The following is a 72,089-nucleotide window of genomic DNA, read 5'->3' on the forward strand; positions in this document are numbered from 1 at the left end:
ATAAAGTACATAAACAGAATTGAATTCACATTATATGGGGGAGACTCTTACCAGTACTATTAGCTAGTCTATAAACATACTAAGAGCCTGTATGGATGGGCTTAAAATAAGCAGCTTATAAGCCAAAAAAAAAAAGTTGGGTAGGTTAACTTATTAAAAAAGCTGAAAATAGCTTATAAGCCAAAAAAATAAGTTAACTTACCCCAACTTTTTTTTTTTGGCTTATAAGCTGCTTATTTTAAGCCCATCCATACAGGCTCTTAGTATGTTTATAGACTAGCTAATAGTCCTGGTAAGAGTCTCCCCCATATAATGTGAATTCAATTCTGTTTATGTACTTTATTCACTTTAATTTATGTGAACTCATTTGATTGGAGATGAAGATTAAGAGCCCCTTTGGATTGGCTTATAAGTTGCTGAAAATAGCTTATAAGCTGTTTTCAGTTTTTTTGAGTGTTTGGCTGGTCAGCTTATAAGCTATTTTGTACTTAAAATAAGCCCAAAAAAATAATTGGGCCCGTTTGGCTTAGCTTATCTAAAGCAGCATATAAGCTGAAAACAGCCTATAAGTCAAAAATAATAAGTTGGGCTATCCCAACTTTTTTTTTTTTTAGCTTATAAGCTGCTTTTTTTAAACCCATCCAAACAGGCTCTAAGAAATACAATTTTTTTTTTAAAACCTGTAGCCTTGAGTATGACATAAGAACTCTTGTCCTTTTACAATTTGAATAGAAAAAAAAATAGACTTTTCAGATCTCTTATCTATTTTTTTTTTCCAGACCCTGATAAAAGGGTCATAAAACTATTTTTTTTTTATAAAGGATCAAAAAAAACCATTTCTCCCTAATTATTTTTATTAAATGTAAATAAGAAATAAGTTCACACAGATGAAGTGTTGTAGATTAAAAAAAAAATAGAGAAAAGAACACTCACCTAGCCATTTAATCTTCAATTATGCACATATGAGATTTTCACATCGTATTTCGGTTAAAACACGCGTCAAACTCACAAATAGGAGAAAAATAAGAAAATTAAACAAAAAAGGAAATTAGAGTTCAATGTACGTAATTATATTCTTCAAACAATAAATTGATTATTATCAGTTTTGTTACCTATGGGATTTAATATTTCGATTTAAGCCTCAAAATGAATCATCATCAAAGAACAAACTCCCTGCATCATCAAATGCTTTGACACTACTCTTCTCAATTACTACTATTACTAGGCAATGAAAAACGTTGCAAAGATGTTCAGCTGTCTATGATTCGGATGTCCAGGAAAGGAAGAAGCAACAATGAGCACTTTGAATTGGAATAAAAGTAAACCCCACAATCCAGTTTAACTTATAACTGGCACGTGTATTCCGAAATAGAACCACCTTGTGCAATTCGGTAGCTCTTTATATTACAGCTAATGCCCTGGCTCTAAAAATCCAATCTTAGTTTGCCCAGGCTTGATCCCAAGAGCCTCCTAAACACCAAAGACTTGGTATAATTTCACTCAACCATGCTATAAAAGAAGATAACGGGATACAGTAATGAAGCGAGTGAACTTGTCCACTACTAAAGGTATTATTTTTATAATTGATATAGAGCACTTTATTTAACAAGGTTAACAGTGGAACAAAAATGCAGTAATAGTAATTAGTCTTAGACGTCTTTTGATGAGTCTTAAAAAGGTCCATGGAATAGAAAGGTAGGACCTGTGTATCTAAATTCCTTTCGGCAAAATATCTATCCAGAGGTACAAGTATTATATGAGATTTGCCTTCCCTAATCCAAAAGATCAATTCAGCTTCGAACCTAACCTAACTGTTCAACTAATAATCTATTTGCTGATAAGTAGGTTTTTGACTAATGTACTTCTAAATAAACTCAAATTCACACCCAAAGCAAGGGACACCCTCACAATTAAAATTAATTTTCAAAATCTTTCTGCAAACAGAAATCATGAAAATGAGAAAAAAAGGGATACGCAGCTAAGAACCACTATTAATCTGACAAAGAAATAAATATTACACGAGTTAAGACTTGGGCAGAAATCAACCAATTTCCAGGCTGCACAAAAGAACAACCAAGAAAAGATTCAAATCACTGTGCAATATGTAAATTAACCAACCATCATATATTTCTAGAACCACCCGATCAGGCAACTACACTAGTCAGATGGATTCCTGAAGTGCTGGAATTTAGTAGACAATTACTGATCAGTTGAGAATAATTTGAGCTCGACTTTAGGACTTCATGCTTGGCAGAAGCGAAAGTTTCTAAAAAGACTAGTACCTCATTGGGTATTCGTGCACACATACAACTATATCAACATAAGAAAGCTTTCTCCCTGTATACATCTTTCATTGTTCAGCGCAGCTCATGTGGTAATGCATGGTGTAAGCATTAGCTTGCTGCCACAACTTCCAATCTCATGATTGTAAGGTGATTCTCAAGTTTTTCCTTAACCGAAGGAGCAGAATAGAGATTAAAGGCAATCTCGCCAACCCAAGATTTTTTTTTTTGACTATCTAGATATAAAGTCGAAAGTTTAAACTCAGTCTAAATAACTTCTGCTGAATGATGCTAATATGATCATCAAGAAAAGAGAAACCCGAATATTTGAAAATACAAACAATTAATTGCAGTGATCCTCTTCATGTTGCTTGATATATTTCTATTATAATATCTCTAGAAACAAAGAGCAAGAGATCATCCAAATTGAAGTTATTACGTCATTTCTCAACAAAATCTAAGGCCATGACTGAATAAAATATGGCAAAATGGGTCTAGAGACATAAGTGCTAAGCATCTCTTTTTCATTTATACATGCAATCAACTAATACCACCTTGTGTATCATCGTTTGGTCCATTTCTATCAGTTATTATTGCTTAGGAATCAAATAAGGCTCAATCTAAGAATAGATCTTTCACATTTCAAAAGATTATAGTAGTTCTCAGAACACTTGACTTATTTTTTGAACTTCTTTTTAGTGTCACGAAAAAATGGTACTTACTTTAGCATCTCAGCGAAACTCATAGCTTCATCAATTCCTGGAACTGCATTCGCCAAATCTGAGAAAAAACCGTCCACTCCTTCTGAACCGCCTTCTTCATTCTCTATAGTTGGATCAACTTCCTAAAGAACAAAACTTCATCATAAAATCATTACCCCATAACAGCACATCGGAACAAAATTGACCATAAACTGAAAAAGCAACATAATTTGACAAATTGTGTGTAAAGCTCACTCTTTGAACTCACTGAAATACATTACACTCGACAACAAGTATTGCTCAAAAGTTAAGAGGGTCAAGCTTCAATTCCAAATAAACAATGTCTCTTTCCCCTCGCGCCCCATCCCACCCCACCAAAAGTAGTAAAAAGGAAAAAATAAAAATACAGTGGTATAATTATACTTTTGTCATTTATCATAATTTCTCTACACTTCCAGCAATTAATCAATAACATTGAGGGTGAATTTAGTTGGAGGAATGTTTCTCATGGAGAACATGTTCTCTAGAAAATGATTTACCTTATAAAATCAACTTTTGGATTATTTTCTAGTGATTGGTTGGGTATACAAGCAGGTAACAAATGGTAATGGTACGAGGTGCACGATAAGTATAGAGTTAACTTCTACACACTGTAAGTACTAAAAAAACCTTTGCACTGACAAATCACCTAAAAGAAAATCATAGGTAACTAAATAAGTGGAACTAGTTACATGAAAATTAAAGCAGACAGCCTGCTATAACATGTATAAATTATACAGATATTGTAAAATTTTGTTCCATTATAAATGCATATAAGTTAAAACCTAAGATATCAAGGTCAGAGTTTAGGTAATAATTAATAACAATACACATTGATTGAGACGACAAATTACATGGAGTAACAAAATAATTTTCAAGTCAAGAGTGGAGAAATTGTACTACTTATAATGAAAAATGCTTTCTTGTACAAGTCATGTTACAATATCGTTCAGCTGAACTCAGTAACTCTGGCTCAAACCATGTATTTGTATTAAAATTTGCATTTAATATCTTCAAATAGTCTATTCAAAACACAGCAAGCAAAAATAAAATTGTGATTCAAAACTCATAAACTAAGAATTCTGGTTTCTCCTCCGGTAAAAAACAACTACAACAATAACATACACAGTGTAATCCCATCCGTGGCGGAGCTAGGATTATCACTAAAAGGGTTCAAAATATGAAAAAGTTAATGCATGAATAGAGTTTAACATCTACTATATATGCATAAAAAATAATTTTAATCATGTATAAATAGTGTAATTTTCATCCAGAAAGGGTTCGGATGAACCCTAGCCCTACCTGGCTCCACCCTAAATCCCCAGTGGGGTCTGAGGAGGGTAGGATATACCAAACCTTAACCCTACGTTTATGGGGGCAGAGAGGTTGTTTTCGAAGGACGCTCGGCTCAAAAGAAACGTAACCGAAGCAGGATTATAAGAAAGAACGGTAACAAAACACCAGAAACTAAATAAGATACAACGTAATAGGGAATACCATGGCGTACAAATTGGTGAAACCATTAACGACGGTTGGAGTTTTAGCGAAACGTTGTTGAAATGCATCGCTAAGATTGTGAGCTGGATCAGTTGATATTATTAGAACTGATGATCTGACTTGTGAAAGAAAGATCCCCAGTACTGAGCTGCATGTTGTTTTCCCTACACCACCTTTTCCACCTACAAATACCCATTTTAATGTGTCTTGTTCCATTAGGTTACGTACTGTGCCTTCTGGTAAATCTGGATTACTCAAAGCCATTAATATTAATTTATATATAGTGTATGGTTGATTATTTGGCTAGTAGTAGTAGTAGTAATTGAGAAGAGTAGTGTCAAAGCATTTGATGATGCAGGGAGTTTCTTCTAACCCTATGTGGGCTGCCTACGTATCTCACCATGAGAATCAGGTCAGAACGTAGTTCGTATGCATGCAAAACGGGAAAAATTCTAACCTAGTATGACTGAATCCCTATGTGGGCTGCCTACGTATCCACCGAGGAATCAGGTCAAGCGTAGTTCGTAACGGTTGTTAAAGGAAAGGTTTTAAATTAGGTTGTCTTACCTAATGTCATCCTTTGATTTCTTCTTGGATTGCCAGCTCTCAGGCTTATGTCATCATCTATTGTCTATTCAAGTTCTTTTGAGTGAAATCTTGTCTTGTTCCCTAGTTTCTTTGTATGTCGTCTTATTCGTACATTTTATGTCACAGTCGTAGAGTTGACAGTCTTGATAAATAAAGTAAAAAATAGATGATCAGAAATGCATTCATGGTTTTTGCAATTCAAGCTTCCACAAGATGAAGCAAAACAAACAAATTTTGGGTACGATTCAAACATCAATAAAAGAAAACAAGTTCACTACATGTTCATGCTACCAAGACTCCCGATGAATCGGGGATGGAGTACAAATCTAATTCTTCAGAATTTCCCTGGTTTGGCACTTCATGCGATAGGTGTATCGGCATTGTGAGTAGCTGTAGCAGGAATCTTCATGTGTGTTTGTCTTTGGATTGTTTATGGGAACGACAAAAGTTGATGTCATGTCTCTTTTCCACCCTCCAATCGACATACTGGATTCATTTAAATCTTGGTATCTTCGTGAGTAGGCAAAGGATTGTTGACCACATTGGGCTTAGCCTCAGCGAGCTGGATTACTCCTTCCTTAATCAGGGCTTCGATTTTGTTTTTAAACCCATAGCAATCTTCAATGGCGTGCCCAGCAACTCCAGAATGGTATGCACAGCGCTTGGAACCATCAAACCATTTTGGGATAGGATCGGGAATTTTTCCTTCAATCGGTTGTATTACGCCCACTGCTTTCATTCTTTCAAACAATTGAGCCAAGGGTTCAGCGATCGGAGTGTAGTTACGGGTGTTTTTGGTATCAAGGTTTGGACGAGCTCTAGGTGCAGCATGTGGTCGACTTTGGTAAGTTGGATCTTGGACGGGTTGATATTGACGTGAGTTTTGATGTGGAGGTGCTCGGGGTTGGTAGTAGTTGGCCTGGGTGTTGTAGACAGGGTGAGGAGATAGTGGAGCTTGGTAGGTTTCAGAGTAGTGGTAAGGGTAGAAAGGTTGTTGTGGGTGGTTAAAGTATGGAATGACTTGGCTCGGCTCATGTCTTTGGGCGTTCATGACTGCAGCGACATCTTCCTTCTTCTTTTTAATCCCGTTGATAGAACCAGATTGTATAGCTTTGTTCATTGCTTGTAAAGCAATAAGATCCTGTATTTTCCCCGATTTGATTCCTTCTTCCAAGGCTTCTCCCATTCGAACAACTTCTGTGAATTTTTGTCCCATCATACCTATCATTTTCTCGTAAAATATGCCAGCCTGGCATTCAATGAAGGTAGCAGTCATTTCTCTATCATTCATCGGAGGTTGAACCCTGGCCGCTTCTGACCTCCAACGTAACGCATACTCGCGGAACGTCTCAGTTGACTTCCTGGCTAACTTAGTCATGTAAACTCTATCTGGCGTGATATCGGTGTTAAAACTGAACCTGTCCATAAAGTCTTGCGCCATGTCACTCCAACCACGCCATTTACGGACATCCTGTTGTGTATACCAAGTAAGTGCTTCGCCAGATAAGCTTCTTATGAAGAGCTTCATCCTTATGCTCTGGTCTCTGCCTACTCCAACCAGTTTGTCACAATAAGCCCTTAAGTGTGTATAAGGGTCGCCTGTTCCATTGAATGTATCAAATTTTGGCGGTTTGTAGCCTATGGGTAAATCGACGTCAGGTTGAACACAGAGATCTTCATACTCTACACTCTTAGTCCCCCTAGCAACTTGAAGGTTTCTCATCGCTTCTTTGAGACTGTGGATCTCTTTTAGCAACATGTTATCTGCCCCTGCCTTTGCATCCTTTTCCATTTCTTCGTACTGATCTACTTCGGGTTGGAACCTAACCGTTACTGGATTGGTAAAGGCTTGTGTTTCTGCGGTGTATACTGGAGGAACATATTGTGTATTAGGGGTGACAAAGTGTGCCCCGTGTATATGCTGGGTTGGATAAGTTTGGGCGATGGGAGTGTTTTGGACCGGAGGTGGTGTGTTATAAGTAGTGTTTATAGGTGGTTGATTTGGCGGGTTTAGATGAATGGTTGTGGGTAGTGGATTGGTGTTGGTGAGTAAAGGAACATAGGGAGTGCGAACTGGCGATTGACTTGGTGGGTTGACGGGTGGTGGATTATGAGTAGCATAGGTAGTGTAGGTGGGTGGTTGATTTTGTGGAGGAGTATAGCTAGTGTAAGTGGGTGGTTGACTTTGCGGGGGAGTATAGGCGGATGATGGATTTTGTGGATTTGTGGGGATGATCGGAGGTAAGTTATTGTTGGTAGGTGCATTGTTTTGGGGAGGAAAATGTTCGGGAACTGGGGATTCGAGTGATGGGAAACGAGGTGGTTCTGGTGCAGTATTGCTAGGTTCAAAAGGTGAATTCTGGAGTGTGATGGATAAATTGGTCAAGTCCCTAAACCGGTTTAGTTCTCCACGTAGATTCTCAATTTCTTGAGTCAGGCGGGCGATATGTTCATCCCGTTGAATAGTAGTTCCGTGTTCGGAAGTCTCGGGCGGATCGCTAGAGATCACGATGTTTTCTACACCAGTCGGAATAGATGCGGCCGGATCAGTCATAGTAATTTCATTTCCCTGGACAACCCAACTACGTTCAGGTAATGATGACGTCTTTGACCTCGTGATGTAAGGGTGGTCGGCCATCGAGTGTCAACACGAATCAACTCTCTGTTTGGGAATAAGATAAAATAGACATACAGTATAAACGATGTTAATGAACATATCTAGGTAAAGTCATGGTCACGTAAAGTCAAGTAAGGCATGTAGCAAATAACTCATCAAGTAGAGTCAAACAAGTTGTCAAACAAATGTGAACGGTTATATCAAAATAAATAACGCGTCCTAATATGCATGTGACCTCTTCGTGCCAGAGGTGGGCCTAACGTTGTTTAAAGGATAAAATGTGTCATAATATGTCATCCCGTTGCTTTGATTAATTAAACAGGTTCTATTTCCCCAAAATAAAGTACAAAGAATTGTGTAACATTTATTACATATTGAATGAATACAACATGAAGTGTTTCCTAATCTAAGTAAAGTAAATAAAATTTCTATGTCTAACTTCTAGCTCCATTTGTGATGCCCTTGATCTACGTCATTTGTTGTACTCCGATGCAAATGCATACCTGTCATAGAAACGTTAGTCATTCTCTCCTTCCTAAAGTTTAATTAATTAGAGCAAATAGTCAATATTTAGGCACAGTTATCCTTCAAACATGCATATAATGTATGATTAGTGTCACTCGGGGTCGTGAACCCACTCGGACGTTTGGGTAAAGTCGTCTAATGGGCTTAATACACCAAGGGTATTAAACCTCCTAGGATATGAAATGTATGCTCTTAGAAAAGTGTGTTGGTTTAGCTCTATCTTAGACTGACTAAGAGTTGGCTTCTTATGACACAAGGTTCCCCCAAGCGGACAACTTGAGAGTGGAAAGTCTGTGGCCGTCGACTGCACCGCTGATCGACTAAATCCACAAGATCAATCCAACTAAAGTGGTAATTTAGTAGTGCACGGCCGCAAACCGCGAAACTGCTTTAAGTGTGTGAATTTGTGTGAATTTTCCAAGAGTGGAGGAAATATGAACGGAATGACAGTTTATCAAAGCAGTAACACATAAACAGTTTATATCAAACAGACAGTTTATATCAAACAAACAATTAATAGCATGTAAAAACAGTTAACGAATAAATAAAGTAATTTCCAATAAGCACACAAAGCCTATTTAAACTAAGTCCGTTATGGTTAGAACCTAAGTGAATCCCCAGCGGAGTCGCCAAGCTGTCACACCCCATTTTTTAACCCCGGAGAGTTGAAGTTAGAAGTACGACATATTGGAGATTCCTGTTTTTGTTTGTTTTAAAGGAGTCGCCACCTAATTATTTTATGGTGAATTAGGACACCTAAATTTATTAAAGTTATCTTTTACAGTTAGCTCTGTCTAAGGTCTGCGAAACTTAAGATTCTAAGTAAGGGTTCAATTAGTCTAAAGAGAAGGTATTAGGCACCCTTTAAGACCCATTAACAATGGTTAACCGACCAGACTAAAATTTAATTAGGCTAAGTGCGAATATAGTATTATAGAAAATAATAATTTTGTAAGTATCGCTAAAGTTATAAATGGACACGTAAAAATGTTATTAAAGTAGGGCTTGTAGAAAATAATGATGTGCATAAAGAGAGTTTAGTTGTAAATAAACTGAAGAAAACGCAGAATGGTGCAATGTTTTATAAATACCTGAAGAAAAGGAGTTACGTTGACTAATAAATGAAAACAATTGTTTGTGAAATTAATTTTAATAACACGTTGAAAAATTTATAGAAAAAATATTAGTTCAATACAAATTGTGTAAAGGTTGTTAACAAATGTGTGTTTCAAATATTGGGAGGAAGCTAAAGTGAACGGTTGTTTATGAAAATTGGTTCGCTTTTCTTATTCCTCAAAATAAGCTAATTAGTGTAAAATTTATGATGTTTTAAATTTCTAGCCTAGTAAGAGTGAATCTTGATTCTTTTGGCTCAAAATATGTAGTCATAGTGTTTTGAAAACCAATAATTCTAAGAAAGATAAATATTGTGAGTATTATAAATAACTTAACATAAAAAGAAGAAAAATGAGATTTATGGAATTAATTATTGGTTTCTCTTTTAGACTAACCACCCATTATACTAACATTAACCCATTAATCCTACTAAGGTTCAATCTAGTTAAGAAAACCAAAACAAAGTAAAATGTTAGCTGCATAATACAAATTAGACACACCCAAAAAAAAAAAAAAAAAGGAGGAACAAATATAATTAATGGGCTCAGCCCATTTTAGAACTGCTGCTGCGTGTTGCTGTTGGGCTGACTCGAGAAGAGGATCTTATTGGGCTTTGGCCCAATACCGAATGTGGAAGATGACGAGTCGCTTGGACTCGTATGCGATAGTCATGCATAAAAACGAAATAAAATGATTAGTATACGATCAATAAACAAAGTTAAACATGTAAAATATAACTCAAAAAATAAATCAGTAAATTATGTATACACCGTGTATATTTTAGTATATCTTATGTATATACATTCATACAGAGGTATAAAATGTACATGTTGGAAAGCTTTCACCCTCGTCTTCCCGATATTACACAAGTTCCAAGGGATTTCACGAATCCCATGCATAGCTAACACCGGGAGGGTTTAAGCTTAATCCATACTGACCGGCCAATCTCCCACAAATGTATTAATCTAAGCATACATAAATACACACTTTCCTCATAAAAACTCCCGCTGCCTATAATATCACATGTTGCTTATATTCTTTTCCTATGCTTTGATTCAACGAGACAGAACACTTCAATTGCATTCCAAGAGATAAATTACTTGCACTATAATTCCTATGACCATTCACAGCAGACTAGAGAAAGAGACACGCACAAAGAACTCACTGCTGTATCTATACTATGCTAAGATACAAGAGGAAGGGACTGAAATATGCATATTTAATTACAAGTCCAATTGAACTCCTGCCTAAACTTGAAGGAGAAAGACCACTGAGCCGAACCAAATATGCTCTTAATTTATTGAATTTTTGCTTGGCACAAACATGAGAGAACCGAGGGAAATGAGTAGAAAAAAAAGATCACATACAAAAAAACAGAAACAACCTTGTACCAAAAACTAATCCCCATGAATTCAGAGATAAAAGAGAAACATCAGAGCATGCGAAGAGTGAAATGAGTTAAATTAAAGGATAGGATTATCAACAAAAAACTATTACTGCTTTAAAATGTTTATTACATACCCTACTGGAGCATGAGATTAATTTGAAAGTCAATTCACTCTTAAAACAGTATTCCCATATTATTATGTATATCCAGAATATAAGATAAAAGAACTCTTAAATCTTGACTCCAACAAAATGAACACACATCTGGCACCTAACTAAGCTTGGACATAAATATAGAACCTAAATAGTGATCTCTATCTTGAAAGAAACTCTTTAAAGAACATATTTTTTCGCTACACGAACCACAAACTGAAACATAAATGCTCATTCATAGTTTTCTCACAGGGGGTACTTGACTGAAACACTCATGTATCAAATGGTAAAGATTTTAATATCTCGAGTAAAACATAACGACATGCTTCCGGACCACCTTACAGCCATATCTAACATTTTTTTTTCAGAGTTAACATCTATCCCGACTTAGCATATAGCGATTCAACACAAAATATGAGTGAGCAGCATGAGTGCATTGGATCATACTAAATTAATAACGGGTTTTAATCACCCAGTTCATCTCTTAAGACTATATCATCTCAACAGCTACACTATACCAAAAACTTTAGATACTAGTCACATAGTCTTGTTAATTTTTAATTAAGCAGGAACAGGGCTACCACACTAATATAACAGAGCTGAACCAAATTAAAACATCAGCAAAGAGAAGGGGAAATCAAGCTACATACGAGTGCGTGTGTTTCTAACTTAGTTAGATAGGTATTAGAATGTGTGTAAGCCCAATAACATGTGCAAGTAACGAAAGAAATGAATAAAGCGGACCCAACATAAATGGAACAGTTTTAGTTTGGTCACGGACAGAAATGACTTAAAACAATATGAAGCAAGAGAAGATGTGATTTAAGAAAATCAGATTTTGGATATGAGAGCAGAGTGATGTAAACAGTGCCAGATCGATATTTTGGTTCATGACAAACATTTCACTCGCAACTACCGAGGACGCGTAAATGGACATGATTCATGAGCACATTTTGGAGATATACAATCCTTTATACTAAGTATACCGTAGTGTCTATGCATAGGCCGAAAATGAAAATTACTTGTAAGGCTGCCAAGCTTAGACAGAATACATTATATCCTATAGTAACATATAGAAATCGACGAGACTATCCAATTTGCATTCAAACCATACTATTTTTAGACTAAGCATGTACAGCGTCAAGCATATTCGGATAACATAAAAGTGGGCAGAAAGCTGAGCACATCCCTTTACTCGTCTAACATATAGGCCTTATGTATTACTACCTGTTTTAACCATATACACCCAGTATACCTCAGATATACACACCACGATGTATATGTCAGATGTATATCGAACGTATATCTTTTTCTTATCTTGATAATCCGCTGTATATCCTATGTATATTCGACTTTAAATAGGTTCTAAGTCTGGGAGATTCAGTCTAAACATCTAAACCACATTACACACCTTTCAAATTCATTTTAGCAAGTATCCTCCTATCCTAACAGAATCCAAACATCAAACCAACAACACGACGACCGGGAAAATACATAATTAACTAACCAGAACAAAAACTAAAGACTGAAAATAAGAAACGTATCGAAATTTACCTTTTTTGTGTGCAGTGAACTGAGGTCGTCGGGGTTTCGAATCTACGCTCGAACTCGAACGAAACTCGAACCCAATTAAAATAATAATATAAGACTTGTAGTGGGAAAAAAAGGGGAATTGTTGAGTGTGGTAAAGTTTCGGGTAGTTGCAGCGACGGCTAAAATAAAAACCTGAATTTTTTGAAAACGAAAGAGAACTCAAAATTTTGAGAGAATACCCATGTCTTCCCCCCTTTCTAAAATCAAAACTCCAAAACAACGAAACCCCCTTTTTTCGATCTCTTCTGGTTTGTTTGAGTTGATTTTCATCCCCCTCTTTTTCGATTTCTCCTTTTGATTTGTTTCACTCCCCCCTTTTTCGATCTTTTTCTGATTCTTTTATCTTGTTTCTTCTTGATTTTGTTTTTTTCCTTTTCTTTTCCTTTCCTGATCTCCCCCTTGTTCTTCGTTCACTGTTGCTCTTTATAGCTTTTGTTTTTTTGTTGTTTTGTACTGAAAAAGGAAAGGAGGAGCGGGAGAGAGAGAAGAGTGGGGGACAAGCGTGAGTGGGAAGCGGAGAAGAAGAAGGAAAAGGGGGAAGTGGGAGCGGCGGAGGAGAGGCGGAAAAGGGAAGGAGGGAGTGAAAGGGAAAGAAGAGAGGGAGAGATGAAAGAGAAAGGGAAAAAAAGGGAGGAAGGGAACGTGAGGGAGAGAGAGGGAAAATAAAGAAGGGGGGGGGGGGGGGGGGGGCGGCTGAAGGGTTTTAGGGAAAGAGAAAGAGAAATTAGGTTAGATGTTGAGTCCAACATTGATATACTTCCGAGCAATTGCTTATGAGGTGAAAATTGTTGATTCTTCCTCCTCTATTTAATTATTCTTGGGTTTCTAATTTAGTAACTAGTACAATATATACTATGTGAAGACAAATAATTAATATGTAGAAAATAAGGATTTAACAAAGTGTTGTATTGTAATTAATTTTAACGAGTCCCAACCCGAAAATAAAACGATGACGAACATCTAAAATTTGTAGTAAAGTAATGCTCATAATGTCAAAAAATATAAGTAATGATATTAATAGTAGTAGCAAATAACAATATTGCGAAAATAAAGTATTTAGCTCGTCAATAAATTTAGAAACCCGAGTAAATTAAATAAAGGAGGGACAAAATTGGGTGTCAACAGGTACGAGGTGCACGATAAGTATAGAGTTAACTTCTACACACTGTAAGTACTAAAAAAAACTTTGCACTGACAAATCACCTAAAAGAAAATCATAGATAACTAAATAAGTGGAACTAGTTACATGAAAATTAAAGCAGACAACCTGCTATAACATGTATAAATTATACAGATATTGTAAAATTTTGTTCCATTATAAATGCATATAAGTTAAAACCTAAGATATCAAGGTCAGAGTTTGGGTAATAGTTAATAACAAAACACATTGATTGAGACGACAAATCACATGGAGTAACAAAATAATTTTCAAGTCAAGAGTGGACAAACTGTACTACTTATAATGAAAAATGCTTTCTTGTACAAGTCATGTTACAATATTCGTTCAGTTGAACTCAGTAACTCAGGCTCAAACCATGTATTTGTATTAAAATTTGCATTTAATATCTACAAATAGTCTATTCAAAACACAGCAAGCAAAAATAAAATTGTGATTCAAAACTCATAAACTAAGAATTCTGGTTTCTCCTCCGATAAAAAACAACTACAACAATAACATACACAGTGTAATCACATCCGTGGCGGAGCCAGGATTATCACTAAAAGGGTTCAAAATATGAAAAAGTAAATGCACGAATAGAGTTTAACATCTACTATATATGCATAAAAAATAATTTTAATCATGTATAAATAGTGTAATTTTCATCCAGAAAGGGTTCGGATGAACCCTAGCCCTACCTGGCTCCACCCTAAATCCCCAGTGGGGTCTGAGGAGGGTAGGATATACCAAACCTTAACCCTACGTTTATGGGGGCAGAGAGGCTGTTTTCGAAGGACGTTCGGCTCAAAAGAAACGTAACCGAAGCAGGATTATAAGAAAGAACGGTAACAAAACACCAGAAACTAAATAAGATACAACGTAATAAGGAATACCATGGCGTACAAATTGGTGAAACCATTAACGACGGTTGGAGTTTTAGCGAAACGTTGTTGAAATGCATCGCTAAGATTGTGAGCTGGATCAGTTGATATTATTAGAACTGATGATCTGACTTGTGAAAGAAGGATCCCCAGTACTGAGCTGCATGTTGTTTTCCCTACACCACCTTTTCCACCTACAAATACCCATTTTAATGTGTCTTGTTCCATTAGGTTACGTACTGTGCCTTCTGGTAAATCTGGATTACTCGAAGCCATTAATATTAATTTATATATAGTGTATGGTTGATTATTTGGCTAGTAGTAGTAGTAGTAATTGAGAAGAGTAGTGTCAAAGCATTTGATGATGCAGGGAGTTTCTTCTTTGATGATGATTCATTTTGAGGCTTAAATCGAAATGTTTAATCCCATAGGTAACAAAACTGATAATAATCAATTTATTGTTTGAAGAATATAATTACGTACGTTGAACTCCAATTTCCTTTTTTGTTTAATTTTCTTATTTTTCTCCTATTTGTGAGTTTGACGCGTGTTTTAATCGAAATACGACGTGAAAATCTCATATGTGCATAATTGAAGATTAAATGGCTAGGTGAGTGTTCTTTTTTCTATTTTTTTTTTATCTACGATACTTCATCTGTGTGAACTTATTTCTTATTTACATTTAATAAAAATAATTAGGGAGAAATGGTTTTTTTTGATCCTTTATAAAAAAAATTAGTTTTATGACTCTTTTATGAGGGTCTGAAAAAAAAAACAGATAAGAGATCTGAAAAGTCTATTTTTTAATTCAAATTGTAAAAGGGCAAGAGATCTTATGGCATATTCAAGGCTACAGGTTTAAAAAAAAATCATATTTCTTAGAGCCTGTTTGGATGGGTTTAAAAAAAGCAGCTTATAAGCTGAAAACAACTTACAAGCTAAAAAAAAAAAAGTTGGGTTAGCCCAACTTATTTTTTTGGCTTATAAGCTCTTTTCAGCTTATAAGCTGCTTTAGATAAGCTAAGTCAAAGGGGTCCAATTATTTTTTTGGGCTTATTTTAAGTACAAAATAGCTTATAAGCTGGCCAGCCAAACACTCAAAAAAACTGAAAACACCTTATAAGCTATTTTCAGCAACTTATAAGCCAATCCAAAGGGCTCTTAATCTTCATCTCCAATCAAATATGTTCACATAAATTAAAGCGAATAAAGTACATAAACAGAATTGAATTCACATTTATATGGGGGAGACTCCTACCAGTAGTATTAGCTAGTCTATATAAACATACTAAATTGTGAATTCTTGTCGTCGTCGTCGTCTTAATTAAACACGTAAAGCACGAGATGTTGATTTGTGGGTTTTTATTAATTTAGATTTTAGAAATTTGTTATATACACGCTAAATATTTCAATTAAAAGTTTCAAAGATCATCCAGTCCCTCATTTATATACGTCCAGAAGACTCATCAAAAGGAAAAAAGAAGAAGAAATGTAATTCCCTTTTCAGTACTAAAATGTCTTCAGGGTATAGAAAATTACAGCTATGCCATTTCCATTTTTTCCTGAATTTACGACTTAATCTTGACAATTGACATTGTTTCCATTTTAAAAAGAAAAAAAAATCATATGAACATTTGAAAACTTTTTCTAAGAAAACTAGCTCCCCTTCCCAAACAGATTAATTCATGCCTAAACCATCCCTCAAATAATTGTCATATAAAAACCCAACAACAGAATAACTAATTTCCGACTCATAGAAAATTCACACATAAAAAACAAAATCTATCAATACTATGAACGTATATTTTTCTTTTCTATGTAATATGCCCTTTGTCTTTACATTCTGAAGGCTGGAAAATATTTCTCAATTGTCACAGTAAATGTATGTAGTATGACTATAAATGGGTACGTAATATATTTACATTTTTAATATTTCTGATCTCGATCATCAATTCCACTAAATCCTCATCACCAAGTCTTCAATTAATAACCATAATCAGCAATAGGCATTGGACCTTTAGCATGCAACACACATCTCTTAAACCACTTCAAATCCTTAGCATTCTGAAAAAATGGCATCTGCAAAAGCTTCTCAATTGTTGGCCTCTTTGCTGCTTTTTTATTAAGACATTCCAACACAACATTCTCAAATTCCTTTGAAAACGCCCTTTTCTTTTTTCCTAATTTCAGCTTATCTTTAAAAAATGATTCAACAATTCCCTTCATTTTCCCAAATTTCTGAGCCTCTTCAGCCGTAATCTCCTCAAGCAGATATTCTAACTTATTTGGCAATCGTTTCGACAACCTTATCTTGTTGATCATTGCATCAAATTCTGCGCGACTGTTTGCTCGTATATTTCCATAGGCTAATTCCAGTGCAGCTATGCCTACTAGCCACATATCTGATTTAAAAGTGCGACAATTTTGATCTTCTTCTTGATCTTTAGCAGCATTATCATATAATGCATTGTATACCTCTGGTGCAGCAGCCCATTCTGAAATTATCGACAGTGGTGGTACCTGTTAGAAATTTAAGAAAAGTACTGGTATTAGAATATGAACAATAGCTAGGAACATTGGCTAATTATGATCACAGTACGTAGTAGAAAAAGCTAATAACATTGCAAATTATACAACCATATATCCATTGATTATAGTTTCGAGTTCAACTTGAATTAGAGGATGTGAAGGTTTGATGAGTATTTCAAGTCATCAAATACAATGATTTTCATTCACAACACTTGCTTCAACTTTTTATCAATTGAAATTCATCATATCCAAATTACAATTACGTCCAAATACTAGTTCTTTTTAATCTTCAAATACTTTTTTTTTTTTCCAATTTCGACCCAATATTGTCCGAATGGGTATATATCATAGCCAACAATAAAGTGTACATGCCTAAACAAGAAAGACCTACAAGCACAAATCTGCACAATTTAAGTACACATTTTTATTAGTAGTATATCATTTTGACTAACTAATTTCTAACCAATACAACTACTCTGACAAACGTCGAAGTAGAACAGGAACATGATCTATTGTCAATCAACTAAGAAAAGCAGAAAAGAAAAAGATCATCTATCAAAGAAAGGCTAATTAAGATTGTAGAAAGAAAGCTGAAAACCAGAATTTTATGGACTTGAACCTCACTTAAATATTTTTTTTAAGCACACATTCTATAATCATTTTGACTAACAAAATTGTAAGAAAACAGAAACTACTCTAACAAACCAAAGGAATATAGGAACATATCTAAATATAAGCTTACATTCAAACAAAATTTATCAACTAATAACAAAATTTAGATACCTATTCTATACTTAATTAACAAACAAATTGTATAATCAAACTTTGAAGTGCTATTAATTATTCAACTTCAAATACCTATTTTTTCAACTCCAAATATTCATCCTGTTTCTTTAATTTCAAAAACATATTTTCCAAATGGGTATATAGCACAGAAAACAATAAAGTGAAAATGCCTAAAATAAGTACCTAGAACCACAATTTAACCACATATTTTATAATCATTTTGACTAGTAAATTGTGAAAAACAGAAACTACTTTAAAAAACCAAAGGAATATACTAACATCCCTAATTATAAGTTTACATCCGAACAAAATTTATCAACTAATTACACAATTTAAACACCTATTCTATCCTTATTTTAACAAACAAATTGTATAGTCAAATTTTGAAATAGTATTAATTATTCAACCGTACCGAAGTGGAAACAGGATCTGGTTCTTGATGAACAACATACTCATTTTCTACTTCAACTTCAAAAGTTCAAATATTTAAAACTCCAAATAATCATCTTGTTCCTTTTATTTCAACCACATATAGTCCAAAATAGGCATATATCGCAGAAAACAATAAAGTAAACATGCCTAAAATAAGAAAGACCTACAACAACAATTTACCCACACATCTTATAATCATTTTGACTAACAATTTGTGAAAAAATAGAAACTACTCTAACAAACCAAAACTAATAGTAACACAATTTAAACACCTATTCTATCCTTAATTGAACAAACAAGTTGTATAATCAGACTTAGAATCGTACCGAAGTGGAAACAACATGTGGTCCATGATCAATTTCAACATTCGTCTCAGTAGGACAGTCAAGATCCGATTCATAAGCAGTTGCCTCAAAAGCCAATTTAATTTCCACATTCGAATTAACGAAATTCACAAAAATATTCTCAGCACTAAAAGTCCTATGAACTTGACCAGAATTATGAATATCATGCAAGCCCACAAGCGCTTCTTTAAGAACAATAGCAATACAATCTTCAGGCAACCCGTAATGAAACCTAGTAGATAACATATATCTTATCGACCCTTCAGACATATACTTCAATGCAGTACAAAATCCATCATTAAATCTACGTATAAACCATGCATCAACGTTAACATAATTGCGAACCGGGGTTTGTTCTTGTGAAAGACTACGTACAATATCTTGACCAGGTCTAAGATACTTAACAGTAACGTAACCAGAAGGAAGAAGATTGCCATTATCAGAGTAATCTGGTGTGTAATATGAAGCTTTGTAAACGAAATCGAAACCGGAAGTTCCAATTACTTTTTCAAGACGGTATTTAATGTAGGTGTGTGGATCAGTGTAGATTTTTCCTATTGCTGGACGATAGGCTATTATTTCTGTACCCATTTTTTTTTTCTGGTGAGTTTTCTTGGTTTTTGGATAGTTTCTTGAAGAGAATTATGAGAATGGTTTTAGTGGAAGTGATCAAGATGAAGAAGAAATGGAAGTTTAGAGAGTAATTTATATGATGAACTAAGTTAAAGAAATTGGGGTAAAGAAGCCGTTAGAATGGCGCGCATAAACATTTTTCAGTTATTCTTTTATTTCCCTTTTTGCGCCCCCGCCCCCCCCCCCCCCCCCCCCACAAAACCCCCTTTCCCTCTTAAATGGGGAAGTATAGGAAATATTGTTGCAAGTCCGTTTAAAACTCCGCTCAATTTAACTTTTTTAAACCAGAATGATGGATCTTCAACTCTGTAACTCTTTATTTTTAAGTATAATGATAATTCATTTTCGTATATTTCTAATTTTTGGATTAAATCTATTGAAAAAAAAAGAAGAAGGTGAAACTTCATTGGGTTTAGTCAAATAAGAAAAAACAATTAGCCTAATAATGAAATTCCAAATATGTATTTTACAATTAGCCCAAAAAATGATACAAAAAAATTATACTACTGAGTGATAAATTTTAATAAATTCTTGCAGGACGAGTCCCTAAGTAGTCCCTAGAGGTTCAAACAAGCTTTGAGTTACCTAATCAACTTGGGGTAGATTATGATTCATTTTGTTTCTGTTTGCTTATTGCAGAAATGTGAACATTCTTTCTCTGGCTGGGGTGGTGGTGGTGAGGGGTGGGGGTGGGGCGTTGCAAGGGGGCTCATTTCAAATATGTTACACATCTATATTCTCTTCTTTTTTCTTTGTGTCTTATAGTCATTTCAAAGATGTTACCCACCCATCTTTTTTTTTTTCTACGTACAATAGACCTTTGTGGTTCGGCCGTTTTAAGAGCCCGAGCTGCCTTTTTTTTAAGTCATTGTTTGTTTTCAAAATTGCTTTGGGTGATTAATTCATAAAGCTTATGAATCAGCTCTTTGTGGGACAGCTTAGTTAGGTGATTAGTAATTGCCTTTTTTGTTTAACTTTTTGGTGAAATATCAGTGAGATGCTAAAACTGGATCCTGCTTCCTTTTCTGAGTATTTGAGTTCTACCTTGCTGTGAAATATCAGAGGTTTGACATCTTTTGAACTCCATTACAGGTTCTAATTAGCTTATAAACTTGTACTTGGACTTCAGATAGAAAACAGCATAAATATTTGAGATTCTGTTGACTAAAATTAAGCTTGGGAGGTGTATTTGGGTAACTTTTGTAACTTGCGCTCATTTTACTTGATGTCTTTTGATATATATATATATATATATATATATTACATGAAACTGTGCCGTGGACGGTGGACCTAATAAAAAAGACAATTACTTTATGTATATTATGTTGGTTCATTTGGAGTGCTTATGTTATTGAGATTTGGATTTTGTCAGACCATTAAAATTTAGTTGGGACTTCTTAGATGAGTAATTTTGTGGAACTTCGAAGCATTATTATTAGTATAGAATGTAACCTGTTGTAATTAGATAGTTTCAGATTTCAAGACATGTTTTCCAGATGCTGGGATTAATCGAAATTGATAAATTCATTCATAAGTATGTTCGTCGAAAATTTTAGGCATATTTTAGCGAATTAGTGCGTAATTTCTGATTTCATTTTGAAATTAAGTGTTCACTACACAGTAGAAGTGTTAGAGTGACTTTGAAAATGGTAATTTCTTACGTAGGTGACAATTTTAGGTGATGCAATGTCGTGTGCTGAACAGAGGGTGCGGGTGGACCTCGTACAGTAGCGAGGGTTCAGCCATCACTTAAATATGATGACTTACTTCCAATATTGCACCAGAAGACGGGCACATGGAGGGACGAAGTGAAACTTCAAGTTTCATGTAGATTTCCTTATGTTACGTTGGATCATTTTGTTCGGTATTACTGAAATGCAGATCGATGATGATGAGTCATTGTCCGACTTTCTGTCTGTTCCTCAAGTAATGAGTGCAAATGTTTCGATAAATATGGTTGAGATGTTCATAAAGACGGAATCATTAACTCAAAATGAAAGTGATGAACATCATCAGGAGGTTCCATCATGTGGTGCAACAGTTAGTTCTCATCATAAGGAGAGTGATTATTGTAGTAATCATCGTGAAGTCAACATATCACACGTGGAAGAAAGCATCGTAGTTGAAACGGTAGTGAATAAGAGCAACAGTGATACTGTTTGTGCTCTTGAAATGGCGATTGATCAAAGCTCAGTGGAGCTGCATAGTGATGATGTAGGGGTCAGAATGTCTCATGATCAGGAGCACAGTCATGATATTCCATTTTCGTCAAATCCAGTCAGTGGTGAAAATGTATGGGTTGAAGATAAGAACACAGTTACAGAAAGGGCAATTGTTTTCAAGTAAAGATCATATAAAAGGGGCTGTGAAGTTTACAGTTGTGGAGTCGCAAAAGAGATATAGGTCAGTTAGATGCAGGTATGGGCCATCAGGTTTTTCGTGGCAACTTCGGGGTAGATGGGTTTCCGGTAATCACTGGAAGATCGGTAAGTATTATGGTTGGCAAACTTGCCAAAACGAAACGACTAATTCTGATCATTGCAACCTGGATATTAATCTGATCTCATCTTTTCTTGTGAGTTTTCTGAAAGAAAAACCAGATAATACAATAAGTAGTGTTATCGATCTTGTGAGACAGAAGTTTGAACATGTTATTTCATACAGAAAGGCTTGCCTTGCTCTAAAACATGCACTTCAAATGATTCAGGTAACTTCTTGTTAATCCTTTGCCATGAGCTACCTAGCTAAATGACTGCCATAGAACAATTTAATCTAGGGACTGTTGTTAAGTGATTACATGAATAATACAGTTGGTACAAGTTCGGTGAAGATTTTCAAGTATGTCTTTTTGTAGCTTTTATGGCATTGATGGATTTAACAAGTTTCTTCTGGATATTTTGGTTGATAGTATTCACGTGAATGGGAAGTATGAGACAAGGTTGCTTATTGAAATATGAGTACAACATGGACATTCATTTGCAGTAGAATTTGTTGTATATTGTTGAAATCGGGACAGCTTAAATTTTATTATTGCAAAGTAAGGACCCAATCTTGCAAATCTTTTACCTAAACTTCTTCTTTTACTCACATTTGAGCACCTCTCTTGTTGCAAATCTCTTACTTTTGCTATTGCTCGCTTGAGCACGCATACAACTCAAATGACAGCCTCTATTTGTAGGTCGTAATGGAAGGATTTAGTGAAGGATGGTTACTACTCTCTTACAGAATATTACCAACTATCTACTTCTAGAATTACACTTCAACCCTTTAGAATTCCTTGGACATTCTAGATTTTCCATTATCTTGAAAATTTAAGTGGTGATGACTTTTTAACACTCTCCTCAGCACCAACTTAATCTATTCTTTGCAGCCATTTCAAGCAATTCCCAAAATTTTGCAAACTTCATGAGACAGAAGGTTAAGTTCCTAATGAGTTCTCGCAGCATAGAAGTTTGTCGGAAAGTCAAAGGCAATAGCAAAATGTGTAAGGGAACAATCAATAGGTGATAGACAAACAGAGTAATCATAGATCAAACTATTGTGCCCGTGTGGAGGTCATCTAGTTACAAACAAAAGCTTCAAATACACAGTTCTTAAGAACAGAAACAACTAAAATGACAGTTTTTGCCTTTATTAAGTCCAAGAGGCCCTTCTCCGGACCCATACATAGCGGGAGCTTAGTACAACGAACCGCCATTTACTTTGGCAGTCCCGTTTCAGGGTTGAGGAGAGCTTCGCTTTCATCGGTAAGAAAAATGGGACCTTTTCCAGGTCTTGTGCAGATAAAGTAGCTTATTTCACCCTTATATTTATGATTTGAGACATTGTCTTCTGGGGATGGAGGTAATGATTCCACGTGCTTTATATCCAGAATCCCAGCATCTTTTAGGATAGAGTTATCACCGATGACGTAGCTGGAGACAAAAAACAAAATCTTGAGACATAATGTAATTAACAGCTTAAACCTACAAATGAGACGGTCACACGATTTAACATGATATCAGAGCAATCCGGGGTTCAAATCTCTCCGTCACTAGGGAAAAATATTTTCACGTGTTTGGCCCAAGAAAAAAGAATCAGACCTACATGTGAGTGGGCTTGTGCCTGTCTAGATCAGTATCTGAATTTGGTGGGAAGTGGAAGAGGAGCCTTTGAAGCAGAAGTGCAGCAGCCTCTCGGTTACGTGCAAATAGAGCAACATTTGGCCCAGCATCGCAGGTATAAGCTACCTGCCAATGTATTTATTCTTGGTAAATATGTAAATGCATTTCTTTGTAGTTATATTAGACAGTTAGAACCACTTGGAAGTTAAAACTATAGTGGAAATAGTTCCCTCAAATGCAAAATGTGGCCAAAATATTAGTCAATTTCAATGCTATATGAGCCAACACTCAATTGTCAAATAAAGTTGAGGAGGTCACTTCAAACACTGTCATGATATTTGTATGCCACGACACTACTCAAAAGCACTAATCTCACAACTAACTAAAATCCAGGGAGAAACTCAGGTTGGACTAGTTTCTGTTGTAGTGACTATTAGAGTACTCTATATTTTACCTATCAAACAACAAAATACTTCAAAAGCTTTCTTTGGAATCGATTTTCATATTCTGTTATATTATATGTTCTCTATAAGATCATTTTGCTATAGCAGTCATCCTTGATAACAACATTTCAATATAACACCCATCCTCTATAATATCATTTTGTTATAGCAGTCATCCTCTATAACAAGATTTCACTATAACAATCAAGTTTTCTTTGGAATGGACTTTCATGTCTAAACATAGTATATGTTTTCTATAAGATCATTTCGCTATAGCAGTCATCCTCTATGCAACATTTCGCCATAACAACCATCCTCTATAACATCATTTTGTTATAGCAGCCATCCTCTATAACAACATTTTAGTATAACAATAGTCATCCTCTATAATAACATTTCACTATAACAGCTAATTTTTCTTTGGAACTGATTTTCATGTTATGTCACGTCATATTATCCCTGTACAACATTTCGTGATAGCAGCCAAAAGCTATCCAGACAAATGACACCATCATAGAGAGGTTCGACTGTATTATAAAGCGGAAGAGCTAAATCGTGCAATTATGCACTAGGGAAAGACATGGTCAAGAGAAAAACCTGTGGGGTTCCTGCTGCGCGATTCAAGTTCTCAGCACAGCCAATTATGCTGAAAGTTAAAGCATACTCGATGCTTAATTTTTCTATTTCCGCATAAGACACGCAAGAAAAGGACAAGTTCACAGCTTCTAGTCAATTCAGCTGAGACAACCTTGAGTTTGTAACATAAAGTTACAAGACAACTTGCCTGTGAGATGGATCATTCATGTAAAATAGAGGAGGACTGGTATCTAAGCACACTGCATGAAACTGATTATTCTCTGCACAAGTCAAACGAGCGAAAGTTGGAAAATCACAATTCTGTATGGCTTTTTTCATTTCAATTATGCGTTTTGGGACTACCTCCTGTAAAATTTAATACAAGAACCAAAAAAGAATCATAATTCTGATACAGCTTCGACTAATTGAACAGAAATTGGATTCCAAGGACTATCAGAATCCAATAATGATTAGGCGCTACTTATTTCCTTCTGTCGTGAACTCACCTGAAAGACGGGCAGATATAGTAGTATAGGTGTGAGTTCATTTGAACACATAACTTTTAGCCTAGACCTAGATTTATTTGCATAAAAATCGTTGAAATTGCTGAAGATATTGAACTATGAACCAGAACTCAAACAAGGTGATGAGTTCAGTGGTTAGAACCCAACCTCTCAATCCATAGAACTACAATCCTGAATATAATCCATACCACTGTAATGATGATAACAAGATCATTCCAGTACTTCTCATCTATGAGTTGAACAGCGAAGCTATCGCTTCCATCTTTCTCCTTCATACATCCAAGGCAAAGGGATTAGAACAAATATTAATTAAGAAGATACACATATTTGTTTAGAGAAGCTATGAAACAAACTTAATTATGAATCAAACCCACTTTTCCAAAGAGCCACTTAACAAATCCTCCATATAAGCTTCGGCAAGCGCTTCCAGAGCCTTGCCTGTATGTGTGTAATTATACGGACGCGAAGTTCTGAATTCTATAAAACGCAACTTACTGGATTGCTGATATAATATGCTATCGGAAATGACTCATTTACAACACTCGATAATAGTTGGGCTCATTTGTGCAATCACTATCACCAAAGTTGCTCATCTATGCCACTTACCGTTAACAACTCAAATGGCTGGTTTTAAAATACCAGATTTTACACGTGACCTCCAATTAGAGGTCCACGTCGCCAACTTAAACCAGCCCAATTTAAATCACAAATTAAATTAAAACCTGACCCACCCAGAACCCTTTTAACCCAACCTGATTTCAATATATCTTGTATTATATTAATTTTCTTAGTTTTGTCAGTTTTTCACTCTCTGTTTATCCGCTGCTCATATCAAGAACTTGTGTTGTTTCTTCTCCTGATAACTCCTCCTCCTCTTTTGTTTAACTAATTTTTTCAAAAGCTTCTGTTGGTTGATGTTCATAACTTGCCGCTGTTTCTAATTCCTTTCTTTCTTAAGTCATTCTTTAGTTGAGGTTTTGAGGATTTGTGGGGTTATGTCTTGTTCTGGTCGTATAATACGGATGAGGAAAATAAGAATAGCGACTTGGGTTAAAAGGGTTCTAGGTGGACCGACTTTTAATTTAATTTGAGTTATTAACAGTAAGTGGCATAGATGAGCCATTTCGGTGACGGTAATGACATATATGAGCCCAACTATTAATGAATGACATAAATGAACTATTTCCAATAGTTCGATAGTATATTTAAGCTTTTTCCCTATATTATTTATACAGATCAATTAGATTTTTTAAACACAAATACGAAGTTGGAGCCTTAGCTATTGGATTCTGCTGACCCGTAGGTGAAGCTATAGCTCCGCCCCTGAGTAAACACAGTTATCAGTTTGCTACTGAATATGCAGTTAACATGCCTGAAAATATATGTTGTTCGGACTCTTTAAAAATATTGCCGGGTGTGAGTCCACTCTTCCAAAAAATAAGCATGTTCGATATGTTGAAAATCGTTGGGCACAACTTGAATTATACTCCCTCCGTTTCAATTTATGTTAACCTATTTCCTCATTAGTGCTTGCCAAAAAGAATGAACCCTTTCTATATTTGGAATATTTTACCTTTATGCAATCAATTATAGTCACACATAATATATGTGATCCATTTAACACCATAATTTTAGAAGTCCTCTCTTCTTTCTTAAACGCTGTGCCCAATCAAATAGGTTCACATAAATTGAAACGGAGGGAGTATTATTTCAAAGTAAGGACCAGCTTTGGTCTTACATTTCTTACACTCAATTTTTTCTTGCACTCACACTGTAGCAACTCTCTTTGTTGCTCTCTACTATTTGTCACTTGATCACTCACTTGTTGCTTGCTTCAGCAACACTCTTTACTTGAGCACACGGTCCTTACTTGAGCACACCTTACTTCCTCTCACTTCTTGAGTACTTGTTTACTCTCTTCTTGAGTACTTGCTTACAGCTTGAATGAACCACCTATATTTATAGGAGGTGAGGAAGGATGTAGTTAGGGGTATTTACTACTCTATTCTAGAATGTTCCCAACTACCTAATTCTAGAATAACACTTCTACTTATTTCTAGAGTTGTTCTTTCTAGACTCTACTCTAGAACTTTCTTCTTTCAACTCTTTAGAACTACTTGAACATTCTAGATTGATTATCCATTGTCTTAGAGATTAAGTTGATAATGACATTTAACACGACACGGATATGACAGTATTTTTGGAGGGCCTGAAAATATGATTTACTTCTACCTAATCTTAATTTACACCAAGCAGCTAAAAGAAATACCCATAAGTGACATCAATTACCTTGCTATGGCAGAGAGTTCTCCATTTTCCTGTTGTACATTCATTAACTTGGCAAGGGCAAAAACTGCATAAACAAGACAAAAAGATTGTCGTACTTCTTGAAAACTCAGAAAATTTGAAGATTATAAGAAAGTGGAAATTACAGCTAGAGGAAACAAACAAATCGATAGGAAAAAAAAAATGATTCCATGAATGGTGTAATATATACTACTTGTCAACGAAATTCTTTAAATGGGCCAACTTAAATTCATTCTCTGCCACTACAATCATATAAAGCGTGTTTGGCGAAGCTGTCAGAAATCAACTTATCTTGACAAGTACTTCTTATCAAAAGTGTTTTCTGAAAAAGTCTTTTTATAAAGTAGCAGTTTGTATTTGATCAATATTTTCTTAAAATTACTTTTAAATGTCAAATTACGGAAATGATGTTATTACTAATTAATTTGGTACATATGATTTTTTATACGATAATCCTATCCTAAAAAATAAACAACTTTGCTTGTTCAGCTTGTATGAAAAATTGCTTTTGCTATAATGCAAAAACACTTGTTTCTTCAGCAAAAATTCAATCAAACTCCTTTAGACTTTATAAACTAAGTACTTTTAGACTTTGAGAAGTGTTACTGAATGTATATAGACTTTATTCCTAGTAATGTACAGAGTCATAATTAGGTAGCCGACTCTGTAACGACCTGTTTGGTCGTTTTGAGTTTTTAGCCTTCTTTTCCTCAAAATACCCTTCTCTTAGTTTCATTCTAACGTTTATGACTTGCGAAGATGGATGGCACGGTTATTAACGGGTAATTTTTTAAATATATTTATTTAATGTGTGTGAATAGTTTATTAATAGGAATATTATTTTCACAGATATAAGGTATAAGTTGGTAAATAGGGGATTGACAGAGTGTAAATTTTAAAATTCACAAAGTAGTTAAGTGAATAAGCAAATTATAGATACTATTGGGATAAGTTATTGGGCTTAGCCCACTTCTCATGACCCATATATCTTAGTGGCATAGGGTATCAAATAATACGTTTTCCTTCGGCAAGAAAAAGAAAATAAGGGAGAAAACATTTGAGATAACAAATTGTTGGCAACACTGAAGCAATTCTCACGGACGAAAATTTTCGTGGGCAACAGGTATATATCTCATCTGCATTTGGTGTAGTAATGGTTTCTCTTAACTACTTATTGACTAGTAAATCATGGTGTCAATGATAAGAAACACTCATTTTACATAAAGTTAGTGGATGGCAAGTAAGATATAATGATTGAGGTTAATGATGAGGTAATGATGAACCAATCATTTTGGGGGCAATAATGAACAAATTTGATTAGAGTTAATGGCACTGAACATTTTTTTCCGTGTTCGAGAGTACTGTTTGATTTTTCTTCTAATTTCGAATATTCTTTTATGTTTATCATATTGCAATTCATTTTTTTATATGTTGGGTCTACCTAATTGAATATTAGGTGTATTGGATTATATGTACACCGCTAAATTCATGGTATTTGAGATATAGAATTTTAATCCCAAATTAAGAGTCTGGGGAAACTGAAGGTTTTGAACCCTAGTATTAAGAAATGAGAATTTATAACTTGAGAGTCCATTTGTGCATGGAATTGACTAATTTTATTGATATAGGACCCTTAGTTTATCGATAAAATGATTTTTTAAAATAAAATTACAGTTTTGCCCTTGTAGGCTCGGGGTCACTTTTTTATGTTATTTTTGGGTTCTGGGTAAAACTATGGCAATATGGGTATCTATGGATTCGTGTTTTAACGTAGAATTCATATTTGATAGACTTTCATCATTCGGAAGCGCTCCAGAAAGGAGAGGCGTTGACTTGAAGGTTCGCGGCTCTTGTTTGACTTCGAGGTAGGTTATAGCTTACTTTATGTCTAGACTTCGGTTAGTGAAATGTATGTAGATAGTAGTGATTGACGGGGAAAGCATGATAGATCTTCAGGCATGGTGTGGATGTGAATTCCATCTAGATTGGTTTTGTCAACTGTTATTTGGGCTTGTCGCCATTATTGTGATGTTGTTATGTGAGCTTGCCGCCATTATTATGATACTGTTATATGGGCTTGTCTCCATTATTGTGATACTATTATGTAGGCTTGTCGCCCTTATTGTGATACTGTTATGTGGTCTTGTCACTATTATTGTGATATTGTTATGTGGGCTTGTCGCCATGGTTGTGATTTCATGTACTTGATATAACTGTCTCTTTCTCTCTTGTTATTTCATTTATCATATGGAAAAGGAAGGTTATTACTGAGAAATTGAATATCGAATTGCATTTCTTAGTATGAATTTGTGGATCCTATGATTATTGAGGTTGATTTCATACGAGGCATGCATCCCATATTTCATGTGTTATTTGATGTGATTACCACCTAATTGTATCTCTGTCACATACTAGCTCCCTCATCACATGAAAGGGTAGGGTAATATTGATGATTAAACTGTGGACAATAATATGACTTGTACTTATTGATTGCATCTTGGTGATATTACTGAGACTGATATCATGCATGACATGCTTCCATATTACTCTTTTATTGTCCTGATGGTGAGGTAAGTGACAGAGAGAATCCGAGGACTTTGTCGGAGATTGAGAGTGACAGAGAGACTCTGAGGCCTTTGCCGGAGATTGAGAGTGATTGATAACCTCTGAGATTTCTGCCGGAGAGCATGAGTGGTACATGGACTTCGCGGTTCCCTCATGGGTCATGACTATAAGTGTTATATCCTGCATTTTCGAACGTCGAATTATTTGTAAGCTGAGGTGGGGCCCACACATCAATATTTTTTTTGGGACATGTGAAAAGTTATATGAATCGTATATGTAAAGTTAAACACAACCCGTGAAGGGCCCTGGGGCCAAATCAAAGTGGAAGCCCTCCAAACGAATATTTTTAAGAAAACGTTTTCGGATGACCTGACTTGTAGGGTCAAAACCGGCATTATAAGTTTGGAATTTGGGAAACGCCCAGAAATAAAAGTTGTAGATAATTGAAATAGCTTTCCAACGGTAGGTCGTGAGCTCCCAGGCGACGTCGGTACAACGAGATATGGACATTCTAAGGCGGAAAGGTCAAGCTGGGCAGTGAAATGGGCCCAACCCGATTCCAATCCGGGTCAGGCCCATTTCCTTATTATTTAAGGGAGTTTTCAGCCCCCTCCTCCACATTTCAGATCAGAAAATTCCATTAGAGAGAGAGAGAAAACTTCAAGGCTAAGAAGGTCATTTTGATCAAAATCCGAGCTCCGAATCCCGAAGCTCATGAAGAGAAAAACGTTGTACGTTGCATTGCCTTCAATTTGAGATAAATATTGGTCTTGGGGGATGAAATTTTCGTGGTGGATCTTCTGATAAGGTATTTATAAAATTCCTTTTATGTTATTAAAGTGTTTATTTAGAGTTTTAACGAATTAGAACGGAGAAAACAGCATTATAAACTCGTTTGTTGTTTTGTTGAAATTTATGGGTTAGGGGCTGTTTTAATTGAAATTGATGGACTGATTTGAATTAATATTTTGGTTGTTTTAATCATGGATTATGTGAGGAGAGTGAAGGAACTTAATGGTTATTAAGTTGTTGTAGGAAAACATACAACTTTGTTATGGTTTATGTAAAAATGGAAATGAAAGTATCAAGAGGAAAATTATGATTATTGTGGATGAATTTGGAAGATGGAAATGTATAATGAACTTGTATGTTGAAGATTAGGAAAAATTGGAAAAGTAGTAGCTTAATGGAAAGTTTGAATGTTCGTATACCTTATGAATATTGGGTGAAAATGGTATGGATGCTTCCGATGTATGTTGTAATGAATTTGGTGGGTGATGAATATCAAAATAACAAGTTTGGTTTGGAAATGTAAGTTTGAAACGAAAGATGTGTCGTTATGCCGAAACGATGGCTAGTGATGCCATAGTGTGTGTTTTAATGTCTGTTGTTGTTTTTGCTGTTGTTCTGGGTTGTTGTGTAGTGAATTGAGCCGAGCTAAGTCTCGGGGATGTCTTATATACAGAGGAAATGCTGCCGAAATTTCGGTAGGCAAACATGTGTTAAGTTGGATTATTGAAAAGTTTGAAACTAACAAATAGTAAACTTGACCATTTCTAGATTTTGGATGAAATTGAAGTCGACGCCAAGCGAGCGTAAGGCGCTATCGAGGTATGTGAAGCACTTCCCTTTGTTCCTAGGCATGTTCTGGATGTGATAGGCTCGACCGCGAGCCTTAAGTACGACTCCGTTCCCCGGAATTCGAGACGGAAAACCGCTCCAATTCCTTCAATCCAATTGAAGCTATTTTCTTACAATTGCCTTTAAAATGAATTTTTGTATGAAACTTCCCTAAACGGAGTCGGAACACTTCCAACGATTACGGATGACCTCATAAGGTCTATTAGCGATAATTTACATATGTTGCCTCGAGTTGGTCCGAGGCGGGCCCACAAGGCCCGATATCTTCTGTAATACTTTAAATACCTCCATTCTGTCCGATTTTCTCAGAAAACAATTGAACTATTATTTTGATTATGATACAACTATTTTTTATGAAATTCTTACAAAATGACTTCTGAACATCTGAGAATTCGATTCTGATAATGATCTGTCGTGCCTTCCCAAGTAGGATGTAGGCGCGTACTATGCATACTATCTGGATACTCTGATTTTGGCTCGCCATTTGGCACCCTTCAGTCTGATCGAGTCTGTATGTGAGTCTGTATGTATGTGGTTTCTCATGGATCTGTTCGTGGCTGTCTCAATGCATTCCTTCACTGCGTCCCGGGCCAGGTTCTGTTATCGTGCATATTTCTCTGCATTGTTCACCGCGTCCCTCGGCGTACGGGCCGGGATCTGTATGTCTGTATGATACTATGATCTGTGTATGGGGATGGCGGCCAGGATGGCATATGATCTGATCTGATTCTGTCTGTCCACCGCGTCCCGTACTAAGAGGGCCGGGTTCTGTTTACCGCGCCCCCAGACAGGGCCGGGATCTGTATGTCTGTATGCATGTGTCATCAGTATGTATATAAGCACATGCCTCTGTATGATTCTGTATGATTCTGTATGGTTCAATATGACTCTGCACTACTCTGCATGCATAATTCTGTCTGTCCGTCTGAATTACGACTATGTCTGTATGTCCGTATGGATTCTGATTCTGTATGTCCGTTATATTTCTGTGATTCCGGTTCGGACTAAGGTTGTATCTGTTGTGTTTCTGCTTTACATACTCGGTACATTTTTCGTACTGACCCCCGTTCTTCGGGGGCTGCGTTACATGCCCGCAGGTACAGGCGCACTCGGTGACACGCCGCCAGTCTAGGGCACAGGTTCTACTATCTTGAAGAGCTCCTTTTGATTCGGAGCATGTACTTTGGTATATATATCTTCTGTTTTCCGTATGTTCTGTATGTATGGAAGTTCTGGGTACGGCGGGGCCCTGTCCCGTCATACGATTCTGTATGTCTGTAGAGGCCTGTAGATAGATGTGTGGGTTACGGGTTTCGTCTGTATATTAGCCTTATCGGCTTATCTGTAAATGTCTGCATGTTTAGGTATATATATATATGTTTGCGCGCGTGCCGTATCTGTATCGGCTTACTTCTCTAATATCCGTTTGAAAAAAAAAAAATCTGTACGAAATGAAATTCGGTCAGGTAGGTATGTACGGGTACCCAGCTAGGGTGCCAGTCGCGGCCCACGGGGTTGGGTCGTGACAGAAGTGGTATCAGAGCGGTTAGTCCTCGGAATGTCTACAGGTCGTGTCTAGTAGAGTCTTGTTTATCGATGTGTTGTGCACCACATCTATAAACAGGAAGCTACAGGGCATTTAGGATGTTACCCTTCCTTGAATCTTAGATCATGCGACAGAGCCAGCTGTAGGATATGAATTCCTTTCGACTAACTTTTAATTTCAGCCAAAGGACGGCATTGACAGAAGGCAATGGCTGATGATATTGGAGGCCGCACAGTACTCAGGTAAGCAATAATATGAAAGCTATGTGTCGGAGAAGTTGTTAGAAGTGTGGCAGAAATATAAAGGTAAAGATAGAACAGAAAAGTGAACAGGAAAGTGCCTCCGACGCCGTTTGAGTTGGGCACGTGTGGTAAGTGTCGACGACGTAATAATTCTTATTTGAAGTTATCAGCCCGTGTGGCTGCGATACGATATGATATGATATGTATGTGTGTATATATGTGTTGGCCCTGTGCGGCATGGTTGGTATTTCTGGTGTACAGGTTTCGAATAGTAAGAAATACAGAGGAAACTCTGCCCAAATTTTTCCAGGAATATGGAGGTAAATATGTAGATTGAGTACAAAAAGGTTCCGCGATACTCGTCGGAATTTAGTTTTCTTCTGTTGCTGGTTGGAGAGCATCTTACGGTAATATTTTATCAGATTTCGCCGACTATTTGGAGACGGAATTTGTGGGATGAAGACTTAAATCTGTGGGTTGTCTGTAATCATATGTATATGTGTATGAAAGTGAATATTGAAGATTCAGAAAGGCAACAGGGTAATGGTACGACTTAGCCGGGGGTGGGACCCGCTACGAGAATTTTCCGAAAATTTGCTAAGACCCTGATTTGACCTAAAATTATGTGACAAAGGTCCTGCAGGGCAATTGACGAAATTATATCAGCCCTAACGCGTCAAAATGCGTGAAAGTTTTGGGGTTAAGCGTGCTCAAGCCAGAGCAATTCTGGGATGGGTGACCCCCTGGGAAGTAATGCAAAATGTTGCACAAGTGTAAGTATGATAGATATAAATGAAAATTTGGGGTAATCTAAAGGAAAAGAGAATGTATGGAGTAATTAGTGCCCTTACAGGGGTCGCGCAGAACGAGACAGACTAAATGGGCAAAAAGAAAAGGTGCAATACCGCTCGGGAAATTGAGCAGATTTGAATAACAGTCAGAGACGTTCGCCAGTAAGATACTAGTAAATATATCTGTATGTGTGTGTGTATAATTTTCGTTTGGTGCCCATATGGATCAAGAGCCGAGTCCCGGCAACTAAGGTTGTGATAGATGAAGAATAGTAGGAAAGGTGAAAAATAAGAAGTGTGAATAAGGGGAAATCTCCGAAAGAGTCGATAAGCGACACGCAAGACGATTTGTATGATAACTTGGCAAACAAGTTCACCAATAAGGAATTTTTTTTTATAAATCACTGGAGCCTTAATAGGAGTGATCTGACTCTAATTCGGATTCTATCTGTTATACTTCTGCACTTCCGATTCTGATAAGGCTCTGCCTATTACGCCTCTATACGTCTGATCTTGATCACACGTCTGTCTCATACATCTCCGTATGTCTGATTCTAATTACGACTCTGTATGATACATTTCTGTACGTCTGATTCCGATTTCGAATCTGTCTGATACCTTTCCGTACGTCTGACTCCGATCTCAGATTTGTCTGACATACTTCCATACATCTGGCTTCGATTATGAATCTGTCCGATATGCTTTTGTGCGTCTGGCTCTAGTTATGAACCTGTTTGATGTAACGTGAAATTATGATAACGTTGTAAGGAACCGAGAAGTGTGACAAGAGGTGAAAGATGTTGATGGCAATCGTAACGTTGAAAGGAATTTTGAAGGAAAGAAAGGAACCTCCCCGAAGTGTCACGAGACCCCCTAAGGTCAATCGAACATTCGAGGACGAATGTTCTAAAGGGGGGGAGAATGTTATATCCTGCATTTTCGAACGTCGAATTATTTGTAAGCTGAGGTGGGGCCCACACATCAATATTTTTTTTGGGACATGTGAAAAGTTATATGAATCGTATATGTAAAGTTAAACACAACCCGTGAAGGGCCCTGGGGCCAAATCAAAGTGGAAGCCCTCCAAACGAATATTTTTAAGAAAACGTTTTCGGATGACCTGACTTGTAGGGTCAAAACCGGCATTATAAGTTTGGAATTTGGGAAACGCCCAGAAATAAAAGTTGTAGATAATTGAAATAGCTTTCCAACGGTAGGTCGTGAGCTCCCAGGCGACGTCGGTACAACGAGATATGGACATTCTAAGGCGGAAAGGTCAAGCTGGGCAGTGAAATGGGCCCAACCCGATTCCAATCCGGGTCAGGCCCATTTCCTTATTATTTAAGGGAGTTTTCAGCCCCCTCCTCCACATTTCAGATCAGAAAATTCCATTAGAGAGAGAGAGAAAACTTCAAGGCTAAGAAGGTCATTTTGATCAAAATCCGAGCTCCGAATCCCGAAGCTCATGAAGAGAAAAACGTTGTACGTTGCATTGCCTTCAATTTGAGATAAATATTGGTCTTGGGGGATGAAATTTTCGTGGTGGATCTTCTGATAAGGTATTTATAAAATTCCTTTTATGTTATTAAAGTGTTTATTTAGAGTTTTAACGAATTAGAACGGAGAAAACAGCATTATAAACTCGTTTGTTGTTTTGTTGAAATTTATGGGTTAGGGGCTGTTTTAATTGAAATTGATGGACTGATTTGAATTAATATTTTGGTTGTTTTAATCATGGATTATGTGAGGAGAGTGAAGGAACTTAATGGTTATTAAGTTGTTGTAGGAAAACATACAACTTTGTTATGGTTTATGTAAAAATGGAAATGAAAGTATCAAGAGGAAAATTATGATTATTGTGGATGAATTTGGAAGATGGAAATGTATAATGAACTTGTATGTTGAAGATTAGGAAAAATTGGAAAAGTAGTAGCTTAATGGAAAGTTTGAATGTTCGTATACCTTATGAATATTGGGTGAAAATGGTATGGATGCTTCCGATGTATGTTGTAATGAATTTGGTGGGTGATGAATATCAAAATAACAAGTTTGGTTTGGAAATGTAAGTTTGAAACGAAAGATGTGTCGTTATGCCGAAACGATGGCTAGTGATGCCATAGTGTGTGTTTTAATGTCTGTTGTTGTTTTTGCTGTTGTTCTGGGTTGTTGTGTAGTGAATTGAGCCGAGCTAAGTCTCGGGGATGTCTTATATACAGAGGAAATGCTGCCGAAATTTCGGTAGGCAAACATGTGTTAAGTTGGATTATTGAAAAGTTTGAAACTAACAAATAGTAAACTTGACCATTTCTAGATTTTGGATGAAATTGAAGTCGACGCCAAGCGAGCGTAAGGCGCTATCGAGGTATGTGAAGCACTTCCCTTTGTTCCTAGGCATGTTCTGGATGTGATAGGCTCGACCGCGAGCCTTAAGTACGACTCCGTTCCCCGGAATTCGAGACGGAAAACCGCTCCAATTCCTTCAATCCAATTGAAGCTATTTTCTTACAATTGCCTTTAAAATGAATTTTTGTATGAAACTTCCCTAAACGGAGTCGGAACACTTCCAACGATTACGGATGACCTCATAAGGTCTATTAGCGATAATTTACATATGTTGCCTCGAGTTGGTCCGAGGCGGGCCCACAAGGCCCGATATCTTCTGTAATACTTTAAATACCTCCATTCTGTCCGATTTTCTCAGAAAACAATTGAACTATTATTTTGATTATGATACAACTATTTTTTATGAAATTCTTACAAAATGACTTCTGAACATCTGAGAATTCGATTCTGATAATGATCTGTCGTGCCTTCCCAAGTAGGATGTAGGCGCGTACTATGCATACTATCTGGATACTCTGATTTTGGCTCGCCATTTGGCACCCTTCAGTCTGATCGAGTCTGTATGTGAGTCTGTATGTATGTGGTTTCTCATGGATCTGTTCGTGGCTGTCTCAATGCATTCCTTCACTGCGTCCCGGGCCAGGTTCTGTTATCGTGCATATTTCTCTGCATTGTTCACCGCGTCCCTCGGCGTACGGGCCGGGATCTGTATGTCTGTATGATACTATGATCTGTGTATGGGGATGGCGGCCAGGATGGCATATGATCTGATCTGATTCTGTCTGTCCACCGCGTCCCGTACTAAGAGGGCCGGGTTCTGTTTACCGCGCCCCCAGACAGGGCCGGGATCTGTATGTCTGTATGCATGTGTCATCAGTATGTATATAAGCACATGCCTCTGTATGATTCTGTATGATTCTGTATGGTTCAATATGACTCTGCACTACTCTGCATGCATAATTCTGTCTGTCCGTCTGAATTACGACTATGTCTGTATGTCCGTATGGATTCTGATTCTGTATGTCCGTTATATTTCTGTGATTCCGGTTCGGACTAAGGTTGTATCTGTTGTGTTTCTGCTTTACATACTCGGTACATTTTTCGTACTGACCCCCGTTCTTCGGGGGCTGCGTTACATGCCCGCAGGTACAGGCGCACTCGGTGACACGCCGCCAGTCTAGGGCACAGGTTCTACTATCTTGAAGAGCTCCTTTTGATTCGGAGCATGTACTTTGGTATATATATCTTCTGTTTTCCGTATGTTCTGTATGTATGGAAGTTCTGGGTACGGCGGGGCCCTGTCCCGTCATACGATTCTGTATGTCTGTAGAGGCCTGTAGATAGATGTGTGGGTTACGGGTTTCGTCTGTATATTAGCCTTATCGGCTTATCTGTAAATGTCTGCATGTTTAGGTATATATATATATGTTTGCGCGCGTGCCGTATCTGTATCGGCTTACTTCTCTAATATCCGTTTGAAAAAAAAAAAATCTGTACGAAATGAAATTCGGTCAGGTAGGTATGTACGGGTACCCAGCTAGGGTGCCAGTCGCGGCCCACGGGGTTGGGTCGTGACAATAAGGCATTGCCATAGCATGTGTTTACGAAAGTGGAGCGTGAGAGGTGACTACTGCATTTTATAGCATTTGCATAGCACGACATTGCATTGCATTGCACTCCATTTGAATTGCTATTCATGTCATTGCATGACACATTCTATGATTGATTCTTGATTGGTGAATTATTGAGTTGTTATTATTTGTAAGGTATTTATTTAGAGGCTTGATTGACTCGAGGTTTAGAGCTTTCTACCTAGGCTTATAACCTGAGATATTGAAATCCCTTGTGACTTTCGTTACTACAAGACTTCCATAATTGCTAGCTTTGTGACTGTGTTTGATTACTTATCTGCTTACTTGTTAGTTGCTTCTTATTTATATGGGTGAACTAACCATTGTCGGCCTATGATACCTGCGAGCCTTGTGTTGTGCTCATACTACTCTTGCTACACTTTTTGTGGAGTGTAGAGTTGTTTCCAGGTGATGTTCTGAGTCTTGTGATCGTTTCGAGGCATTCGTCAGAGGCGTTTGGCTAAGCTATTTGAGATCTTGCAACCCAGAGTCTCTTCCTTAGGTTTCTGTTATTCTTTATCCTTAAACAGAAGTCGTATCCAGTTTGAATATGTTATTTACTTCAAATTGTAAACTTCTTAGAAGCTCTTGTACGAGTCTAGATCAGGTTTTGGAAATTTCTTATAATAAAAGTATTTCTTTCGCATTCAGTGTAATATTTAAACTATTGGAGTGTGTTTAAATATTTTATTCCACATGTTATATCAAATTAAGGTAGTTAGGGGAAGGGTTCGCCCACCAGAGGGGGTTAGTGTGGGTGCCCGCATGATCCGTGATTTGGTCGTGATAGACTCATAGAGATCCTTCTAATTAGATAGCAAATTCGTAGCGATCCTTCTTTATTTTCTTTCCTAACTTAGCACCTAATGTACTGTGTTTATGCTTACCTATTGGAATAAGATAACGACTTTCATTAGATTTGATTACATGGTATCAGAGCCTATTGGCTCGTCGAATTTGGTTTTGGGTTTGTTTCAGAAAGAAAAAAAAAAGACTCGATCTTGCTTTTGCCCTGCATCTGAAAGAAACTTTGATTTTTGATCGATCAATTCTAAGTGGTCAATCTTTGTCACCGCCACCACGGAAGGAGGCGGAGTATTATTTTCGGTCGGACCAGTCTTCTCTAGCAGTTGGGTGTGAAGCGAGTAGCCTTCACGCGCCATCTGTACACTCCAGCTGTCCATCATGCGCTGGCGCGTGTAGGCGCGTGCTTCGGCAGAATCATTTAGGGATTTGATTTCTAGTACTACCTTGTCATTAACGGTGTACCCAAACTTTTTTCTGGTGTTAGAACACTGTTTGGAGAACTGGTTTTCACTTCCACATTTGATTTTTCCCTATAGCTTCTGCGAAAATCAGATATGGTATTTGTTTGTTGCTTTGGGACTGCTGACTTCTGCTCGACATTGAATTATTGTTGTTTTGTGGCTGGTTGTTCTTCATTGTTGGTTCCTTTGTTCTTTCTCATCGCTGCTCTGTTAGGAATCTGGTATTTGACTCTGGTTTACACAATTACTTTGTTGGGTGAGTTGTCTGCTAACTCTTAAAATCTGCCTTTTCGAATATTGTCCATTGGGTTGTCTGGTTAGGGTTATTCTCATAAGTTATTGTGTTGGAAACTGCCAGTTTTCTATTGTTGGAATCACTGTGATTTGTTGGGTCAAGTTGACTTGCTATCTATCTAATTCGTTTGTTTCTTGTCTACTAATTTTAAAGTCTATTTTTGTTGGTATCTGCTGGTTCTCTATTGTTGCTGAAATCACTTATAATGACAAGTCCATCTTCTGATAAATTAATCATGGTTTCAAGGGATGAATTTGCAAAATTCTCTCTGTATCGAGAATCACTTAAGGAATCCAATTCAGTTATTGCTAGGGGTGGGCGTTCGGTTCTTCGGTTCGATTTTCCCTTACTTCGGTTCGGCTATTTCGGTTTCGGTGTTTTGAAAGTGGACACCGAACACCGAACCAAACTAGTTCGGTTCGGTTCTTTCGGTTTCAATTTTTTGAAGTTTGGTTCGGTTCGGTTTCGATTTTTTCAATTCGGTGTTTTCAATTCAGGCTTTTAGCACCACAGTTTCAGCAGCAGCAGCACAGCTGAAACTGTGGCAGCAGCACAGTTCAGCAGGAGCAGCAGCAACGCTGAAACTGTTGCAGCAACGCTGAAACTGTGGCAGCAACACAGTTCAGCAGCAGCAGCGGCGTTGAAACTGTGGCAGCAGCACAGTTCAGCAGCAGCAGGTTTGCTGAACCAAAATGAGTGTGCATTTGAAATGTCAAGCAGGAATTTTAACATGCAATTGTGTCCGAGCACAGTAAAGAAACTTGCTGTTGAAGTGAATTGCAGCTGAGCACCATTGCCCAAAATGAAAGCCAGAGATTCCAATTCATATAGTTTGCTACGGAGATGCCCATTCTTAAACCTTTCTGACATAGCAGAATAATCTGCTATTCCTTCTTTCGTCTATAATTTAAAGTATAAGATATGGTTACTGATGTCTTGTTAAGCACCGCCACTCCCTCTATTCTCTCAGAAGATGAAGATAGGCTTGGATATTCATGTCTCACAGACAAAATATTCATATTTTTTTCATTTGAGATGCAAGATTTATTTGTGAATTGTGAGATTCAAAATTAAACAATAACCACTTGTGAGAAGAAATTATGTGTTCTTTAGGGAATTGTTGATCCCAAAATACATTAGTGTATTTTCCTTCGATAATTTTACCTTTAGCTGGTACGTTGGACGCGTTTCTAAGTATTACGACGCTCCAGAAATTGTATTAAAATCATACAGCATGAAAGAAATTTACTACTCCCTCAGTCTCAAATTTACAAAAAATGAAACACCAGTTATTAGACTATTTAATATTTTTGGGCTAATACATAAAATTTCAGTTTAAAACCGAAAACCCGAAAAATCGAACCCTAAACCCCGAACACCGAACCAAAAACCCGAAATTTTTGAAAATTGAAACCGAACCCGAACCGAAAACCCAAAAATCTAAACACCGAAAAATCAAATTAATTCGGTTCGGTCCGATTTTTAGATTTTCGGTATTTATGCCCAGCCCTAGTTATTTCCCTTGTTGAATTTGGAAAAGCATGTCTTATGACCTCATCAAATAAATGGGTAATTGATTCAAATGCCACAAATCACATGACATGTAATTCTAATATTTTTTCTAACTTTAGATCACACTAAACACCATCTCCGATTACTGTAACTGATGGATCAACTTGTAACATTGATGGATATGGGACTGCTAAACCAACCTCCTCTATTATCCTGCCATTTATATTAAGTCTACGAAAAGTTAGCCTTCAATTTGATTTTTGTCAGTAAACTTACCAGAGACCTTAATTTTTATATCTCGTTCTTTCCCGATTATTGTTTGTTTCGTGATCTTACGACTAACCAGGTTATTGGTAAGGGACATGTATCTGATGATCTCTATATCCTGGATGAATGGGAACCTCAATATGTTTCCTGCTCCAGTGTCGTGTCTCCATTTGAGGCACATTGTCGGATAGGAAATCCTTCTCTACCTTTGTTGAAGAAGCTCTGTCCTCGGTTTCAGAACATTTCTTCGTTGGATTGCGAGTCATGCCGATTGCAAAACACCGTCACAGCTGGTTGGGTCCAAGGGTTAATAATCGAGTTGAGTCAAGTTTTGAATTAATTCTTTCTGATGTTTGGGGACCATGTTCTATTATTTCAAAAATTGGGCATGAGTATTTTGTCACTTTTATGGATGATTTCTCTCGAATGACTTGGATTTATTTTATGAAGTGTCTACTCACTTTTGTGCCTTCTACCGAAGTCAAAACTCAATTCAATGCTTCATTGCGTGTTCTAAAGAGTGATAACGCCAAGGAATACATGTCAGAATTGTTTCAGTCCTATATGAGACAACACTATATGCTCCCTCAGTCTTTATGTGTTGATACAACCTTTAAGAACAGAGTTGCTGAAAGGAATAATATGCATATACTTGAGACAGCTCGGCCACTTGTTTTCCAAATGAAGGTTCCTAAACATTTTTGGCCTGATGCAGTCTCTACCGCTTGTTTCATGATTAATCACATGCCATCTACTGTGCTTATTGGTGACACGCCTTATAATGTTCTTTTAGCAAGTCACTATTTTCGGTGGAACCTAAGGTATGTGAAAGCATGTGTTATGTTCGAGACATTGGACCATCTGTTACCAAGCTGAATCCCAAAGCATTGAAGTGTGTTTTTTTGGGTTATTCTCGTCTTTAGAAGGGGTACCGATGTTATTCTACTAAACTTGAAAAATATCTGGTTTCAACCGATGTGGCATTTTCAGAGGCTACCCCATTTTTCTATGCACCTCTCATTTTTATGATTCAAGGGGAGGAAGATGAGTGGTTAGTCTATCAGGTCACCCGTGTTTTGACAGAACAATCGGATGCTATTCCTGCATCTCTCAGGTTTTCTATCGATCACCAATCGACTATTATACCTTCAGCGCCTGCTCCATCTATGCCATTAAGACTGTTAATTGTTCAAGTTTACTCGAGGAGGCGGAAGGCCAATGATACATGTCCTGTACCAGTTCCGTTGTCAGATTCTCCTCCCCTGATCCGCCAAAAAACCTTGACCTCCCTATTGCTTTTTTCAAAGGTATATGTACTTGCAAATCCACATATTACATTGCTAATTTTATTTCATATGACCATTTATCCTCTACGTCTAGATCTTTGGTTGCTTCTCTAGACTTCATTAATGTACCCAACACAGTAAAAGAGCCTTTGAATCATCCTGGATGGTCTAATGCAATGCTTGATGAAATACATGCCTTAGAGGAAAACCACACGTGCGATTTAGTGGTTTTACCCAAGGGAAATAAAGCAGTAGTATGCAAGTGGGTCTTTGTAGTTTAAATTAATCCTGATGGCTTTATCGCAAGACTTAAGGCAAGACTTGTGACTAAGGGCTATGCTCAGACTTATGGAGTTGATTATTCTGATACCTTTTCCCCGGAAGCCAAGCTTAACTCTGTCCACTTGTTTATCTCTTTGGCTGCCTCTCAGCATTGGTCTTTACATCACTTGGATATCAAAAATGCATTTCTTCATAGTGTTCTCCATGATGAAGTATTTATGGAGAAACCACCTAGTTTTATTGCTCAGGCGGAGTATGAGAAAGTCTGTCATATGAAGAAATCATTATATGGATTGAAACAGAGTCCTCGTGCTTGGTTTGGCAAGTTCAGTGAGGTAATTCAGGATTTTGGGCTAAAAATGAGCAAATGTGATCACTTAGTCCTCTACTGGCAATCAATAGCTGGCACTATCCTCCTTGTATATGTTGATGACATTGTCATCACAGGAAGTGATTATTCAAGGATCTTTTCCCTCAAGTCTTTCTTGCATGCTAGGTTTCATACGAAGTACTTGGGACAGTCAAAATATTTTTTGGGAGTAGAAGTAAATACAAGCAAGAAGTGTATTTTACTGTCTCAGAGAAAATATATTCTTGACTTGCTTGCAGACACTGGAAAGTTGGCAACCAAACCTTGTAGTACTCCAATGGTTCCAAATGTGCATCTTATGAAAGATGATGGCGACCTTTTTTCCAGAGAGATACAAGAGGATAGTTGGGAAGTTAAAATACCTCACTGTGACTCGTCCAGATATCGCTTTTGTATTAAGTGCTGTTAGTCAGTTCATGTTCGCACCTACAGTCAAACATTGGGCAGCTTGGGAACATATTCTATGTTACTTGAAAGGAGCTCCTAGACTTGGCATATTCTATAGCAATCATGGTTATACTCGTGTTGAGTGTTTTGCTGATGCAGATTATGTTGGATCTAAAGTTGATAGGAGATCTATTACAGGCTATTGTGTCTTTGTTGGAGGGAACCTAGTATCATGGAGGAGTAAGAAATAAAGTGTTGTATCTCGATCCAGCGCAGAATTTGAGTACAGAGCTATGTCACAGTCTACATGTAAAATTATGTGGATACATCACCTTTTAACTGGGATTGGAATTAAGCATCATACACTCGCAAAAATATGGTGCGATAATCAAGTTGCTCTTCATATCGCCTCAAATCCAGTGTATCATGAAAGAACTAAACATATTGATGTTGACTATCAATTTATTCGTGAAAAGCTTCAAGAAAACTTGATTTCCACTGGCTACATGAAGACAGGAGAGCAACTAGTTGATTTGCTCACAAAGGCGTTGAATGGAACTCGAGTACCTTTGAAACAAGATCGGCATGATCAATATATATGCTCCAGCTTGAGGGGGAGTATTACAAGATGTTTATAGACTTTATTCCTAGAAATGTACAGAGTCATGATTAGGTAGCAGATTCATAGGGATCCTTCTAATTAGATAGCAGATTCGTAGGGATCATTCTTTATTTTCTTTCCTAAGTTAGCACCTAATGTACTGTATTTATACATTGCTTACCTATTGGAATAAGATAGCGACTTTCATTTCGATTCGATTACAAGAAGCTCGTCCAAGCAAGCCATTAGGCAAGGGTCTAAAATTATACTACTCCCCATGTCCCAATTTACATGGCACTTTTCGTTTTTCAAGATTCAGACTACATAAATTTTAACCAACATATTAAAATATATTTTTCATCATATCTTTTTAAAAGCTTTGCTAAACAAGCGATTAGGAAAGGATCAACTATACCAAGGCATGCAAGACCAGAAGCTGAGGAAGCCACCCCCGCATCAGAAGGAAAATTATTGTTAGAAGCAATATGGACGTGCAAGTTTTCCCAGTCCTTTTTTGTGATTTTGATACCCTTTTTCTCATCCTCAAAATCGTTAGCACGAGCTCGAATTTCCCTTAGACAATTCTGGTATCTGCTACCAGAGAGGGATGCTTCCTACATCACATGATCGATCAGCAATATAAATGTCACTTATCCATTCAAATAAAATTACATATATAAGATTATACAATGTATAGTCACACATCTATATTGAGAGGTTAGAGCAGAAGCAAAAGTAAGTTCCCATGAGCAAGAAGAGATATAATTGAAGAACCAAAACTAGTGTTGAAGTTCCTTCAAATTCTACGGTTTGTCTAATTCTTGTAGTATAATGTTTTGATTTGTAAATTAATTTTCTTATTCTAGAAGTATTGTTGTTAGGTGATTCTCCGAGAATTTTTTTTGTACTTTAGAATAGAGTTAGCTTGAAGGTGTAGCTACAATCAGAGTGATTGTAGGTTATTAAGTGGCTTAGAGTTAGTCTCTTTGGTTATACTGTTGTAATAAAAAATTGCTGGTCATTTGTTCTAGTGAAATTTTGAAAGAAATCCTAGTGAGGTGAGTTATGGTATTTACTCTCATGAGTAAGTCGGTTTTTCACATATAAAATATTCAGTCTTATTTTCATAATTGTTTCACACAGGAATTAATTGTAAACCAGTACAGAGAACATGTTCGTCCAAATTAATTTCAATTATTTACTCCCACTCTATAGTGTCTAGAGGGTGCACTAAAATAAAATATACAACTAACCTTGCCATTGAGCCACATACGATCTTGGTCGAATGCAGGGCTAACAGCAACAGTGGTAATGGTAGAAAGGTGGGCAGGATCAAAAGTGACACTTATACTTTCATTCATAGCAAGAATGAGTTTCTCATCCCTCTTTCCCCAGTACTTTATCACTGACATGTTAGTTGGTGTTTGTGCCGTCACCGTTAGCACCCATTTTTGTGCCATTACTACAAGCCAAAAGATTAACTCCAAAAGAGTAAAGTTTTAGTGAGTTTTAGCGGTTAAGTAGTTAAAAGTATTCAACAGAGATAGTACCTCCATTTATAAAGCACCTTTCCCTTCTATATATAGTTAGTAAACTAGAGTTTACTCCTACGAACAATCTTTGTTTATTACTCTCCTTTTAAATTTATTTGTTTTAGTTTGTTGAGCACACAATTTAAAAAAGTAAAGAAGACTTTTTGTGATCTTAAATGAAAGATACATATAATGTATCAAAGTGCAGTTTAATCTTGTGGTCTTAGACATGCCCGATACAATGTTGAAATAAAGGAGTTGAAATTGAGAAAGAAACATTCTTGTTTTGAGATAGACTAAAGGAAAGTAAGACAGACAAACAAAACAAGGAGTAGAAACTTACATACCAACAAATTTCAAAGGCGGAGCCAAATTTTTTAGTTTATGGGTTTTGAATTTTAAAAATGACTTTTTTGTGTTTATGTGTTCTGATATCTTGAAAGTCAACTTATTAGGTTCTGAATAAACTATTTATATATAGGAATTTTTACACATTGTAGCTTCTTTTAAGACCTAATTATTAATATTAACTACCCTTTTATTTAATTATATTTAGTAGCTAATTAATTTTTTTAAATTACAAATGGTAGCTATATCAAAAATACATAGCCAAACACATATATCTTTCTTTTTTCTTAATCACTACCCATTTCTCAAAACCCTAAAAAATCTCTCTCCCCTTCTCTCAACCACCACCACCGTGGTCGCCCCGCCCCTCTTCTCTTCTCCCTCTCCCTCTTTGCTCACCCTTCTCTCTCTCCACCGCCCCTCTCTCTCTTCTCCTTTTCCCACTCCTTTCATGCTCACCCCTCTCTCTCTCTCTTTTCACTCTATCCGGTGAGGCGATGGCACAGATCTGGTCATGTATATTTGCTGGTGGTGGCGGCGATCGCACTGATTTTAAGATGGCAGAGAAGAAGATAACGTGGAGGTGGAGAGATTAGGGTTTTGTTGGTGGTGGAAAGGTTAGGGTTTTTTTGTGGTGGTGGTGTGTCAGATTTAGGTTTTTGGTAGTGGTAGTGTCTCAGATTAGGATTTTGGTGATGGTGGAGAGATTAGGGTTTTTGGTGGTGGTAGTGTCTCAGATCTGGCCGTGTGTATTTGTTAAAAGCCAAATACAAATACATTTAAAAATCTACATCTCAAAAATACACTGTTTTTTTAATGTATTTGTCTTTGTATTTTTTTTTAGTGTATTTTATTAATTTTTGTCTTTGTATCTGAATGTATTTGTTGAAATCCATTTAAATACACAAAAATTTGAATATATTTGGCTTCATATGTAGTTGAAATGTACACAATGTATTTAAAATACATCAAAGAAGTACATCAAAAAAATCCATTGAAATACTTAAAAAAAATAAGTAAAATATATATAAAAAAATCACTGAAATACATCAAAACAAAAAAAAAAAATCACTAAAATATATCAAAAAAAATATTAATATCTAATTTAATAGCTCCACCGTTAAAGGCTAAAATTAAGGATCCTTTTTTTTTTACCGTGTTTTCATGTATTTGTTGCCAACAAATACACGTGAAAACATACACTATTTTGCTAAAATGTAGCTACAAATGGTAATATTTAAAAGGGTAGTTATAAATAGTAGGAAATTACAATAAGATAGTCATTTGAGTGAGTTTGCCTTATATATATTACTCCCTCCGTCCCAATTTGTTTGATACTTTTCGTTTTTCGAGAATCAAACATCTTAATTTGATTGTGTGTTTGAACATAGAATCTTAAAATTTTTTGAAATAAAATTTACATATTTTGAAACTAGGTAAAAAGTAATATAAGTCACCATAATTAATAATTTGAAATATTTAAAAGATATATGAAAAAATTACGGTCAAAGAACAACTCGAAAAGCGAAAAGTGTCAAATAAATTGGGACCGAGGGAGTAAGTGACTTTTTTAAGAGAAAATGACTTAGAGCCTGTTTGGATGGGCTTATGCCTATAAGCTGTTCGCAGCTTATAAGCTAAAAAAAATAAGTTGGGGTAGTCTAACTTATTTTTATTGGCTTATAAGCTGTTTTCAGCTTATAAGCTGCTTTAGATAAGCTAAGTCAAATGGGCCCAATTATTTTTTTGAGCTTATTTTAAGCACAAAATGACTTTAAGCTGGCCAGCCAAACACTCAAAAAAGCTGAAAACAAGCTTATAAGCAACTTATAAGCCAATCCAAACGGGCTCTTAATAATACTACTTAATACTCTATATACAAAACATAAAGATACTTTTTCTTATTTACAAAACATACCAACAAAATTGCAAAGTATACCAAATAGAATACCAGATTTGGACTTAATGAGATACCCACGATTTTGGGCATTTTTTAAGGAAAAGAATCTGATTTTAAATGTGGACTTAATTATAGGCATTTTTTAAGGAAAAGAATCTGATTTTAAATGTGAACTTAATTATAGGATATTTACCAATCAACTTCTTTTTCTTTTTTAAAAGATTCTTCTCTCTCTCTCTCTCTCTCTCTCTCTCCCCCCTCTATGATAGACACCATTTCTAGACCTAAAATTCATCTTCTCTCATAATATAAATTTTCAAACTAATATTACATTTTTTTTAATTACTGATATGTGTATTAATTGTATATAAAAATTAATTTGTATCATTTTGAGATATGTGCGATCATTGCGTGTTTGAAATCTGTATAAATGTTGAAAACTAGCATATGTATGAAATGTGTATGGAATCTGCTATATACTATCATTTTTTTAGATATATGTGGCATAGTGTGTATGGAATGCGAATAATTTCGATATAAATTAATATAAAAAATGTTGAAAATTATACGGGTATGGAATGTGGTTTGTATCAATTAAAAAACTTAATATACATATATACTTTCTCATAATCTATACATACTTTGCTTAGATTTTATACAATTTATATGTACTTTTATCATAATAAAAAAATACATACAACTTTTATACATATTTCATGCATAAAAATTATAACGAATTTATACATATTGCATACAAAAATTTACACAAATTTATTTTCTGGTGTATGAACTTTGTACGGAATCTGGTTTGTATCAATTACAAATTTATTATACATATTTTCTCAAAATTTATACATACTTTGATTACATTTTATACAATTTATATGCAATTTATCATAATCAAAATACACATAATTTTAATACATATTTCATACACAAAAATTATAACAAATTTATACAGTTATACATATTGCATATAAAAATTATACATATATGTTTTCTAATATATATAAAAATAGAAAAACTACAGATTAGTATTGACTTTTTGAATAAAAGTTGAAGAAAATTAGAGAACAATATCTCTTAATTTTGAATGGGGAGATAAAAGTGGATGAAATAAGGGAGAGCATGGAGAAAATCAGGTAACATTGTATTTTAATTTTGATGGGAGAGAGAAAATTGGATAAAATAATGAAAGCAATCTCCTTACCTTATTTAATGTGTTTTATTTCTTTTTAATTTACCTGATTTGTATAGATTTTGTAACAAATCTATTGATATATTTTATAAACTGAAAAGTATCATTATATTCCATAAATATAACCTCTTAGTATGTACATATATGTTTTTTGCCTTTTTTTTTAATACAAACTAGATGGCGCACACCCATGCTGCGGACGGGCCCAACACTTTGAATTATAGGGTATCTATGCGTATGTAGTTGTGTTTGGGTGGTGATAATATATATATTTTATATTGCTAATAAATATATATAAGTTTGCACTGTTTTTATGCATATATATATATATATACACACATACTATGTTCAAAACACGATTAATATAACATTATAATTTGTGTTCCGTATCCAAAACTTTATTATATTAGTGTTAATTTATTAATACTTTTTAAAAGAGAAGACTTGTTTAAAAGGAAACTATTTTCCTCTCTTGAGACAAAACAATAGCAATATTTAAGCATCAGTTGATACTTTGAATTTTAATTCGATTAATTTAAAGGTGTAAAATATTTTATTGTTAATGTATGTAGATTCAATACTTATTATTTTTTATCAAATTTTGATTTGGATAATTCTAATTCAAATTATTAAATTGATTTTACATGTTTAAAACGAAACAAAGTAGAAATTTGATTTTCTATTTAAACGAAGAACTACTATTTTTTAATTTTTGGTGAATATTCTTAGTTTAGCTCATTTTACTTGTCATGTTGTCTTTTGCACGTTTTTTTAAGGAAATGTCAATTAGAATTATAATTTGACTAATTTTACCTTATTTATTATTTGATCTCCATTTAATATTATTTTTTCTTTTAGGACATTAATCTCTTTTCACATTTATTAGAGTAAGAATAAAAAAGTAAAAGTAATTAAATTCCACTTTTATTTTAAAATATAAATATTTTAAGTGTATTTATTTTAGCAAACATAACAAATAAATGACATGGCGGAATAGCAAATGCAACAGTTAAATATCTAGATTAGATCTCAGGCTAGTATAAGAAAAGAAAGAAAATTGTATGGTTTAGCTACTTAACCTTTTGAAGAAGAGCAATAATATGGGGTCCACATTTTTTGTTGTACAATAATTTCATTGGCTCCCACTAATGGGTTGATATGCATGTGACAATGAATCCACTATTATTGACTTAATGGGGATACTTTGAAAATTACATGAACATTATTTGATTTTTTAATATGGGATGCACATTTTTTTTTATATTGCTTATTTTTTTTAATATGGGGCCTACATTTTTTTTACATGAGTTTGGAGGTGGTGGGGTCTACTCTTTTTTTTTTTTAAAATTTTTTATAACATGAGTTGGAGGTGAACGATGAAACCACCCCCAACTCATGCTTCTAATATAGTAAAAATATAGAGTTTTGATCAAAGTTGCTAGACATTTCAGCAAACTATCGATCATCTCTATTGAAAAATCCCACCTTTTTGATTGGCTATGTTAGGAGGACATGTACAATGAACTAAAAAGTCTTTTTTTTTTGTGGCATCTAACTCGATTCTATATTTTTACCAGGGGAGATTTTAGGCCCTATTTTTGGAGCACGTGAACATACATGGTCTCACCGTAAAACTAAGTCATTTATGTATATATTTTTTAAAATTAATATAATACTACCTATTGAAGCACATACTACAAAAGACCAAATGGTGCATTTGGTTGAAAGTTGAGTTATGTATCTAGGGGACTAGGGATTAATTCCAGCTTAATAAAGTTTTTTTTTTTTAGCGGTGAACTCATGCTTTAGAAATCCTAAATTCGCCTCTGACTATTACAGATATACACACATGACAGTTTTAGGACGCACTTTGCGAGTGTAACCATGTTGATGAGTACACAATTTTAAAATGAAATAAATATTATCAATGGTAAAATTAAAGAAAAATAGTGCAAGTTCTTAAAAATGATGAATGTTGATCGTATTTCGCTAGCTCAATAAAACAATCATGAGATTCCCGCTCACAAGGAAAACTGAACCATCGAAGAATAGGTCCAGGTGCTCGGTGAAAGAGTTTTTCTGTAAGTAGTATTTTATTGATGAGCTATTGTCTCTATTTATACATGAAAGAGTACATTGACATGAAAGGAAATAAACTACTACAAGGGAAGATATCTACAAATAAGGAAAGCTAATAATGTACAATAAGAGGGAGATATGACTATATACCAAGTAAGGAAATAACATTAAAGAGGAGGATTTGCAGAATAGGAATATGGAATATTCCTGATACACCCCCTCAAGATGTTTGTCGATCGGAGAAACCAATCTTGGACAACAACCGTTCAGAGTCATGGCGGGAGAGAGGCTTCGTTAGTAAGTCAGCAAGTTGGTCCTTTGTTGAAATGCGAGAAACTCGAAGCTGGCCCCGTTGAACCATAGAGCGGACAAAGTGGTAATCAATTTCCAAGTGTTTCATTCGTGAATGGAAGACGGGATTTCTAGAAAGATAAGTCGCACCTAAATTATCGCAATGGATCACTGGTGGGCCGGAAAGTGAAAGAGAAATTTGCTTAAGGAGATTCTGGACCTAACACAATTCTGCAGCAGTAGAAGCGATTGATCTATTCTCAGCTTCAGTGGACGAGCGAGCTACCATTCGCTGCTTCTTGGAACACCAAGAAATTGGATTTTTACCAAGGCAGCCTATGTACACCCTAGTAGAGGTACGATCATCACGATTTCCAGCCCAATCAGCATCTGAAAAAGCATGTAAAACCAAAGGAGAGTCCTTAGAAAAGTAAAGCCCTTTATCCATTGTTCCAGAAAGATAACGAATCAGCCGTTTAAGAGCAATCCAATGATTTGTAATTGGTCTGTGTGAAAACTTAGCTAGCCGATTGGTAGCAAATGCAATGTCAGGTCGCGTTACTGCCAAGTATTGGAGACATCCAACCAAAATTTGATAGTCTTTTGAATCAAAATGAGCACTATCTTCCAAAGCTAGATTATTGGTAGTAGCAAGTGGAGTCGAAACAGGTTTCGCACCACTCATTGAAGCACGCTCAACTATATCCTCAATGTACTTCCGTTGAGATAGATATAAGCCTTTGGGAGTGCGAATCACTTGAATGTAATTGTATTCAACAAGAAACATGACTACAATAATCACATAGATTAAGAACACCTATAAAGTAATATAATACGCGAAAAGAAGGTGCGTACCTTTGTCCGCCATAGCAACGCAAAATTGAAGACGAACTAGGCTGAGTCTTCCTCTCCTTAAGCTTACAACGACTGACACTTTTATGGGAATACGTTTTAGGGTAAGCTAGGAGAGGGGACCTAGCCTCATATTTATAGGCTTAAAAGCCTTAACCTAGTGGGCCTCCCCATTACAGGCTCACCAGTCTACAACAGGCCTACACTATTGCCAGACCACACCTATTACATGAAACGACAAGGGCCCGTCATGGAATCCACATAAAATAAACGACCTCTGTCTTATCCACCAACTATTAACATTCAGTCCGTTTTGCCAAAACGTAATAATAAGTTAATGTTAAGTCCACATATACTAAATAATTCTAACATTCTCCCACTTGGACAACATTAACTTAATTAAAAAGAAACGTTTTTTTTTTTTTTTTGTATTTTATAAAAAATGACTCTCGGGCTAAATAGACAGTGGCCATAAACATATAGTGGTGGAACGTCGTTTCCATCATGGTCTAGTCAAACAAAACTATCAATGCCGAAATGCAGCAGTACTTGCATCACTCAATGACACAAGACCAGTCCACAATCACTAACAATGAAGTTCTGTAGACACAAACCCAAAGGTGTGGTAGTGTAGCAAGAAATAGCCAACATGGACTCCAAATCAAGGCTATTTCATTGTCAGTCCTTCAAACGATTTTTCATATCATGTACGCTTTAAATCAACATGCGCACCATAAAAAAAAAACCGTCACCGCGATTTTCTGTTACAACATGTGAGCACTAAAACAACATGTGCTCCACCAGAAAATCTTAATTTTCAAGGCTCAACATGTGCAACATATTATATCGTGCAACAACCAAGAAAATTCACAAAGCATGAATGATATACTATGTATGTCTCCAAAAGATCCAACAAAACAACAACATGATCTTATCAACATGAGACATAACCAACACATAAGACAAACTAAGATAATAAATCAACATTAAAATGAGCATAATAATAATCAACAACATAAATGGTAACAAAATCCACCATAGCATAAATATCTCAAAGAGATAATATCATCATAAGCCCCGGAAAAATAGGGTAAAGAGTCTAATAAGGAATAAAAAAAAAAAATATTACGCACTAACCTAACAAATCAAATGACTCAACAACGCCCATGTTATCCACATGCTGCTTAAAAACTACGGGTCTCAATCCCTTGGTTAGTGGATCCGCAAGCATCAAATCAGTAGATATATGTTCAATCACAATATCCTCCCCTTTAACCATATCTCGTACAGCCAGGTATTTTATTTCCATGTGCTTAGAAGCTGAAGATGATTTGTTATTCTTCGAGTAAAACACAGCTGCCCTGTTGTCACAATAAATCTTTAAGGGTCTAGAGATGGAATCAACTATCACAAGTCCCGAAATAAAAATTTTAAGCCAAATAGCTTGCGTAGCTGCTCCGTAACAAGCTACAAACTCTGCTTGCATAGTTGAAGATGCTGTAAGGGTCTGCTTCACACTCTTCCAAGATATTGCACCCCCTGCTAACATGAAGATAAAACCAGAAGTAGACCTTAAATCGTCAGGGCATCCACCAAAGTCTGAGTCTGAGTAACCAATCACCTCAAGATCATCAACTTTTCTGTACACCAACATATACTCTCTTGTCTTCTTCAAATACCTCATTACTTTCTTAGCAGCAACCCAATGGCTTCTCCCTGGATTAGACTGATAACGCCCAAGAGCATTGACAATGAAGGCAATGTCAGGACGAGTGCAAACCTGTGCATACATAAGGCTCCCTACAACACTTGAATAAGGCACATCTTTCATATTCTCTTTCTCTAGATCATTTTTGGGGCATAAGTCTAGACTTAGTTTGTCACCTTTTACAACAGGGACATCTCCAGCCTTACAGTTTTCCATATGAAATTTGCCCAAAATGCGATCAATATAGGCCTTTTGAGAAAGTCCCAATAACTTACGTGACCTATCTCGCCGAATTTCAATACCCAGAACAAAAGATGCCTCTCCCAGGTCTTTCATATCAAATACTTTATTCAATGACTGCTTAGTTTCATGAAGCAGTCCTAAATTATTACTTGCAAGTAAAATATCATCAACATAAAGAGTGAGAATGATGAACTTACTCCCACTAATCTTGAGGTAGATGCAATGATCAATCTTGTTTTCCACAAAGCCCATAGAAGTGACAATTTCCTCAAACTTCAAATACCACTGCCGAGAAGCTTGCTTCAGTCCATAAATAGACTTCTTCAACTTACACACTAGATGCTCATCACCTATACCAACAAAACCTTGAGGTTGTTCCATGTAAACCTCTTCATTAAGATCGCCATTCAGAAAAGCTGTTTTTACATCCATCTGATGCAATTCTAGATCGAAATGGGCTACCAGTGCCATAATGATCCTAAAAGAATCCTTAGATGACACAGGTGAAAAGGTTTCATTGTAATCAACCCCTTCTCGCTGTGTAAACCCCTTAGCAACCAATCTTTCCTTGAAACGTTCAATATTTCCTTTTGAATCCTGCTTGGCCTTAAAGACCCATTTGCAACCGACAACCTTATGACCTTTAGGGAGTTCAGCAAGCTCCCACACTTCATTCTTACTCATGGAGTTCATCTCTTCAGTCATAGCATCAAACCACATCTTTGATCGAGCACATGATACTGCATCAGAATACGTCACGGGATCCACAACATCACCTTCAGCAAGGTATGCCAAATAGTGATCAGGTAGTGCTGATCTTCTAGGTCTACTTGATCTCCTCAAATTTTGAACTTCTTGTTCAACTATAGCAGGTGCATGAACAACTTGTTCAATAACAGCAGGTGCCTGAACTTCTGCGGGTATAGGATCCTCAGCTTGCACAGGCATAGATTCAATGTGTGCAGGTGCAGACACAAAAGTTTCTGTGGCAATGGGGAGAGTGATTCTCATAGCTTCAACATTCTCAGCAGGATCACTAGCAACATTTTGTGAACAATCCTTATCTGCAACATCAAATTCAAGAAATTTTGTATTTTGTGATTCAACTATCCTTGTTCCCCTTGTAGGACAATAGAACCTGTATCCCTTAGAATGAGCTGGATAACCAATGAAAAAACAACGCGAGGTTCTAGGTTCAGTTTTCTTCTCAGAAGGGTTATAAATTCTCACCTCAGCAGGGCAACCCCAAACTCGAAAATGGTTTAGGCTAGGTTTTCTATTTGTCCACAACTCAAAAGGTGTTTTAGGAACTGACTTGGAAGGAACACGGTTAAGGATGTACACGGCTGTTTTAATGGATTCACCCCATAGGAAACCAGGTAAGTTAGATCTACTCATCATACTTCTCATCATGTCTTTTAAAGTACGGTTTCGCCTTTCAGCTACACCATTTTGTTCAGGACTACCAGGCATGGTATACTGAGTAACTATGCCACAATCTTGCAGATATTTGGCAAAAGGTCCCATATTTTGCCCAGCCTCGGTGTGTCTACCATAGTACTCACCCCCACGATCAGACCTCACTATCTTAATGACCTTTCCCAGTTGTTTCTCTACTTCAGTTTTGAACACTTTGAATTTTTCAAGAGAATCAGATATTTCTTTAATAAGAAAGACATAACCATACCGAGAAAAGTCATCAATGAAGGTGATGAAATAACTAGAACCACAGATTGTTGTAGAATATGGACCACTTATGTCTGTGTGAATAATTTCCAGCAAATCAGAACTACGAGTAGCACCTTTTTTTCTTGTTTTAGTCAACTTTCCTCTAATACAATCAATACATGTTCCTATGTCCCCGAAATTAAGAGAAGGTAAAATATTGGACTTGACTAATCTATCAACTCTGTCATTAGAGATATGACCCAAACGCCTATGCCACAACATACCTGACTTTTCATTTAAAAAAGGACGTTTAGATCCAACAATCTCAGAATTAAAAGAGTTGTATTCAACATCAGAAGCCAAGGAAATTTTAAATAAACCATCAGATAGCATTCCACGACCAACAACTTCAGAGTTCAGAAGCAAATTAACTTTTCCATTGAGAGAACTAAAACCAAAACCAACTCTATCTAAAAGAGGAAGAGAAATCAAATTCCGTCTGAAAGACGGTACATAAAAAGTGTTTTCCAGAACAAGTTTAAAACCAGTTTCTAAGTCTAAAACTACTGTTCCTATAAACTCTACTTCAACTTGGACATCTGTGGCGACTCTAATTTTTGACTCCGTTTCCTTTGGCTTCCTTTTGTTTGTGAACCCCTGCAAGGAAATGGCAACATGGGCAGTAGCCGCACTGTCAAACCACCAAGAATTAATGGGGACATCTACTAAGTGTGACTCAAAACAAACAAGAGCAAGATGATTACCTTCTTTTGACTCCTTCTTTTTTATCCAGGCATGGAATTTGACACAATCTCTTTGCTTGTGACCAGGTTTCTTACAAAAGAAGCAATTATTATTTTTCTTAAAAACCGCGTTATTAACCCCAGGATATTCGGTCTGATCTTTACCATGTCTTTTGGTGTCCTGACCCTTCTTAAAAGTATGATTATTAGATCTTTGAAACTTCCTAGGCCCCTTACTAGAGCTAGCTTTGGAATCATGGGAAACAAACAAGGCTATCTGACCCTTCTCTCTTCTAATTTTCTCTTCTTCAACAACACATTTAGAGATAAGGTCATTGATTGACCAAGCTTCATTTTGAGTATTATAGGCAGTTTTCATTTGGCTAAACTCAGCAGGTAAGGAGTTAAGTGCAGAGTGAACAATATAAGGATCAGGAAGAGTTATGTCAAGAGCTTTTAGTTTCGACTGGATGTGGACCATCTTAAGTATATGATCTCTAACCCCCCCAGAATTGTCATACTTTATCCCCGCGAGTTTACTCATTAGATCTCCGGTCTCAGCCTTATTGGATACAAGGTACCTTTCTTCAACTTGGGCAAGAAATTTCTTAGCATTGGTGGTTTCAGGCAAGCCACTCTTGAGGTGCTCAGCAATTGATCTCTTAAAGGCAAGGATGCATAGCCTATTAGATCTCTCCCACCTAGCATAATGTTCCTTTTGAGCAGCAGTGCTAGAGTCAGTAAGAGCTGGTGGCTCATTTTCACGCAAAGCCTGATCTATGTCAGCCATGCCTAAAGCAAATTCAAGATCTTCCTTCCATCTCTTAAAGTTGGAGCCCGACAGGACCACAACTTCAGCATTATTGTTGTTCATAGAAATCGTAACTGTACACAACACAACATGAATGGGTTTATTAGAACAGCAAGGCATAAGGTCAATAATTTATCACAACGATGAGTCCCGCAGCATCAACAAGTAGCCCCCCTTTGGGCAGGGCAAGAAAATATTTCAATATTAGAAAACTATCCCCTTTGGGCAGACAAATTCACTAAATTAAAATATTTTCACATAATGGGTCTCATCACAACACCAAATTAAAATACACAATAAACCCCCTTTGGGCAGGCCATTGTATGTTCTAACTCAGTGATATCCCTCAAAACGGATTAAACAAGTCTTATAAACTGAAGCAAATAGGTCACTTTGGTGTACGCTACTTATCTCAATGCACAAAACAAATTCAATCTCAGGGATTACACATGCCATTGCTTAACACAGATGATACGACATATATATTCACAGTAATTGTTTGAAGTGTTTCAACATGTACCCTTAGTAATCATGGTTAAGACTTACACCAATAAGTCTTGTTGTCAGAACTTTCATAGATGCACTTACATATAAAAGAATAAGAACGAAAAAAAAAATGATTTTAAGCCAATCGAAATTTTAATTACAGTGAGGCATCTAAAAACAATATGTTTGGAATTTCTCGAAGGTTCATATTTACGTTCCAGTAGCTTTACCCTTCAGTAGTATAGAGATTGATATTATAAATTTAAAATCTAAAGACATTTAGACCCATTTATTAAATATGATTCCTTTGTTCAAAAAATAAGGATGAACCAAAATCCAAGAAGACTACGTCAATTTGAAAACATACACAAGGATATCTCAAAGATAAAAATAATAATTTATTATATACCCAGATTCATAAAGAAAAACTCTAAAATCAAGGTCTCTAATTTCACAAATTCTCAGTCAATGGAGGATACATAAATAACTGTACGTTATTAGATTGTCATCACCAGCGGAAGCACGGCGTGTTAAGCAAACACTGCTAATTAGGACCCCATAACTGAAATCAACTTTGAACTTGATTCACCGGGATTATTTTAATAGAATAATATAGTGTATGTATGGAGCAATCAAAACAGAATCTAAAAACAGACTTCGTTACAGATTTTAGTTTCGAGGCCGCGATACAGATTGCGTTAACTTTAGTATTTTCAACTATTCGTCTCGTCTCATAAACGATTACTAGGGTTCTAAATCTATGTGATAAAGCTCTGATGCCAAGTGTAATTGTATTCAACAAGAAACATGACTACAATAATCACATAGATTAAGAACACCTATAAAGTAATATAATACGCGAAAAGAAGGTGCGTACCTTTGTCCGCCATAGCAACGCAAAATTGAAGACGAACTAGGCTGAGTCTTCCTCTCCTTAAGCTTACAACGACTGACACTTTTATGGGAATACGTTTTAGGGTAAGCTAGGAGAGGGGACCTAGCCTCATATTTATAGGCTTAAAAGCCTTAACCTAGTGGGCCTCTCCATTACAGGCTCACCAGTCTACAACAGGCCTACACTATTGCCAGACCACACCTATTACATGAAACGACAAGGGCCCGTCATGGAATCCACATAAAATAAACGACCTCTGTCTTATCCACCAACTATTAACATTCAGTCCGTTTTGCCAAAACGTAATAATAAGTTAATGTTAAGTCCACATATACTAAATAATTCTAACATTGAACACCCAAAAAAAAAAAAAAAAAAGCAAGCTGCCCCAAGTCTTTTATTGAAAACCGCTTGCCAAGCTTAGCAATAAAAATATCAATTGCCTTCTGATTATTCCCTGTCACAATCAGATCATCGACATAGACCACCAATTATATGATAACATCAAGCTTAGAATAAATAAATAGGCAATGATCAGACTGAGATACTGCAAAATTCAAAGAAAGAAGATAATCCCGTAATTCTGAATACCAAGCACGTGGCGCCTGTTTGAGACCAAATAAAGCCTTACGAAGTTTACATACATAATCAGGCCTAGTAGGATCAACAAAGCCTTGTGGTTGTGCCATGTATACATCCTCCGTTAAATGCCCATGAAGAAAGGCATTATTAACATCCAATTGGCATAAGCTCCAATCTTTACTAACAGCAAGAGATAAAATAACTCGAACTGTAGTATGTTTAGCCACGGGAGAAAATGTTTCAATGTGGTCAATACCTGGCCGCTGAGTGAATCCTTTAGCAACTAATCGCGCTTTATATTTGTTTAAGGTTCCATCTGAATTTTGCTTTACCCGAAAAATCCACTTGTACCCAATTAAATTCTGTGACTCTGATCTTGGAACAAGTGTCCATGTCCTCTGATCTTGGAACAAGTGTCCATGTCCCCTGTTATTTCAAGGCATTATATTCCTTCATCATAGCAGATTTCCAGTCCGGGTCTTTAAGAGCTTGGGCAACATTCTTTGGTCCAGGTTTGTGGGAAGAAGCAAAAGTATGAGACGGAGAGGATTTGTTGGTGATTTGAGTGGAGAGGCAAAGTTTGTTGACAGGTTTGTGAATATTATTTTTAGAGCGGGTGATCATGGAGTGAGAAGGTGGAATAGGTTGGGATTGAGTGGTTTGACGTGTGATAATGGTGCTTTGACTAGTTGAAGAAGCATTCCCAGTTTCAGTTTGTAGTTGCCTTGTGGTTTGGACAGTAGCAGGTGAGGGAGTAGATACTAATGGAGATGCACTAATGGGACTTGGGTTGGTACATACACTTGGTGATGACTCATGTCCTGATGAAATTCCCATTAACTCATCTGATGAATGACCATTAGTTGGTGACGTCAAGCAGCATGGAGAACTTCTATCGACAGAATGAGTGACCGTCAAAGGGGCTGATTTAGTTGCAGAAGAGGAGACAGTAGGAACAACAAAATGAGGAGCCCATGTCGAAAGTGTTTCTTCTATAGGGCGAGAAGCCAAAGAAGCCAGAGTAGAGAAAGGAAACTCATGCTCGACGAAATCGACATGTCGAGAAATGAATATCTTAGATGTGGAGGGATCAAAACACTTGTAGGCACTTTAATTAGTGGAGTATCCCACAAAGACACTGTTATACCCCGTACATTTATATGACGAGTTATCCGCAAGAAAATCGACTCAAGTTAAAGGCGGAATTATTTTCGGATACGAAATAGAAATCGTTAATTTTCAATTTTAATTAAAACATAAATTGTGTATGAATTTTATTGGTATAAAGATATTATTGGAGATTAGGGGTAAATTAACTATGATTAGATTATTAAGTGGGATTAAAATTTAAATCACCTCATTAATTAATTAAGCTTAAAGGGCCATGTGGGCCCCACCCAAAAAAAAAAAAAAAAAAAGGGGAATCAAATCTGAAAATTTACAAGACAAGGTGGAATATTGAATCATTAAGTGGGGGTGTACGTGTAACATGGTGGGAAACCATATACATAGAATAAGGCAAAGTGCAAATGGCATTTTCCAATGCATTTGTTGGATATCAACTTTCAAGAACAAGAAAGCATATGCATGACTTCTCACGGCCAGATTGAGGTTTTTAAAAAAAAAAAAAAAAATCAGTTTGTAGCTTAATAAAATTCTAAGGAGAAGACAAGGAGATAGAGGTGGAAAAGCAAGAACAAGTATAAAGATTTAAGACACAAATTGGGGTCAAGTATCCAAGGTAAGAATTGGTTATTTCTTTTACATTTAGAATGAGTTGGATGCATTGTGAATATGTATAAAATGGTGCATGTTGGTATTGAATGTTGTTGAAATTTAAAGTTAGCCGTGTGAAGGGCTTATGTGAAGTAATGTTTGAATTTCTTGTACATGTATTAAGGATGGTTTGAATGATGTAGTGTGTTTGAAAGGAATGAAAATTATGGAATTTTGTATATGGTTGTGTTGAAGCCGTGTAGGAGTTGATTTAAGGAGTTAATGGACTGTTTTATGTGATTTTTATATAATTTTTATGCAATTATGAAAGTAAGATGCTAAATGTGAACTATGGTTGTTATTAATGAATTTGGAAGGAAAACAATGCGATTTGGTAGTTTCGTTGCAATTGTAGAAGTTTCGAATGGAATATGGAAATGGGCGGAATGGTTCGAACCCTTGGATATTGTTTAAAATGTTATTGAAATATGTTTGGGTAATCTTGAGTTAGTTAATGAATATGGAAAAATGTTGATATTAGTTGGAGGGTGTGAAGTTAGAATGGAAGAGTTACATTATGTGGAAAGGAAGGGAAATTTTTTGGATTGTTGGAAATGTTGTATGAATTGCTTAGAATGTCTTTAAGTATTGTTGGTATGGATTCGGGTTAGTATTTAAATATATAAGCATCGATGTTGGCTTGAAGGTAAGTCGTCGAGTTGAATTTATGAAAGTTGTTGAATGATGTAAAAGAGAGTTACTATTATTATTTTGCCTTTCGAATTGGTTATCAATGTTACTAGGTTGGTTATTGTGGTTGTTGTTGTTGATTTTGAGCGAGATAAATTCTCGGGATGGCCTATTTACAGGGGAAGTGCTGCCGAATTTTCTGTAGAATTTAATGATTAGTTTGGAATGAATGGCTTAAGTGCCCTTAGCTAATGATTGGTATTCGTTGGCGTAATTGTAGACCTTGGGGAGCCCGAGGCGTAGATTTGGATTAGCTTTAGATTGGTTATCTTGGAAGTGCGTTCGAGGTATGTAAAGCTATCCCTTTTCTTCTTTTGGCATGTCCTAGGTGTACTAGGATCGGATTCGAGCCTCGAAAAATATTCTGCTCATCGGAATCCGCATTTGAAAATATCCCTCTTTCATTCAATAGAATTGAACCTTTTTTTGTATGCTTTCTTGAAAATTATGCAAACCTTCCCCAAACTTTATGAAAAGTTATAAAATGTCCGTAGAACCTTCGTAGGTGACCCCATAAGCCTAAAATGCGTAATTTGAGCCCACCGCCTTGCTTGTCCCAAGGTGGGCCCACTAGTCCCGGTTTTACCCTTATTGTACTTAAGGCTCGTTTTCGAGCAGTTTTTGGAAAGAAATGTTCTGACTACTCTTTTAACTACTAAACAAAAATTGTTTTAAATAATTCATTAAGTCTTATAAATTGTTTTGGCACTCGGAACGACTTCAGAAAGGTTATGCTTCTGTAATTCATTATGACATCCGAAACTCACTTATTATGATCCTGTCTGACTTCATTGAATTGGTTTGTCATTGATATGCCTCATCGAGTCTCTGAAAATATTTATGATATTTTAACTGCATTTAGTTTCTCGCTACTCTATTCGTGGATGACCCAATGTTTCCCATGTTGACACCCAATTTTGTCCCTCCTTTATTTAATTTTATTCACTCGGACGTCTAAATTTATTGACGAGCTAGATACTTTATTTTCACTGCTATTTATATTCGCTACTTTTATTTTAACATTACAAGTATTAATTTATCACAAATTTTAAATGTTTATCGTCATTTCACTTTCGGGTTTGGGATCGTTAAATTAATTACAAGACAACACTTTGTAAATCCTTACTTTCTATATACTAATTACTATTTATCTTCACATAATAAATATTGTACTAGTTACTAAATTAGAAGCCCGGAAATAATTAAAATAGCGGAGGAAGGACCAATATTTTTAGCAAATTAATGGCTTAAAATACAAATACAATATTATTTCCTACCCAAAACAAACAACCCACATTTCTATACCCAACCCACATTTTCAACCCATATTTAAATTAATGGGCCAGCCCAATTCTATTTTTTACTCGACCCGGGTCCGGCCCAAATCTTAAATCCCTAATCCCTCTTTCTTTTTCTCCCTCAGCTCATCTCTCTCTCTTTCTCTTCCTCTTTCAGCCGCAACTCATTCCCTTCTCTCCCACGCTCCTCACCCGCTCCTCCCCACTCAACACCGACGACCCCACTCCTCCACTTCAGCCGCCTCCCTCCTTTCTACCCTACCTCTCTTTCTTTTTCCCTTTTTTTTTCATCGCCGCCGCTCCCCACTCCCGACCCTACCTTACGCTCCTCCACTCACGGACGAACCCACTCCTCACGCTCCTCTCTTTCCCTTTCATCATCACCACCGCTCCTCTCTATGAATCAAAACCCTATAAATAATCCTAGTTGAATCAGGGAACAAAAGGAAGGAGGGGGGCTGAAAACGAAAACCTCACAAAACACAAGTTTTAATCAACAAAGACAGCGAACAATTACTCTATTTTCCTTTCATTTTCTGTTTAAAACTTTAGTTTCTTTAATCGATTTCGAGTTCGTCGCGTTCGAGTGTAGATTCGAGACCTCGTCGATCCCCACTTCACTGCGCACAAAAAAGGTAAACTTCGACCCATTTATCGCCTGTAGCCTTTAATTTCTGCTTTGGTTAAGAAGTTAATTTATTCTGTCATCTTTAGTAGTTATATATTTTCTTTGTTGTTGTATCGTTTGTTGATGTTTGGGAGCTGTTAGGATAGAAAGTTAATCGCCAAAATAAGTTTGAAAGACGTATACTGTGATTTGGATGTTTAGACTGAATTTCCAGAATTTAAAACCTACTTAAAGTTGAATATACATAGGATATACAGTGGTTTATCCAAAGTAAGAAGGGCATATACATTCGACATACATCTGATACACACGCCGCAGTGTGTATATTTTAGGTATATTGTGTGGTTGATTTAAAACAGAACGTTACTGTCCCTCTTTTGCTCTATTTGTCTTGAATAATGTATTCTGTTATATATTTAATTTATTTGGATTCGGATATGATAGAATGAATATGCCACATGTTGATGTTGGCTGCTGATTCAATGTGGTCTCAATCGGCGTTCTGTGCTCAGTTCTATTAGCAATCACGTATTAGATCTAGTTGTATTTTCAGTTTGATTAGCGTGCTTATATGAAGATGAGCACATCTCAGGCAGGATACCAATCCTATCCGAGTGTTTGTTTATAGAAAATTCATGAAAATAAATCGGTCAATACCTATGCTAGTTTTAATAGTCTCTGTTATGTGTTAGTAATATAATATGACTGTATCCAGGGTTCGTTGTGGGGTTTAGATGTTGCATATAAGAATTCGACAACAAGAATACTCTATTGCGCAGTTTGTCCGTGCTTATTCCTATTGGCCTAATCCCACCATTGGTGTATTTCCTAAGCATATTTTGGTCATTGATTTATAAGTATCTAATTGTCCGCCCTCTTAATGAGTTCATGAGAGTTTTAAATCCATCAAAGGTGTTGCGTTATTCTGAATCTGATCGTTTTTTTTTGGGTGCTTAGTATGCGTTTGACTGAGTTAGTTCAGTCCCTGCTCCAGTCAATATCTTTTCTGTTTGTGCTTTCCCATTATGCCCCCCGCTTTTTTTTTTCTTTTTAAATTGGTTGACGAAAGCATATTGGTATCAATTTGGAAAGATTGTGTCCTGAGTGTCTCTTGTGTTTGACTTTTATTTAGAATAGAATGCTGTTGGTTTAATTTAGGATTATGAAATGCATCTCTATGATGATTATATGTTGACATCAACATGTCGTGAACTCAATAGGAATCAAGCAAGATCTATGTGCAGCTGATACATGCTTAACATGTCATACTTTGTATTCATTATTATTCTCTCCCCGTGTCTGATCACCTCTGGTTGTTATTCCTTTCCTTTTCTCCTGTTCTGTTATGTTTAAGGCATGAAATAAGCTGCAAATGTGTGCCCGTAGCTGTTTAAATTTTTTTAAAAAAATCTATCCATGTTTGCCTAGAACGTTTGTTCCTCAGTCATAGTGTACCCTTTGTTGGTTTGTAGCTTTACTGTGTACCTAATTTGTCTTATATGGGCACAAAGATTTTTGGGCCAGATTCATAAACTTTAATCAGTAGGTGTATTAACTAATAGTATTTCATGTCTTCGTTTATTTCTTATCCCTTAATGAATTTTGCTTTATAGAAGGTAAACTGATACTGGAATTCAACTCATAGTTTAGTTATAATATGCACCAAGTGTATCTGTAACAAAAAAAAATGCAATTTGAAATGATAGGTAAAGACTGCTATAGTATTTTGCCTAATACCTTTCCTGTGTGAGGCAGAAAATCAGAAGCCCAATGCTATATCGTGAAAATGACATTCAGAGGGCTTATATAAAATTTGTCTGCCGTGTGAAGTCAGTTTGGACAATGAAGTAATAGGATCTTATGAGTTGGTTTATTATTTTAGACACCCTTTTTAACGTGTATCCAGTTCCAAATTATGATATGAACTGAGTTTTGTTAAGTCTATCTCAACATGGCTTAAGTATATTTTGGCCTCAATGATTCTGAAACATCTCTTAAAATGTAATTGGATGTCCAATAGTCCTAATAGGCATGTTTGGTTCGATTTCGGCGAGGTAATTCTGTATGTAATTTAGTCTCCTGTAGGCTAAATATCTTTTATATACATTAAGTACTTTGAGTAGCTAAAATATTGACTTTCTCTACACCCTTATGAATATATATATAAGATATACTAAAGTATATACAGTGTATACATAATTGGTTGATTTGTTTTGATCTATATTTTACACGTCTAACTTTGTTTTTATTGACCGTATACTAATTGTTCTCTTTCGTTTTAATGCATGACTATCGCATACGAGTCCAAGGGACTCGTCATCTCCTCCCACATTTTGACGTCGGGCTAAAAGCCCAACACGACTCTCCTCTTCAAGTCAGCCAACCTACAGCCAAACAAGGAAATAAAATTTGGGCCAAAGCCCAATCAGTGTGAACAGCAACAGTAGCGGACAGCAGCATTCTTTAATGGGCTGAGCCCATTTGCATCATTCCTATTCCTCTATTTTTTTTTATTATGTGCATTTAACGTGTATGGTATGATTAACATTGTGTTTGCTAATTTAGATAAACGTTAATAACATTAAGGATTTTAGTTTAGTAAAGGGTAGCTAATTACACAAACTATATTCACTTCTATTTATGTTTCAAACTATTTATAGTATCTATAAAATTTGTTTGAGTAATTGATTTACAAATAATATGACTACATACTTTTGGGTTAAAGAAATCATTTTTTCATTCTTACTATCTCATAATTCCAAAACGTCACTAACATACAAAAATAAGAATCTGATTAGACTTTATAAGCGTTTTCACGATCTATTCAATTACACATTTTCTTTAGTTGAATATGGTTAAGTAAGAATTAATAAAAAGAGAAAGAAATTCACTCCTTTGTTTTACATCCCATTTTACAAAAAGAAAAGAAAATATAAGTCTAGATTTTTATATCACACTATTCATACAATATCATCTTCAAATTCGCGTTTGTCGAATCTCCTCAGAAATATTCTTTTATATAAATTTATTACCTTCTACAAATCCTATTTTTGAATAACATTACTATATTTTCATTTAAGGCTTTAGCAATATCTTTTAAGTCTCATTTAAACATTTAGAATCTTCTTTTACGCAAAATATTATGTTTTCCACAAGTATTATTTTAAACAATACTATTGTACTTTCGTTTAAAACCTTAACAACGTTTATAAGTCGTGTTTTCAAAATAGCATTAGAAGTACTCTTTTATACAAATTATTATTTTTTTACAAGTCCTGTTTTAAATAGCATTCTTACATGGCTATTTACAACTTTAGCCATATTTACAAAGCTATTTTCTATCCTATAATACTATTTACACTTAACCTAACTAATCATAAGTCCTGTCGGTCAACCATTGTTAATGGCTCTTAAAGGGTGCCTAATACCTTCCCTTTAGACTAATTGAACCCTTACCTAGAATCTTAAGTTTCGCAGACTTTACAATAATGCTAACTCTAGAAAATAACTTTAATGAACTTTAGGTGTCCTAATTCACCATAAATAATTAGGTGGCGACTCCTTAAAACAAACAAAAACAGGAATCTCCAATACGTCATACTTCTAATTTTAACCTCCCGGGTTAAAAAGGGGTGTGACATCCCACACTGAGCCCGGGCCAGGATATGTTGTCAAGCGTAATCCTCTGCATTGTTCGCCGTGCCTCGATGTGAGGGGGCAGGTATACGTGTACATGGGTTTGTGGAGTATGTTGTGCCATGTACACATGTTCTGATATGATTTGCTATGGCCATCTGATATGATATACTATGTTACGGGGTTATGCCTCTATTCTGATTCTTCTGTGTTGTGGCACCAGCGTCGGGAGGGTGGCCACGTTCTGTCTGCCGAGTCCCTTGGCAGGGGTCGGATTTGATATGACATATGTTTCTGTACACACTCCGCATGTTTTGAAAATATGTATTTGATACTTTGGATTTTCTACTCACTTTTTCTGTACGTTCTGTACCAGTTATGATTTTGTTTCTGTAATTCAGGCTTTACATATTCAGTACATATTTCGTACTGACCCCCTTTCTTCGGGGGCTGCATTTTCATGCCGCGCAGGTACATACGACAGGTTCGCTGATCCGCCCGCTTAGGATCTTATTCTGCTATTCTGAGGCGCTCTCTTATCCGGAGCCTATATTTTTGGTACAGTCTCCTGCTATTGTATAAATGTACGTCACTCAGGGGTACGACGGGGCCCTGTCCCGTCATATGATTCTGTCGGTCTGTTTAGAGGTCTGTGGACATGTTTGTGGGTTGGGGTCTTTCTGTACAAATGCGTGTATATGTTGTGTTTGGGCGATCTCATTCGCCGCGGCGGCCGGTCCGCATATGTTTAAATGTTGCTTCGTTGGCCCTGTGTGGTCTTTTGTTGGTATTTTCTGTGCGCAGGGTTATTTTGGATAGCCTGTAAAACAAAGGAAACTCTGCCGAAATTTTTCTGGAAATTATCTAACTTTGAAATATAGCCTTGTCGGCTTCCGCTATATACTTGAATGCGTTTGATAAAATTTGAGATAGCATTTGATAGATGTGTTCGGGTGCTCAGATCGGGCACTAGTCACGGCCTATGGGGTTGGGTCGTGACAGACACACGGTCTCGAACGAGGCTCTAATTTATTTTGAGAATAAGGACGCAACCATGGATAACGTAGACAGCCAAAGACTCGGAGCTTTTGATAATTTGGAGCACTACCAAATATACGAAAATATGGCGACTCGTTATGAAGCAAAGGAGTGGGCATCCGATTGATAAGATAGACAGCTGTCTGGAAAGCAAAGGACCAAAAAGATTAAGGAAGTTTGGCCACATGAAGAAGGGTAATACCTGTTTCCACAATGTGTCGATGACGACGTTCAGCAGTACCATTGTGTTCAGGTGTATGAGGAGGAGTCAAGAAATGAGAGATCCCATTGGAAGCAAAGAATTCTCGAAGATGAATGAACCTACCACCATTATCCGAGTAAAAGGAAACAATGGATCTGTTGAAAAACTTTTCAACTATGATCTTAAATTTTGGAAAAATTTGGGAAACCTCAGATTTCTTTTTCATGGGGAATAACCAAACATACTTGGTAAAGTGATCAACAAAAATGAGATAGTACTGAAAACCATCGATAGACGGAATTGGAGCAGGACCCCCCACACATCAGAGTATATCATCTCTAATGGAGAGGAAGATTTTATTGAAGAAATTGCAAATGGAGTTTTATGCATTTTATTACACTTGCATGAATTACAAAAAAAAGTAGAGGAAACAGAGTTGGTAGGAATTTCCAAGTAACTAAAAATTTGACGCAAAACAGGAGAAGACGGATGACTGAGACGACAATGCCAAGTTGAGACCAATGAGAGATGAACAGCATATGCTGAGCTTGATGAAGTGGTGGATGTCATGGAGTTGGATTTGATAGGCCACTCATAAACTCCATATCTAGGTTCCCCCGCTACCAGAGGCGCCTCCGTGCGATAGTCCTTCACAACAAATGAAGAAGGTGAGAATTCAACAGAAACATTGTTCTGATTGCACAATTGATAAACAGAGATTAAATTCTTTTTTATTTTTGGAACACAAAGAACGTTAGAGAGGTGAAGAGGACGAGTAAAGGTATTGAGAGTAGTGGAACCACTGTGTGTCACATTCAAAGCTTTACCATCACCAATCATCACATTATCACCATCATAATCAGAATGGAGTGACAGATTCTGGAGGTCACTAGTAACATGGTGAGATGCACCCGAATCAACCAACCAATCAACGGAGCCGGTGGAAGATGAGACAAAGTTGGCCCATGGTTGAGAGTTGCCTGTTGAATTTGAAGTCCCGAAAGATCCCGTTGAGGAAACTGCCTGCATAAACCATGGAAAATCTGCCTGCGGTTTTTGGCACTGTTTAACAACGTGCCCGGGTTTGTCACAATATTGACATATCACTCGAGTACTTTGTCTGTTGCTCTGTCATGAATTTGTTGTCTGATTGTTACGGTTATTGGAAACATTTTGGTACTGAGAAGTGGACTACCGATTATTTTGTTGTTTCGGAGGTTGTTTGAGTTACTCTTGGCAACAAAGTTGGCAGTGACTAGCATTGAAGAGGCAGTACTCTGGCGGACAAGATATGCCTCATAGTCACATAACTTCTCGTGAAGTTCATCAAAACTGATAGGTGAGTCACGGGTGCGGAGAGAATCACAGATCCCTCGATATTCAGATGGCAAACCATGGATCACATGAAGAGTTATATCGTCCATGGTAAGCGCCGCTCCAGCAGAATTAAGTGTAGTAACCAATTGCTTGATATGTTGAAGATAAGACGACATGGATTGTGAACCTTTCGTGGCTTGAGCAAGAGATTCCTTTAGACCCAAGAGTCTAGCACGAGAAGGTCTTGCATAAGTATTATGCAAGGTGGTCCACACATCATAAGAGGTGTCCGCTGAAAGAACCAACAGAACTACCTCGGAGGATAAAGACGCGACTAAAGCACTGCGGATCAATTGATCCTGTCTATTCCAAAATTCAGAAGCCACTTGCTGCGGCATTTGGGGATTGGCAACATAATTAACATGATGAAGAATAGCAATAAAATGCATTAATGGTTGAATTGATAGTCTTTAAAATCACCCTAAAACTTTTCGGAAGTTAAATCTGATCATGATATTGAATAGTTTAAATGAATTGATTCAGAAATATACATATATTCATTGCAACTTTTCAAATTCTCACATTTTTAAGCAACAAGAGGCGTTTAAAGAAAATAATTTAATCTTCTTTTGTATATATTTATCATTTATGAAAGCTAAGTTTACTTTTTTTGTACAAAATTATTAATAAGAGAAGCGTTTAAGTGAAGGGTTAAATGGTTGTTCAGTATTTAATGAACAATTTGTAATTTAACTTACAGTTGAGTCAGTCTCATCTTATCGATGACATGATATTCAAGGACAGACCATATGTTGTACATGGTCTTGAAATTGTGCAAGGTACTAGTGAAGCTGTGAAAGTATCAAACGGCGGCAGGGCAGTCAAGAAAAAATTAACGCAAGATTATGTTCAAGTTGTGCCGAAGAAGAAGTGTAGAGCCTCAAAGAAAAAATAGAGTTGTTTGTCTAAAATGTCTCGTCTTTTGCAAATATATGTCTGTTTCTTTTTTTTTTTTTTTTAATGCACATTTTTCTGTTGGAAATATGGTTTGTCTAAACTAATGTTAGAGTTGTCAATTTGGTGATCTGGAATTTGTTTCCCATCTTGAGCTAGGACACTGAAACTTAGTATAATGGGTTGTCAACTTTGTTAATTAAAACTTACAAATATAGGATCATTCTCGGTCAAGATGATGTCATACCTTGTTTAATTTGGTCGTGGTAGAATTATTTTCAAACCAAACGCGTTAAAATGTAGGGAAAAGGGAAGAATATGAAAACTTATTTACTTTCTTCGTATGGGTTTGGCACGGGCCGGGTTGGGTTGAACTTTTTTAATTACTTTCCTCCGTCCCAAATTGTTTGACATTTTTCGCTTTTCGAGAGTCAAGCTTCTTAATTTGATTGTATGTTTGAACATAGAATCTTTAAATTTTTCAAAATAAAATTTACATATTTGGAAATTACGAAAAAAGTACTATAAATCACCATAATTAATAATTTAAAATATTTAAAAGACTTATGAAAAAATTACGGTCAAAGAACAACTCGTTTGATTCTCGAAAAGTGAAAAGTGTCAAACAATTTGGGACAGAGGGAGTAATTTTTATTTATTAGATTATTTTTTTTTAAAAAAGAGAGTAAAAAATGAGTTATTCACTGTAAAGTAGTTTAGTGACACCGAAAAATGGTTTAGTTACTTTTGTGTTAGTATACTTAAAGTTAAGTGACTTTTGTGTTAGAAACTATAGGTAAGTGACTTTTATAAATTAAAAAAAAAATAGTTAAGTGACCATCTGTGAAATTTATCCACTTTAGTTAAACACGCCAAAAATGATAATTTTGAACCACACATTCTAGTTTTATACACATGGAACCAATTTTATTGGTATTATTGCAATTACTTATATAGATTTAACTTAGTTTTC

At 36.2% G+C, this 72,089-nt stretch overlaps 4 protein-coding genes and 2 long non-coding RNA genes across 6 annotated transcripts; 2 read left to right on the plus strand and 4 right to left on the minus strand.

Annotated features, from left to right (window-relative positions):
• Window positions 1-2,574: 2,574 nt before the first annotated feature.
• On the minus strand, window positions 2,575-4,783 carry LOC132639306 (ATPase GET3A-like). Its single transcript, XM_060355759.1, has 2 exons — window positions 4,520-4,783; window positions 2,575-3,126 (listed from the first exon to the last, which is right to left on the minus strand). The coding sequence occupies exons 1-2, from the start codon at window positions 4,781-4,783 to the stop codon at window positions 3,001-3,003; spliced, it is 390 nt and encodes a 129-aa protein (XP_060211742.1). The 3' UTR covers window positions 2,575-3,000.
• Window positions 4,784-16,346: 11,563 nt separating this feature from the next.
• On the minus strand, window positions 16,347-19,265 carry LOC132642378 (serine/threonine-protein kinase BLUS1-like). Its single transcript, XM_060359606.1, has 2 exons — window positions 18,611-19,265; window positions 16,347-17,057 (listed from the first exon to the last, which is right to left on the minus strand). Exons 1-2 carry the CDS (start codon window positions 19,217-19,219, stop codon window positions 16,521-16,523), a joined length of 1,146 nt encoding a protein of 381 aa, XP_060215589.1. The 5' UTR covers window positions 19,220-19,265; the 3' UTR covers window positions 16,347-16,520.
• A 3,510-nt stretch (window positions 19,266-22,775) lies between these two features.
• Window positions 22,776-45,701, minus strand: LOC132639307 (diphosphomevalonate decarboxylase 2-like). The gene is made up of 9 exons (XM_060355760.1): window positions 45,495-45,701; window positions 44,657-44,855; window positions 27,197-27,260; window positions 25,282-25,345; window positions 25,050-25,176; window positions 24,592-24,757; window positions 24,405-24,453; window positions 23,366-23,490; window positions 22,776-23,175 (listed from the first exon to the last, which is right to left on the minus strand). Exons 1-9 carry the CDS (start codon window positions 45,699-45,701, stop codon window positions 22,959-22,961), a joined length of 1,218 nt encoding a protein of 405 aa, XP_060211743.1. The 3' UTR covers window positions 22,776-22,958.
• LOC132642379 (uncharacterized) lies at window positions 30,304-32,564 on the plus strand. Its single transcript, XR_009583124.1, has 3 exons — window positions 30,304-30,587; window positions 31,340-31,390; window positions 32,518-32,564. It is a non-coding gene; the product is annotated as an uncharacterized LOC132642379 (long non-coding RNA).
• Window positions 35,275-37,535, plus strand: LOC132642380 (uncharacterized). Its single transcript, XR_009583125.1, has 3 exons — window positions 35,275-35,558; window positions 36,311-36,361; window positions 37,489-37,535. It is a non-coding gene; the product is annotated as an uncharacterized LOC132642380 (long non-coding RNA).
• Window positions 45,702-56,475: 10,774 nt separating the features above from the next.
• LOC132640706 (uncharacterized) lies at window positions 56,476-57,865 on the minus strand. The gene is made up of 2 exons (XM_060357431.1): window positions 56,825-57,865; window positions 56,476-56,717 (listed from the first exon to the last, which is right to left on the minus strand). Exons 1-2 carry the CDS (start codon window positions 57,732-57,734, stop codon window positions 56,671-56,673), a joined length of 957 nt encoding a protein of 318 aa, XP_060213414.1. The 5' UTR covers window positions 57,735-57,865; the 3' UTR covers window positions 56,476-56,670.
• Between the last annotated feature and the right edge of the window lie 14,224 nt (window positions 57,866-72,089).

Source organism: Lycium barbarum, chromosome 5 (assembly GCF_019175385.1).
Source record: "Lycium barbarum isolate Lr01 chromosome 5, ASM1917538v2, whole genome shotgun sequence".
NCBI lineage: Eukaryota > Viridiplantae > Streptophyta > Magnoliopsida > Solanales > Solanaceae > Lycium > Lycium barbarum.

Excerpts from the sequence above, each read along its gene's own strand:
- LOC132639306 (XM_060355759.1), bottom strand. The coding sequence starts at position 4,783 with ATGGCTTTGAGTAATCCAGATTTACCAGAAGGCACAGTACGTAACCTA. Across the intron at positions 3,127-4,519 it reads TCACCAATTTGTACGCCATG|GAAGTTGATCCAACTATAGA; the intron begins GTATTCCCTATT and ends TTTGTTCTTTAG.
- LOC132642378 (XM_060359606.1), bottom strand. The coding sequence starts at position 19,219 with ATGGGTACAGAAATAATAGCCTATCGTCCAGCAATAGGAAAAATCTAC. Across the intron at positions 17,058-18,610 it reads CACATGTTGTTTCCACTTCG|GTACCACCACTGTCGATAAT; the intron begins GTACGATTCTAA and ends AATTTCTAACAG.
- LOC132639307 (XM_060355760.1), bottom strand. The coding sequence starts at position 45,701 with ATGGCACAAAAATGGGTGCTAACGGTGACGGCACAAACACCAACTAAC. Across the intron at positions 25,177-25,281 it reads TTAAGTGGCTCTTTGGAAAA|GAGAAAGATGGAAGCGATAG; the intron begins GTGGGTTTGATT and ends GGATGTATGAAG. Across the intron at positions 23,176-23,365 it reads TCAGATACTGATCTAGACAG|CTACGTCATCGGTGATAACT; the intron begins GCACAAGCCCAC and ends TTTTGTCTCCAG.
- LOC132640706 (XM_060357431.1), bottom strand. The coding sequence starts at position 57,734 with ATGCCTTGCTGTTCTAATAAACCCATTCATGTTGTGTTGTGTACAGTT. Across the intron at positions 56,718-56,824 it reads AAAGAAGGAGTCAAAAGAAG|GGGTTCACAAACAAAAGGAA; the intron begins GTAATCATCTTG and ends ATTTCCTTGCAG.